The sequence below is a fragment of the Enhydra lutris genome, unplaced genomic scaffold, assembly GCF_002288905.1.
Source record: "Enhydra lutris kenyoni isolate GAN:26980312 unplaced genomic scaffold, ASM228890v2 scaffoldscaffold13, whole genome shotgun sequence".
Taxonomy (NCBI): Eukaryota; Metazoa; Chordata; class Mammalia; order Carnivora; family Mustelidae; genus Enhydra; species Enhydra lutris.
This window is the reverse complement of record NW_019154097.1, coordinates 39,293,547-39,358,502: the sequence shown is the minus strand read 5'-3', so window position 1 is coordinate 39,358,502 and position 64,956 is coordinate 39,293,547. Positions and strand designations below refer to the sequence as shown.

At 64.3% G+C, this 64,956-nt stretch overlaps 5 protein-coding genes and 1 long non-coding RNA gene across 15 annotated transcripts in view; 2 read left to right on the top strand and 4 right to left on the bottom strand.

The window, feature by feature from the left end:
• Positions 1–7,945: 7,945 nt before the first annotated feature.
• LOC111145477 (lipocalin 12) lies at positions 7,946–13,839 on the bottom strand. The gene is made up of 7 exons (XM_022500373.1): positions 13,723–13,839; positions 13,222–13,358; positions 11,593–11,672; positions 11,387–11,491; positions 11,017–11,225; positions 10,040–10,236; positions 7,946–8,033 (listed from the first exon to the last, which is right to left on the bottom strand). The coding sequence occupies exons 1-7, from the start codon at positions 13,837–13,839 to the stop codon at positions 7,946–7,948; spliced, it is 933 nt and encodes a 310-aa protein (XP_022356081.1).
• Positions 13,840–19,974: 6,135 nt separating this feature from the next.
• LOC111146056 (complement C8 gamma chain) lies at positions 19,975–21,909 on the bottom strand. The gene is made up of 7 exons (XM_022501433.1): positions 21,214–21,909; positions 20,975–21,111; positions 20,789–20,859; positions 20,615–20,713; positions 20,248–20,349; positions 20,127–20,165; positions 19,975–20,041 (listed from the first exon to the last, which is right to left on the bottom strand). Exons 1-7 carry the CDS (start codon positions 21,349–21,351, stop codon positions 20,028–20,030), a joined length of 600 nt encoding a protein of 199 aa, XP_022357141.1. The 5' UTR covers positions 21,352–21,909; the 3' UTR covers positions 19,975–20,027.
• On the top strand, positions 20,103–21,280 carry LOC111146057. The gene is made up of 3 exons (XR_002640516.1): positions 20,103–20,183; positions 20,652–20,825; positions 21,064–21,280. It is a non-coding gene; the product is annotated as an uncharacterized LOC111146057 (long non-coding RNA).
• A 40-nt stretch (positions 21,910–21,949) lies between the features above and the next one.
• LOC111145801 (F-box and WD repeat domain containing 5) lies at positions 21,950–26,269 on the top strand. 4 transcript variants are annotated; one of them, XM_022501031.1, is made up of 9 exons: positions 21,950–21,992; positions 22,941–23,156; positions 23,479–23,636; positions 23,897–24,071; positions 24,185–24,333; positions 24,418–24,838; positions 25,055–25,202; positions 25,276–25,488; positions 25,559–26,269. In XM_022501031.1, exons 2-9 carry the CDS (start codon positions 22,964–22,966, stop codon positions 25,800–25,802), a joined length of 1,701 nt encoding a protein of 566 aa, XP_022356739.1. In that variant the 5' UTR covers positions 21,950–21,992; positions 22,941–22,963; the 3' UTR covers positions 25,803–26,269. The 4 variants fall into 4 exon arrangements, 3 of the variants coding, with proteins under 3 accessions (XP_022356739.1, XP_022356738.1, XP_022356740.1); XM_022501032.1 differs by lacking the exon at positions 21,950–21,992 and adding an exon at positions 22,723–22,789; XR_002640499.1 differs by lacking the exon at positions 21,950–21,992 and having other exon boundaries at positions 22,247–23,156; positions 25,260–25,488; positions 25,559–25,792.
• Positions 26,270–36,730: 10,461 nt separating this feature from the next.
• On the bottom strand, positions 36,731–42,877 carry LOC111145476 (TNF receptor-associated factor 2-like). The gene is made up of 6 exons (XM_022500372.1): positions 42,803–42,877; positions 42,564–42,638; positions 39,883–40,230; positions 39,171–39,348; positions 37,982–38,130; positions 36,731–37,453 (listed from the first exon to the last, which is right to left on the bottom strand). The coding sequence occupies exons 1-6, from the start codon at positions 42,875–42,877 to the stop codon at positions 37,235–37,237; spliced, it is 1,044 nt and encodes a 347-aa protein (XP_022356080.1). The 3' UTR covers positions 36,731–37,234.
• An 8,006-nt stretch (positions 42,878–50,883) lies between these two features.
• LOC111146100 (TNF receptor-associated factor 2) overlaps positions 50,884–64,956 on the bottom strand; it is a 23,453-nt gene continuing 9,380 nt past the window's right edge. For 3 of the 7 annotated variants that reach the window (XM_022501488.1, XM_022501487.1, XM_022501485.1), the window contains 9 exons: positions 64,857–64,955; positions 61,364–61,630; positions 59,863–60,024; positions 58,800–58,874; positions 56,717–56,791; positions 54,036–54,383; positions 53,324–53,501; positions 52,135–52,283; positions 50,884–51,606 (listed from right to left, as the gene is read on the bottom strand). In XM_022501488.1, the coding sequence (XP_022357196.1) occupies positions 51,388–51,606; positions 52,135–52,283; positions 53,324–53,501; positions 54,036–54,383; positions 56,717–56,791; positions 58,800–58,874; positions 59,863–60,024; positions 61,364–61,630; positions 64,857–64,955 (1,572 nt within the window). In that variant the 3' untranslated portion in view covers positions 50,884–51,387. Of the gene's footprint in view, positions 51,607–52,134; positions 52,284–52,712; positions 53,502–54,035; positions 54,384–56,716; positions 56,792–58,799; positions 58,875–59,862; positions 60,025–61,363; positions 61,631–61,930; positions 63,644–64,856; position 64,956 lie in introns of those variants that run through there. The other 4 variants (XM_022501489.1, XM_022501490.1, XM_022501486.1 and 1 more) reach the window with 4 other exon arrangements.

Below are 64,956 nucleotides of genomic sequence, written 5' to 3'. Positions count from 1 at the left end.
ACCCGGAAGCCCGAAGGACAGTTTTGGGCAGAGCCTTGCTCATTCAGGGCCCAGTGGAGTCTCCTGACTCTGGAAGATTTCTTGGCTCTATGACAGGGCCGCATCAGGCTGGTCCCGGCGTCCACAGGGGTTCCTGGTCCCAACAGAGGAGAGTAAGTCTGCTACTGTGGCCCAGGGCTCGAGTCCTTGGTCCTTGGCTTAAGCCTGCCCCTGAGGTGGAAACTCCTGCCTTTCCCTGGGGGCCCAAGGTGACTCCAAGGGGAGGCGACCACAGTTCTGAGCAGGCCCAGCACCAGGGTGGTCACCTGGAAGGGCTGGGGGGCTCTGGGCTCTGTGGGGCCGGGCAGCGGGCACCCTGGCACGGGCCCCCATCATGGCACCAGGGGAGGCCCTCCAGGGGCCTGCATGACCCTGCTCCCCGGGCTCCTGGCCGGCCTCCGCTAGATGCCGTCCACGGTGGCTCTGTCGGTCCTGAGAGCCCAGGACCACGGCCAGCTCTCCGGGCGAGGGGCCTCAGGGTTAAGTGAGAGGAGAGGGCGCCCCGCTCCCACCTGGGCTAGAACCTGTGCTCTGGGAGCCGGCTGCGCGGCCTGGCCTGCCACCCTCACCCACCCCGAGGGTCATCGGGCGGACGAGCCGGCTCCTCCTGGCACCAAGTGTTCATTTCTGCTGGGGGAGGAGTGTGGGGACAGAAGCGCCTCGGGGGACAGGGCACAGCAAGGCCTTGATGGGCAGTGGGAAGAGACTCGCTAGAGGGAAAGCAGCAGCCCAGTCTGACAGCCGCTGGTCTCGGGCTTGGAAGTTACTCTGGCCGCGGGCTCCAGTGGGCGAGCGGGTCCCGGCCATCGCCAGGGATGACCCTGCCTCCCCTTCCACGCACCTGCCCTCCCAAGGGGGTGCCCCGGCCTCTGGCCAGGTCCTGCTGGAGATCTCGCGTCTGTACACCCCTGCCCTGTCCAGGGACCAGCTGGGCTCCCACCCCAGGGCGGAGGTGGGCCTGGGGCTAGGACTGGCTGTCCTGGAGGGTACGTGGGAAGGGATGACAGTGGGGCCAAGGGACCCAGGTCGGGCCTGCTCTAGTAGCAAAGAGAAGGGACACTGGGGGGCCCCCCTACCCCAGAGTTAGAGAGGGCCGGTAGTGGGTCTGTAGGGGCCGGGGGTCAGGAGGCTGGGAATGTCCGCTGTCTTGGCTGAGCGGGCGCAGGAAGGGAGTGCGAGGTGGAAAGGAGGCAGTGGGGGCTGTGCCCCCCCGGGCCTGTAGCCAGGAGAGCTGAGGTCACAGACAGGGAAAGAATGAGGACAGGGAAGGGGTGGCTGGAACCATGGTGGGGCCCAGGGGAGGCTGGCCACTGGGGTCAGAGGAAGGGAGGTCACAGGTGGCATGGCCTGGAGTCTGGCTTCTGGACTAGGAGGGTACATGCTGTGCCCACTCCCAGACAGAGGCTTGTCCTTTCCCATGTGGGAGCGCCGGTCACGGAGCCCAGCTGTCCCAGAGCAGCTGGGACAGCCGTGCCTGGGACTTCACCTGGCCACGGGGCAGGGAGGTTCAGCCTTAGATGAGCCCAGAGCCAGAAGAGCGGTTGGGATGGGTTGGGAGGGGTGAGGCTGGGAGGCAAGTGGGAATGGGGGCCACACTGCCCAGACTGGTCCCGGAACCCCACGCGGGGCGGGGTTTGCGTGGCTGCGATCTGGGCCTGAGGGCTCTGCTCCCAGGTCCCCTAGGCCTCCGGCAGTGCTGCACTTTGTCAGGCCACTGACTGTTGGGGTTCGGGCTGGAAGGATCTGGCAAGAGGGGTGTGGACACCCTGAGGGGGCACGTGTGGGGCAGCCATCCTGCCCGAGTCTGGCCAGACACAGGGGAACAGCTTTGCCGGGTGGGGAGGAGGGGGGTCATTGGGCTTCTCCTTGGATTTGGGAAGGGGCGAATCACATCACGCTGGGTGGGCAGCTGCTGAGGGGCTCGTAAGGAGAGGGTTCTGGAAGGTGGCAGCCTCACGTGCCCCTGCAGCCCGGGCGATGGGTGCCTTGCGGGTGAGGCCCTGCAGGCCCAGCCCCGGGCTTGTGCCAAGCCCTTGAATGGTCTCCCACTGTTTCTGCAGCCCAGGGTGGACACTACGGAAAGAGGCCAGCCACGGCCAAGGTCACCTGTCGGTGTCGGGCCCAGGGCAACCTCCCCAGCCTCCAGCCTCGCTGGGTTGTCTGGGCTGCTGGGGAGGGGGCTCCTGGGCCCAGGCTTCCCAGGTCAGGGTGGGCTATGCCCATCCCCAGCACCCATGGGAAGGCAAACGGGAAGGTCACGATGTCCTTCCAGTACTTAGGAGGTGAACGCAGACCATGGCTTCAAGGTCATGGTCCCTGTGTGAGGACAGCAGGGCTGGCATCTCTCCCAGCCCAGGTGGAGGGAGAACTTCATCTCTGCCTAGACAGGGTCCCTCCTTCCCTCCTCCCAGGCTCAGTCCCCAGCCTCTACCTAGGTGTGGGGGTGCTGTGCCCTTGCCTCACTGTGCGCACACCCCACCCCCGGAAGTAAAGAGGTCTGCGGGGTCAGGGCTCTGAGCCCTGCAAACCAGCACCCGGTGATGAGGGAGAGGGCTGCACCCTCCGCTCCTGTGCCTGTGCCCATGCTCTGTCCTGGCCCCTCTCCACCCCTCCCTGCAGTTCTGAGAGCGCACAGACTTGGCCATCCCCAGATGGCTCCCGGCGGGGGCCTCTTGGGCGCCCGTGGCCCCACAGTGGGGCAGCCCCTGCAACTGGAGCAGCCCTGCGGAGTCTGCCCGGGGCTGGCCCCGCTAGGCCGGTAGGGACCAGGGAGTGGTGGGCGCCATGCTTGAGGGCCCCATTCACGAGCTGCCCCTCAGGCCCTGAGGGCTTTCTGGGAGGTGAGGCCCAAAGCAGGCCCCAGAGATGCGGGTGAAGACGTATTTGTGGGAGACGAGAGGGCGGGGCGCAGCATCCTCCACCCTGAACCCCAGGAGTGGAGTCCGCTCCCAGGGACAGCCCCAGGCCTCCCCCCAGTTCCCCAGCCACCAGCCCCAGGAGCAGCTTATGGCCCTCCCCAGTGGGGACAGAGCCGGGGAACCCTGCTGACGTGCACACATGCTCCAGGGACGTCGCTGCCCAGGGTCTCAGAGGGCCGGCAGCTGAGAGAGCGGAAAAACCCCAACTCCCAGTTAACCCACACAAACCCGAGAAATAAAATAACTTCCTTCAAAACAAAACAGCTTCCTGCCGGAGCGTTCCTGTTTGACACAGGCTGTGCGTCCCACGGGGAGAGCTTTCAGAGGAGACACAGAAGAGACGTTTCAGAACAGAGGGATGGAGTGTGCACCTGTGCGTGTGTGCCCGTGTGTGCCCGCGTGTGCTTGTGGGTCTCTGTGCGTGTGTGCCCGCGTGTGCCCGCGTGTGCTTGTGGGTCTCTGTGCGTGTGCCCGCGTGTGCTTGTGGGTCTCTGTGCGTGTGTGCCCGTGTGTGCCCGCGTGTGCTTGTGGGTCTCTGTGTGTGTGTGCCCGTGTGTGCCCGCGTGTGCTTGTGGGTCTCTGTGTGTGTGCCTGTGTGCACGTGGGTGCCCTGTGTGCATGTGTGCCTGTGCAACTCTGTGTGCATGTGCGTGCCTGTGTATGCATGGGCGTATCCGTGTGCACATGCACCCGTGTAACGTGTATACATGTGTTGCATGTGTACACATGTGTGCCCATGTGTGCTCGTGTGCCTACATGTGGTAGAGACAGTGTTTCAGTGCCCCCCCATAGCCTAGGAACCTTAGTTAGCTCACCAGGGAAGGGGGGTGTGCAGTCGGAGCCCCCCTTATGTTCCTCGGGTCACAGTGCCCAGGCCTGTCTGTCCCCAGGATGGTCCCATGGTGGCAGAACCAACAGCTTCCCTTCCCCAAGCCCCACTCCCATTTCCAGTCTGCCGGGGGACATCAGAAGTGGTCTCCAGATGGCCGCCTGGAGAAGACCCCTGGGTCTTCCAGGAGACCGTGGGGAGTGGGTGATGCTGGACACGTTGGCACCCAGCCCTGGGACGGTGCAGACAGAGCTCTGGCCGCGGGCACCCTGACTTCAAAAGCCTTCTCCGGTGAGCCTGGTCGTGAGGAAGAAAGGGGTGTGATCACGCTGGGTGCTCTGGGTGCTGGGCAGGGAGGGCTGGCGAGACTCCACACACTGCCAGGGTCTGTGCCTTCCCACAGCTCCCAGTCAGCTCATGTGGGGGCGAGCTGGGGGCGTGTGGCCTGCCAGCACCAAATTTCTGCTCCGTGCTGGGCTCTAACCGCTTCGGCCCCACTGCCTGTTGGAGGGCCCCATGGAGGGGGCAGCTTGGTCCTGGAAGCCTCCTCCAGCCCCTGTTCCTGGGAACTTGCCCCCTCACAGAGCACCCCACACCCAAGCTGCACCCCCTTCTCTTCCCAACAGAGGTGTCCCAGACACACAGAAACGTGGACACCCAGGAAGGAGGTCCCCATCCTTCCCCACACCCCAGGAAGAACAAAGGCGTTTCTCCCAAAGTCCTGCTTCCCCCCCCCACCACTGCACCCAGACAGGGTGGCCCCAGGCAACACTCACAATCCCGTGTGGGGTAGCATCTCCTACACTATGTGTGCACGCGCACGGGGGCGCCCATGAGGGGACACGCGGGGAATCAGCAACCAGGCCCAAGTCACTCACAGTGTGGGGGGTGCAGGGCCGAGAGCGGGCACAAGACCTCAGGGCCTAGACACGGGTGCAGGCAGGAGCGGGGTGGGAAGGGCTCCAGCCAGCTCTGCACCCACAGGTGTGGTCCCCCAGGCTGCCCACGCGGACCCCTACACTGTACACGGACCCCCGTCTACCTGCTCCCTCCCTTCCTCCTCCAGGAAACAGACAGGGTTGCTCTGGAAGACCCTGGGGGGCTGTTCCAGGCACAGCAGGCCCAGATGATACCAGGGCTCCTGGGCAGGATAAAGAGACTTGCCCCAGCAGGCACAGGGCCCAGAGCAGGGGCCAGCTGCACGGCCCAGCCAGCAACTCTCCCAGGGCCCATGGCCGCCCTGTCCTGGGCCAGTGTTCTGGGACGAGCCCAGCCTGGTCTTCCCTCCACAGGGCCCCCACCCCTGAGGGACCTGAAAATGTCCTATTCCTGCTGCCCGGCTCCCAAGCTCTCTGCTCCGTGATGACCCCCGAGCCTTGCCCTGTGGCTGGGCCCAGGCCCCCGTGCCCGCCCGCACTCTGGGCCCCCCGAGCCGACTGCTGTTTACTAAGGGAGGCGTGTGGGCCTCTCCGGCAGCGACGGCCGCGCTGTCTCCCTCCTCGTGCTTCCGTTTCTGCTGTGGTTACTCTGCGGCCCTGTTATTGTCGCCCACGAATTCAGAATTCTCGTATGTTCTTGATGGGTTCAACCTACTTTATTATGAAATAACCCGGGATTTCTTTTTTTTTTTTTAAGATTTTATTTATTTATTTGACAGAGAGAGACAGCGAGAGACGGAACACGAGCAGGGAGAGCGGGAGAGGGAGAAGCAGGCCTCCCGCAGAGCAGGGAGCCCCATGCGGGGCTGGATCATGACCTGAGCCGAAGGCAGGCGCTTCACCCACTGAGCCCCGGGCGCCCGGTTCTCACCTTCTTGACGCCTCTTTTGGTTTTCGTCAATTCATTATTTCGCTTCTATTAACGTCGGGCATGTGGGGGTGCGCGTGTGCGCGTGTGCGTGTAGATGCACGTGCGTATTTTAGCGGCTGTGGCCACTATTGCAGCTTCAATTTGACGAAGTCGTGTGGACGCCTTTCCGTCCCCCCCAGTGACGCCGTCTTCGTCTGGTCTAGAATCGACACACTCAGTCCCCTCACGCTGTGGCTGTTCTTCGCAGCCAAGGCTGAGCCTCAGGTGACCCGCCTGCTCGCGGCCGGCCGTGCGTCCAGCCCGCTGGGACTCCGGCCTCGGTCTGGGCCCTTGATTCAGCCCTGAAGCACTTCCTTTAGGGTTTTCCTTATAGGCCACCCCCTTTTTTTAAAGGATTTATACTTGTTAGTCTGAGAAGAGAGAGGGAGACCCGAGCCGGGAGGCAGGAGCAGAGGGCGAGGCTGACGCCCCGCTGAGCCCGGATCCCAACACAGGGCTCGACCCCACCACCCTGAGATCGTGCCCCGCGCTAAAGCCAACAGTCAGGCCCTCAGCCCACGGAGCCCCCAGCGCCCCATCCTGGCCTCTCTCGGCTTTCTCCTCCCACAGAACCTGCGAGCAGGGCGGGCGCGTCAGGACCTGAATGGGGGCTCCTGGGGGGCTCAGTCACTTGAGTCCTGACTTTGATCTCAGCTCAGGTCTTGATCTCAGGGTCATGAGTCCAGGTCCTGTGTTAGGCTCCATGCTGGGCCTGCTGAAAAAACAAGAAGTGCCCTCGGCCGTCGCCTGACCTGGGAGTGACCTGGGGTAGGTGGCCCCGGGCCTGTAAGGGACACGAGAGACCGCGTGCTGTGCAATCCCACATCAGGCCAAACTCCTCCTCGGAGATGGAATTCGACCTGTGGCTGCCGGGCAGAGGGTGGAGAGGGCTGGTTGCACGTGGTTGCCCAGGAGCTCTCTGGGATGCTGGAATGTTCTGCATCGGGCCGAGCTGTGTTTACACAGGTGTCCGCATGGTCCCGACTCATCAGAGCAGCCAGCGGAGTTGTGTCCGTCCCCGTGACTTCAGATCTGAGCCCAGATTTCATTTTTGTTTTTGTGGAGATTATTTATTTACTTGAGAGAGAAAGAGAGCGAGAGCACAAGCTGGGGGGAGGGCCCGCGGGAGAGGCAGACCCCCCGCCGAGCAGGGAGTCCGAACCGAACCGGGGGCTCGATCCTGGGACCCCAAGACTGCGACCTGAGCTGAAGGCAGACGCTGCACCGAAGGAGCCCCCAGGTGCCCCCTCAGTTCGTATTTTAGAAATAAGGTCTCAATAAGGACTTTTCAGACAAAACCCGAAGCAATGAGTCACCAGCACGTGTGCAGTGAAACATAGACACGGGGCAGGACTGAGCAGGAGGGACGGCAGAGCAGGGCCACACGCGGGCGCCACAGGCTCTGGGGACCGTGGTCTGCGTCACCCTCAACATGTCTTGCAGGCAGAAAACAGAGAATTAAAACACAGGACAGAAATAGAACAAAATCTCGGAGGGCAGCAGGGGCACATGGGGGGCTCCGGCGGTTAAGTGTCCGACTCTGTGTTTCGGCTCAGGACGGGATCTCGGGGTCGTGGGACGGAGCCGGGCTCTGCGCGGAGCGTGGTGTCGGCTTAACACTCTCCCTCCGCCTCTGTCTCTGCCTCTGTCCTCTCTAAAACCAAGGTCTTGAAGGGGGATCTGAACTCTCGTGTTCACAAGAGCCGAGGGACGGGAGCGGCCCGAGCGGCTATCGACAGGCCCACGGGTGAGCAGGACGCGGCCCGGCCACACCTCGGACCCTGACTCCCCCTTAAAGAGGGGATCCCGGCACCGCGGCCACGTGGGCGGAGCTGGAGGACGCGGTGCCGCGTGCAGTCGGCCCGGCACGGACGGACCGGTTGTGTGTCGTGAGTGGAGACGCCCTGGAGGCCGGAGGAGTCGGACACAGACGTGCGGCGGGGGCGCCGGGCGCAGGGTTTACGGGGACAGAGTCCAGCCTGGGAAGATGGATGAGCTCTGGGGACGGACCGGGAGGACGGCTGCACAAGGGTGAGCGCTCTGATGCCTCAGAAGTGGGTACTTAAAGAGGGTTTAAAAAACCCAACAAAGTGAGAAAATGATGTCATAAAGAAATGAGTCCAACAGATGGGGCGACAGCACCTGTCTTCAGACAAGGGGACCCAGCGTGCCGTCTGGCGGCCCCGCGGGTTCCCGGCCTCTCCGCACCCAGGCTGGTCCCACGGTGGCCGGAGTCCACACCCGCCCTCTCCCGGAGCTGTCCAAATGTCCCTTCTGCTCCTGCTGCCCTGGCGGGTCCCCACCATGACGGTCAAGCCCCCAGCAGGCTCAGGTGCAGACGTGGGGCCCCAAAGGGTCGCTTGGCCTTGCTGGCCGTCCCTCCCGGGGGGCCGCTCTCCCTGGAAGGGAGCCCTAGAGGGTGGGGAGGGCTCCCCGGCAGCGGGCCGGTTTCTCAGTCCATCCAGATACAGTCCTGTCCCATCCACCTCGCCGCCCTCAAGACCATAGCAGCTGGGACACAAGCAGAGTGATGTGGGCCCACGGGGTCCCAGACCCAGAGTCCCCTCAAACACCGCATGTGGCTCAGGCTGGGCTCGAGGATGTCCCCCTGGCCCCACTTCGGGGACCGGGGACACAATCCGTGGCCCTCCCCCACGCCTGCCCTGCCTGTCCCATGGCAGCAGCACCTGCGGACCTGCTGGCAGGGCTTGGCTGAGAGAAATGGCAGATCGAGCCTCCCCAGGGGACTGGGACACAAGCAGGAGCATGAACTTGGCGGTGGTCCCCTGGTGTCAGGTGCCGGCACCGAGCAGCCCCTGCCTGGGGACCTGAGGAGCCTGGGAGCCTGGGGCAGCTGGACCCAGCTGTGTCCTTGGCCCCAGGGTCCAAGCCTTTCCCACTTTACAGGGTTTCTGCCTGTCTAGGCCAGAATGGGGAGGTTCCCACCGCACTGACCACTCCTAGGGACAGGCCGGTACTCGTGCCGCCCAGAACGTGGGGATGGACGTCCCGCTGGACAGCACACCTGCTCTCACCAACTCACAGAGAAGCTGTGGAGCCAGGGGCCGTCGAGGGGGTGTCCTGGGCAGCTGGGACAACACTCAGCCCGCAGCTGCACTGACCCTGTAGAGAGCCACGTTCGGCCATGGGGCCTGCTGGGACCCACACCACAGCCCCTCAGGAGTGGGGAGGGGGACACCTGTTCTCCAGTGACAGGGCTGGGACAAGGGCCGGGGGTGGTCGCAGCATCCTTCAGGGTCCTAAGTCCTGTGTGTCACTGAGGAATGGGGACACCCCAGGGACCCAGGCCCCCAGGCAGGGCCAGGGCTGAGAGAAGAGCCCAGGGGTCCTGAGTCACTCAAAATGACGACCTGCCCTTCGGACTAGTCCACAAGCACCTTCTGTCCTTCCGCAGGAACTGAAGACTAGGGTTGCAGGCAGGGGTCTCTGTTTCCCTGGCTGTAGCCCCTGCCCATTCCCCTCTGCCCAGCCCTGGCCCCTCCTCTCAGGCCTGAGCTCCCGGCCCTGTCTGCCCCAGCCATCCCTGGCCAGCTCTCCGCCGGCAGGTGGGCTCGGTGGGACACCTGCCTGTGGGCCCAGGGACGGAGCGCCGTGGGTTGCGGGGACACCAGCAGGAAGGGCTATGGCCGGAGAAGGGCCAAAGGAGGCCTCTCCATCAGGACGCTGGGGCAGCTGGCTTCCCCCCATCCCAGATCTCCGGGGCCCTGCGTGGCCGCAGCGTACCCCCATCTGGGGCCTGGAGCGCTCCTCTGGGAGGCAGCTCTGTGCTCCCAGGACCGGGGGAGCCCTAGGCGGCTCATGGGAGTCATTGTCACAGTACAGGGCTTTGTGCGGCCTCAGCGGAAAAGGCTGGGAGGAAGGCGTGACCCAGACTCTGGGGAGTCTTTGGGGAAGGGCCCCTCCTGCCACCCAGGGCTGAAGCTGACAGGCCAGGTGGCCGCCAGAGGGACAAAGACTGGCCCAGGGCAGGGCCAGCCCACCTGCCTTTATCCCCTTCTGCTGACTCTGCCCTGAGGGAGGAACAGGGCCAGACCGGGGTGGGGAGGGGGGCACTCAGGCCAAAGAAATGCGATCTGGCACGGAGTGAGAGGTCCCCGTGTTCTTTGATCTCTGGTGGGATCAGCTTCCCCGCAGGCCCTGGGACTGGCCTGCTGCCCTCTGCTTGGAGCTCCATGGGGCCAGGATGGTGGGGCGGGGGCGGGGTGGAGACTGGTCCTGTCTGGGACAGGGCAGCTGCCTCTCAGGTGTGCACAGACGGTTGGGGTCCTGGGTTGGGGCTCTCTGAACCTGAAGGATCCCTACACCCCGTGGGGGTCCGGCCGGCCCCCCAACAGGAAGCCAAACCTCTCTGCCCAGCCCTCCCCCGCCCTCCAGGCCGAGGCACCTGTGTCTAGACTGCTTCTCTTCCGGGGCCCCCGCTGCACCCCTCATGGCAGCTCCAGGGCTCTGGGGACTGGGGAGGTGGAGGGGTCTGTGAACTCGTGTCGCTGGGGGCCACACGGGCAGGACGGAGGGGACCCGCAGGGACCCGCAGTGACCGGCGAAGACGCACTCCTGAGGAGACTGGAGGTTGCCGAAGGCCTGGCGGGCAGGGGTGGGCATGAGTGCGCTCGGAGGGCCCTCCCCTACTCGCACTCCCCCCCCCAACCCAAGGTCACGGTGGCTCACACGGCTGGACCCCGACACAGAGCCTTTATTCCACGCTGCGAGCAGGGGAGAGGCCTTGCCGGGGAGGAGCCGCGTCCAACTTCAGCACGTCCCCGGCTGGGGTGACCAGTCTGACGGGGGAGACAGAGGCTCAGATGCAGGCGGAGCAGAGCCGGGACAGAGCTGGAGGAGGCATGAGGGCCCGCAGCTCCGGGGAGGGGAGAGGAGCTAGGGCCTAGGACGGGAGGGGGCCTGCAGCTGCCCGGAAGAAGGCGCTGGGGCGGGAGGCTGGCCAGGGACAGAGGGACATACCCTCCAGGGTGCCACCCTGCCCCCAGCCCCCAGGCTCGCTGCAGAGGTGCGGCGGGGCCCTCCCAGGCTCGTGCTTGTGAACGCTGTGTCCCTGTGTGTGCACACGTGCGTGCACGCGTGTGTAAGCAGGGGCGTGTGCCCGCGTCAGCACCGTGTGTCTGCCTGCGTGCCTGTGCTTTACATGTGGTCACACACGTGGGAAGGGCCAGACGTGGGAAATGCTCCTGGAATGAGAGGATGGGGCCCGGGATGCGGGACCCCGGGCAGGGGCGGGGGGCGACCCGGGACAGGGGGACCCCGGGTGGGGGCAGAGACCAAGGAGTTGTGAGAAACCCCTTTGAGCTCAGGCTGAGCCCTCTGGGGTGGCCAGGACCCCGCAGGTAGACCCTGCGCGCAGGCCACACTCCCCCATGGGCTCCCGTAGGGCTCTCGAGGGCCATGGGCGGGCCCATGCCGGGTGCGGGCCTGTGCCAGGTGCCGACCCCTGCGGCTGCCCGAGGGCCCGTTACCTGTCAGGTCTGGGAAGACGACGTTGTCGTCCGACAGGCCCAACGCTTGCAGCAGGCAGACAAATTTGTCCAGCACCATGGTCTGGACCGTCCACATCCTGCCTGGGGCCGGGGGGAGCAGCACGGCCTTCAGCCATGGCTGTTGCACTGGCAGTGCCGGACCCCCGCACTCCACCCCTCCCCACCCTCCCTCCTCCCCCTGCCCTCCCTTCTCTCCCCCCCACCCCCACCAGCTGGACCTCGGCCGCTGGGCGGGGTCTCACATAGCAGGTTGACCCTGACGACGCTCTGGCCGCTGGACTGTCTTCTGAACAGCATCAGAGCGAACACGCTGTAGTCAGTGTCGTACACCTGGACCTCCTCGGGCTCTGCCGGGACACAGGGGAGGTAATGCCGCAGTATGAGGCCCTTTCCTGCCCAGGCACCCTCCCCAGGCCAACCCCCCTGCCTCCCGCGGTCACCCTCTCACCCTCCCTGCTCTCCACCGAGAATCCCCCAGGCTTTGCCGCCGGAATCAGCACGTACGACCAGGAGACACAGCGGTGGCCCCTGCGGGAGCAGGGGAGAACACAAGAGGAAGGTTCTGGAACCTGGCCAGACCTCTGGTTTCCTTCTCTCCCTCAGGGGAGGGCCCCGAAGCCAGTCCCTGCCAGATCTCAGCTGCTCACTTGGAGGAGACGTCTGTCGGAAGCCATGGGCGAGGCCCCACACGAAGCTTTGCTGCCCTCCCCAGGGAGGTTGTCCCTCCTGGAGGACGAGGTGTGGGCTCTCCCTCGCCCTCACACATCCCCTTGGAGCCTCTGCCCGCCCACCCACTGGCCGCTCCTTCTCAGCCTGGCTGGGACCCCTAATGCATGTGTATGTGCGATGGCGACAGAAAGGTGTTTCTGGTTGCGGGTCCCTCCGGGAGTCCTGAGTGAGCATCGTGGCTGGCGCCCCTAGCCCAGACTTCGCTGAGCCAGGCCAGATGGGGAGAAGCTGGGCCGGCCGGGTAGGCCCCCCAGCTCAGGCCCCAGGAGGCCCTCCCGCAGTGCAGGGGCCTCTCCAGGTGGACACACCTGTTTTGAGAAGCAACCAAGTACAGTCCGGCCTGCAGGTCGGGGAGAGGGGAGGTTGCCCCAAAGCCTTCTCGGTCCAACTGCATTTGCACTGGGTTCTCTGTTCCCCACTCCTCCCCTCTAATCAACTTCTGACAGGAGCTAGGCCAGTCAGGCGCCCCCAGGAATCTGAGATGCTACAGTGGGGGGTCTGGGGTGGCTGAGCCCATGCAGCGGGCAGGCTGGGGCAGGGGCCAAGGGAGACCCTCAGAGAAGGCTCTCAGCTCTAGGACCTACCTTGGTTGGCATGGCAGACCCGCCTCGCCTACGGTCCCTGTTTCATATTACTCAGACCCAAAGAGCCCTAACCAGAGAGGTTCCCAGGCCCTCTCTCCCCTGTAGCCAGGCAGGTGGGCAAGGAAGCCTGCCAGGCCTGCTGAAGACGTGGTGAGGGTAAAGAAGCCCTCATGGCACCGGTGTCCCCCTAAGGGGACGGCACCACCCTCACCTCATCCCCAGGGGCCATCCGTCAAGACTCCTGCAAGACTCCGTCAAGACTTCCCAACCAGGGGGAGGCACTTCTTTCGGGCAGACCAGCCAGAGCACCTGTCACCCTGGATGCAGCAACGGGTTCAGGAGGATCATGTGACTCCAGAAAACCTGGTCAGAGGCCATTGCCAGGCTGACCAGGACGCTCTCTCTTTTCTGGAATTGGGAGCCCTGAGAGGGACATCAGCCCAGGCTAATGTTTTATCCCTGCGAGGTGAGAACTTTCCCAAACAGAGCTCTGGGATAGACAGAGCTGAGAGAGAGAGAGGTAGGGGTTGAAGGGGCCCGGATCACACTGTTTGAATTCCTGGATCCAGCTGTACCTGAACTCCATAAGCCTGCGAGGCTCTTCTGAGTCTGTGATCCAGTAAACGCACCCCTCTTTTGTGTGTGCCCCAGAGCTGGCTTAGGTCACTGGCAACCTGTGCTGAACCAGGGCACTGGGGCCCATGCTGGCCTCGAGCCATGAAGCCATTAGGTTCCAGGGGTACAGGCCAGGGATCCTCACTCACCGGGTCATGGCATATGACACTTCAAGGTGGCTGTTCTTATTTTGCTCGAACACTGCAGTGAATGGGGTCAGCAGGAACCTGTCCATCTTCCTGTGGGTGCTGCCCGCCAGGCCAACCACAAACCATTCCCCCTGGAACTGTGGGAACCTGAGGTAGGCAGAGCCCAGGACAGCCCAGGGGCCCTCACCAGGCAGTGGCTCCCCATCTGAGCACCAATGATGCCGGCAGGGCTGGGGTGAACTCGCCCAGCGCCTAGCATTTGCAGGCCTTGATGGAGATGTTCCCACCGCACAGGCACTGGCCGGGGTTGCAGGAGGGAACAGCTGGCCCAGGAAGGCCTGTCCAGCTGTCCGGGGACCTTTTCTGTTGGACGTCAGGAATCTCTGTGGGGGGATCTGAGGCCAGGCTGGGCTCCCGGGACGGTGCCTTCCCCGGCCACCATGGCCCTCCTTGCTCCCTGCACACGGCTGACTTTCTCCCCCTCCCTTCAAGCCCCCAGACCTGGTCTTCCTGGAAGCTCCGTAACACGGAGGGAACGCCTGGCTGGGTGTTTGAGGTCTGGCCCTTCAGGCCTTTCAGCAGGGTGAGCACTGCCCATAGGGCACAACAAGGCCCCATCCCAGGAGGGACGGGGGAAGCAAGTGGCCCTGTGGCTGCCGACTTAGACCGTCCCCTCTTTATGGGCCCATCCACAGGTGCCCCTCCCCAGGGGCGTGCCCCTTTCGCGTGCCTTCTCAGAACTGGCAGAAGAGGTGGCCGCAGAGGGCTTGGCGGCAGACTGGGCAGGGGTGGGGCTCTCTTAAGATCCTGCCTGCCAAAGACGGGGGGCATCTGGGTCCCAGCCCAGAAAGGGACACAGGCAGAAAATGGAGGGGCTGGGGGTGCTTGCTGGGTCCACTAGCTCCCAGGGATGTCTCTGCACCTCGCCTTCTGAGTCCGGAGACCCCCAGCTCCAACCCTCTTTGGAACCCCTTCCCAGTGCCCCACGCCTGCGGTGCCTCCCTGTCCGGGCCCTACCTCAGGAGCCTTCCTGCCACTAGGTGGAGAGCAGAATGTTCCATCCCACACAGGGAGCTTGACCTTTTCTTAGTCCCGAAGATCACGGGCACGGAGTTCTTGTGGAACACTGAGTGCTGAGCCCAGGCCTGCCACCCCCGCACTGCTCCCCACGCCCCGAACCCAAGCGTGGGACAACAGACCAAAGGGCCCTACCGTCCCAAGGGGCAGGGGTCGCGGCCGGTCAGAGTGACGCCACACAACGGGGTGGTGGGCAGGCAGCCAGAGCCCCCAGATCAGGATGACTGAGGGGTGACTGCAGGGGCCCCTGTGCCAGAGTGAGGGCAGGGGGCATGCAGCCCAGTCTTGTGGGGGTGGGGCTCCCACACACTTGGCCTGGGGGCAGGAGGGCCTGGGCTCTGGGCATGTAGCCCGCTCGGCCACCCCCAGAGAAAGAGCCTGAAGAAAACAGGCACGGAGGTAGTCAAATGTGTAGGTGCTGGGCTCTAGGGACTGGAAGAATGTGTACCTGACCTATGAGCCCCCCGTCCCAGGCCACCTCCTGCCCCCACCCAGGTCCCCCCTGTCCTGGGCCACTTTTGCCCCCTCCCAGGTCTCCCTGTCTTGGGCCGTCTCCTACCAAACAGGTTACCCCTGTCCTAGGCTACCCCCTTCCCCACCTGGGTCCTCATGTCTTGGGCCACCTCCCGCCCCCACCCAGTTTCCCCCCTATTCTAGGCCACCTTCTGCCCCAACCTGGGCCATCTTGCCCCCCCCCAACACACACACACTGCGCTGCCCCTTGTCTCCCTCCCCTCCCCCCCAGGTCTCCATATTTTGGGCCACCTCCTTCCCTCCCCCACCCTTGGCTTCCAGCAGTCTGTCCTGAGGAGGGGACCCAACCAGGACATGGAGAAAGCACTGGTCCCCCAAGGACAAGGAGCTTCAGGGCCTGGCTCTGTCCCAGAACCTCACACTGGGTGGAACGGTATGGACCGCCTGGTCCTTCCTCCTCCGGGAGCGTTTCCCATTGCCAGGGAGACCATCAAGGCCTCTCAGGGTCAGCTGCAGGCCCCAGGACAGGGGACGCGCAGGGGTCGGGAGGGCCAGGGCCTCCAGCATCTCCCCGAGACCCGAGCCCGCAGGGCAGCCCCCCATTCCTCGAGCTCGAGGCTCAGAACGGCTCTGCTGCTCCGGGGGACTCCGGCCCAGAAGAGGAGAAATGCGAACCGATTTCCCCGGAACCTCCCACAGGAGGCCTCTCGGCCCAGCAGAAGCTGGGGTGGCGGCTCCGACCCCGGACGCTTTGAACGCCGCGTCCCACTTCCCGCCCCGCGGGTGGCCCGGAACTGCGGCAGGCGACACGCTCAACACGTGCAGGCCGGCCCCCTCTGCGCCTGCGCTCTGGGGCGCTGGGGGCGAGACCCCCCCCCCCGCCCTCCCGGCCGCAGCGGAGGGCAGGCGGGTCCCCCGCGCCGGAGAGCAACCCCGGGCCTCGCTCCCGGGAGGGCCCCCCACCCCGCCCACGCCTCCGGGGCTAGCGGGGAGCACGGTTCCGGGGGCCTCCCGCGGCGCTGGGTGACTCTGGCGCCCCCTACCGTCCGCCGGGCGGGTTGCAGGCTGGCGGCGGACTTGCCGAACCGCGCTCCTCCCACAGTCAATGCCATTGGTCGAGGGCGGGCACGTGACGCTGGCGGCGCGCGGCGCCGTGTGCAAAGGCTACGGGCGGCGGGGTCCGCGGGTACCGCCACTCGGGGTGGCTGCGGCGAAGGCCGGGACGCCTCCACCAGCCCATCCTCCCGGGAGCCGGGCCTGGCCTCCCCGCAGCCCTTTCCCCACCGGCTGCCTGGCGTCCCCTCGCTCCGGCCTCCGCGGGACCCTCCCGCGCGCTCGCCGCGCCCGGGGCCGCCCCTTCCGCACAGCAGCAGCCGGAGCACCGCCGCCCCCCGCACGGCGGCTCCCGGGTTCGCTCGCCCCAAGCTCGGGCGCGGTGCTCTGGGCGGGCTGGCCCCGCCCTCCCGAGCGCCCGGGGCCGAGGCAGAGGGGGTGGACGGGGACCGACCTGCACCGGGGAGGGGAGGGGCGCTGGGTTCAGGGCATCCCCGAGGGTCCGCCGCGGCCGCTGAGGCCCTCAGCTGGGGGCGGGGGGACTGAGGGGCGGGCGCAGTGCTGGCCAGGAGCAGGCCCTGTGGAACGAGCCCGTGCGACGCTCCTGCCGTGAGCCGGAGGGAGGTGGTGGGTTCCCTGGGCGGCGGGCTCTGTCCAGCCCCGGCCCCCACAGGCAGGGGTCCTGGCCCACCTGTCCACTGGGGCTGCTGTGTGCGCAGAGCGCGGGCACCCAGCGAGAAGGGCCGGCAGTTCGGGGACAGCCCACAACGCGCCTGCCTGTGGGATCTGGGCGCGGGGGGCCTGGGACGCAGCACCCTCGCGTCCTGCCGAGGCCGGCGGGCTCCCAGGACAGTGCTCCAGCGGCAGGACCCGCCTTATCTGGAGGCCCCCAACCACCTCTGCCAATTAAAGGCAAGTTTGTATATCTTTTTAGGAGGTATTTTTCTTGGGGCGCCTCGGCTCATTCGCTCGATTTGGGCCGAGGTCATGATCTCTGGGCTGTGGGAGTGAGCCCGCGTTGGGATCCCTGCTCCGTGTGGAGCCTCCTTAAGATGCTGTCTCTGCCCCTCCATCCTCCCACCCCTGCTCCATCTCAAGCGCCCACCCTCCCTCTCTCCAGAAAATAAGAAAGTACTTTTCTTCCTTCTGAGGTGTTAAAAATCACCTATTACAATTAAAAGGCAAAACACAAATCATAACATTTTTACATAAAAACAGTTCACTTAGAACTACAATTATTTCACCTAGTTTGTGACAATTAGAGTTCATTGAACATTTTTGTGGAAATAAAATGCATGGCGACAGTAACCCGCACACCCCCCCCCCCCCAAGACCCAGAAGGACAGGCCTGGGGAGCCAGAGGGACACTGGGCTGCTGTGGGGCCTCAGCCCTGTGGTCACTTGGGAGGGTCTCTGGTGCCGCCGTTTGGACCTGCAGCCCTTCCCGAAGCAGCCTTCCCCAAAATGCCCGAGTGGGGGGTATGTCAGAACCCTCCCACACCCCAGAGCAGAGGCCCTCATGTTCTGTTTGGGGGCTGTGGGGCCAGGCATGCAGGGGCCTCTCTGGGACACTGCCAGCTCTGAGCCACGGCCCCACCGGCTACAGGTGCGTGGTGACTCCAGCCGGGGTGATCAGTGGCTCTCTGGGAAGTAGGGCCCACGGGGAGGCTATGGTTTCCCTCAAAGCCCTGGGTGCCATGGCCCGCTGCCTTCCTCTCTTCTCCTCAGCCCTATAGATCTGCCTTTCTGGAAGGCTATTGCACGGGACAGAGGGTGGGCCCTGTGCAGTCTGTGGGGTCGGGTATGGTCCACGGCCACCCACTGGAGACAGGGAACCCGTACAAGGCTGCTGCTGGGTCTCCCCGCGGATACCAACCCGTCCTCCTGGTCCCAGTGGGCCACATGGGAACGCAGAGCTGGGACAGAGAGTGGTCCCTGCGGTTCCCCTGGGATGGCCTGCTGCTCACCCCTACTGCCTCGCAGCCCGGGGAGGAAATGGGGGCCAGTGGGGGGTCCCGCTCCCCAGCGCCCTCTCAGCCTCACCCACAGTCAGTGGTGAGCTCTGGACCTTGAGCTTCCAGGAACAGGGAGCCGTCCCACCTGTGTGCCCAGCGTTGAGAAACACTCATCAGATCGATGCCCGGGGCCCCAAGACAGCGTGGCTTGGGGCCAGTTCCAGGCCCAGCTTTGGCCAAGCTAATGCCCATTTCCCTGGACGGACCTTCCAGCTCCAGTCTGGGCCCAGCCTGGGGCTGCCCCGTGCCCTCAGACCCTCCCCACGTTCTTCTGAAGGGAGGCTAACCCCCCACCCCCGTCCTGGTTCCCAAGGGGACATTGGGGAGACTGAGGGAGAGGCAAGCACACGTCTCCAGGACGGACATGTCTGTCCAGAAGCACCTGGGTAAGCGCTGACTCACAGCCCTGTGGGCCTGGATCTTGCCCAGCAAGGCTTGGGGAGGCCGAGAAGGGGAGGGAAGGGAGAAAGCTGCCCCCCACGGAGGAGGCGTCCTCAGAGCCCAGGCACACCTTCCCGGAGCAGGGCGCCTGCAGGCCCCTCAGGGCACTGGGTGGGCGTCTGTGGGCCAGGGTACCTGCTCCCAAGCCAGCAGAGCGGTTGAAACTGGCTAGTGCCCTCCAGCCAATGCAGAAGATGGTTTCACGAGATGAGGGGTGGGGGGTGCTGGGAGGATCTGGGGCGTGTTCTCACTAGGAGGGTCTCCTGGCACCGGGTAAGGGCCGCAACCCCCTCCTCTAGTCTCGGGGCAGCCACCGGCAGGACCCCCCTGGGCAGACCTTGACCCTGGGGGGAGGGCATATGTGGGTGACTTGAAATTGTTTAAGTGCCCTTTGCACTCTTGGAGTAGCTTCTGTTTCCTCTAGGGTCAGTTCTCCCCGGTCCTGACTCTTCTCTCCTAGGGATCTCCCCGTGTCAGCGACCCCTGGCAGGTCGGCCGGGACCTGGGGTGTGGAAAGCACGTGCAGTCTACCCTGGGGGGTAGTGGGGAGCCCCCAGAGGCAGACCTGCCCCAGCACTCCACATCCCCGCAACAGTGTGGCATCACTTGGAGGGGCCTCTCCAGGCAGCCACTGCCCGGGGTGGGGTGGACATTGTTACCCCATTTTCAGCCCGTCCCTCTCCCTGCCTCCATCCCCCATGGGTCTTGGAGTTCCCAAATTCCAGAAGGGTCTCTACAGAGCAAAGCACACCTTGCCTCCTGGTTCCTCAGAGCGGGTAACCTTGGTCAGATCCTGGGTGCGGACACTCCCACCTTGTGCCCCAAGCTCCTGTGCTCACCCCAAACCTAGCTCCTGAATTAGGCCTGCTTCCTCCAGACACGCCCACACCCTCCTTATGCTCCCTGCCTGTGTGATCTCGCGATCTGCCCCAAGGGGCACCTGGCTGCCTGACACCCGGACTGGACCCGGCCCAGGTGGTCAGTCCTGCTCCCAGGCCCGTCCCAGCCCTTGGGGTAGCCACAGGGACAGTCCAGCCTCCTGTTTCTAAGACTGTTGCCAGCTCCCCGCAGATCCAGGTACCACATCCAGGAAAGGGGAGGGGATCTGCCTGTCCCTCCCCAGTGGCCTGTCCTGCCACAGGCCAGAGGGCCACTGGGACTCTGGACCCATGCCTCCCAGGAAGGAGCTCAGGGTCAGCGGGAGACCAGGAGAACCTGGGGGCAGGGCTCCTGATCCCTCTAGAAAAGGTCCCCCACCATCTGGGAGGGGGACAGGCTCTGGTCCTGGGCCTACCCCAGGCAGCCCAGCAAGGCTAGCAGTGCATGTGTGCCCCCAGCCTGGGAGCAGGGAAGGGCAGCTGGGACCACAGAGCAGCGGCCCAATTAAGAGGCAGAGACCGGGGCACTGGGATAGCAGGGACCACCCTGCCTCCCTGGGGAGGGTTTTTGACCAGGGGAGCCAGCCACGTGCTCCTCCCCAGCCCACCCAGGGGAGCAGCCCCACGTGCCCGTGAGAAGATGGTCCAACAGGGAAAGGAAGAAATCAGGGGCCAAGACAGACAGTGTTTAATGAAGGTCACGTTCCTGAGCTCTGTGGGTGATGGGCAGCTTCAGGGCACACAGGGGAGAGTGTCCCCCCACGGGGTGGCCCTGACCCTGGGGGGCGCCGGGGCTCAGTGAGGGGGTAGCAGGTGCCGCCACCATCAGGGTCTTCGCTCCTTCTAAGGTCCGGGCCGCTGCCCGAACTCACCTTCTTGTTTCTGGTGCACAGGGACGAGACTCAGCCAATGAAGGAGCGAGGGGTGCCCCTGTCACTGCACCACCCGGCCGGGACTGCCCACTCACCATCTAGGACGTGGAACTGGTCTGCGGCCTCGCAGAAACCTGAAGGCCCAAGCAGGGGTCAGTGGTGGCTGGGGCAGGGCACACGGCGGGAGGGCAAGGCCGGCCGCTGCAGGAGGCTTACCATACTTGGGGAAGAACAAGACGTGGTCCTCGGTCAGGTTGGCCCTCTGGACGTGCTGCTCAAACGCACTCAGCGCCGAGTCACTTGGAGGGAGTGAGCGGGCTGTGGGACATACAGGGCTCCTGGGCACGCGGTGAGGGGCATGCCGGGCACAGAGATTGTGTGCTTGGGACGCACCCATCCCCTCCCCGTCCCCTCTGTCCCCACACCTGGGCCTATCCACTAGGGCCCCTCCCTGACCCCTGCTCAGCTGAGGAGGTCAGAATGCAGGGAGGGGAGGACAAGGAGGGTCTGTGTGTGTCCTTCCGGCCTCTGCCCGCACAGATGGCCCTGAGTGTGTGCGGAGCGTGGGCCCACAAGGACGCACTGTACAGCTTCACTGACAGCCTCCGCTTCCGCTCCAGGTACAGGACGGCGTAGCCCTCATAGTCCGTCTCTCCGACGACCACGTCCACTGCACGGGCACCTGGAGCCGGCCAGAGTCAGCCGAGTCAGCTCCTCCCCCCAGCCCCGCACCCCATCCCTGATGCCCTGGTCTCACCTGGAAGCAGGAAGCGGCCCGGGACTCCCACGTCTCGGTAGAGCTGCCGCACCTGCCAGCAGATCCCATCCCTGGGGGGCGGGGGGAGCACAGCAGGCTTAGGGACCCCAACCCGGGCAGGGCCCCACAGGACTCTGGTCCAGGCCACAGCAAGGGTGGAGGCAGGGGTCCTTGCGGGGGACTCACAGCTTTTGGAAGGTGCTGACAGCCATGGCTGCACGCTGGGGAGCCACACGCAGTAGGGTGGCCTCAACCCGGTGGCCTTGCTCCTGCAGGAAGCCGCACGTGGAGGCCACAGCCACAAGGAGCCACGTCCCTGCAAACTAGGGGCAGGCCATGTGAGGGCACACGGGGATGAGGGGCTGCCTGGCCCTGGCCCCTGGAAAGCTAGGTGAGATCCTGCCCACCCCCCTGTCCCCCTCTACCTGCTGAGCATCAAAGTTGGCCTTTGGCGGTATGGTGCTGATGGGGGACGGGGGCTGAGGAGGTCTCCGAGCCCTCTGGCTCAGGGAGTCCCCAGCCAGGAGCAAAGTCAAGAGGAGTGCCGTCCTGGGGGTCAGCATGGCGGTGGCAGTAACGGCGCAGGGACTGGGGGAAGCCTAGGTCAGGACGGCCGAGTCCTGGGTCAGAGTCCACTGTCCAGTTCCGCCCAGAAGCCTGGCACAGGAAGTCGGCGACGTCCACCGCCAACCCAGTAAGTCCCCGTTGGTCCTCCTGCCTTACCAAGCACCCTGCCCGCCCCCCCTAAAGTCCACCCCCAGCCTCCTCGACTCTGCACTTCCCAGCAGGGCCCTGGCGCCATATCCTGTTTACAAAGTCCGAGTTGACCTCTGGTTCCTTGTCCACGACCCTCTAACCCAAGGGCCCGAGCAGCTGGGAGAGGCGGGGCGGGGTCTCGAACCCTCAAAGTGAGTGAGTCTTGCCCTCAGCCCAGCCCACGGGCCCCGGTGTAAGGGCGCCGCCCCTCCCGGCCGCCAGGGGCGCTGCTGGGCGCGAGCTCGAGTGCGCGCAGGCGCAGCAACAGCCGAGGCGGGCTGCCGGGTGCTCGGCGCTCTGCGGCCATCGATGCCTCAGGGCTCGAGGCGTCTGCCTGGCGGGCTTCATCATAGAGACGCGGCGGCAGGAGCGGCGGGGCGGAAGCGGGTCGGCCGGCCGAGGCCGGGCGCCGGGGCAGGGGCAGCACAGCCGGGCGGAGGCGGCCGCGGTGAGTGCGCCCGGCTCCGGGGAAAGTCATCGTCCGGCCCCGGACCCCCGGTTTCCCGGCCCCGAGGAGGGTCGCAAACCGGCCGCGTCCGGTCCCCGGCTCCCCGCCCCCCACGCCCAGCCCCAGCCTCCGGCCCCTCGGCCTCGGCCGCGCCCTCTGCCGATGAATGAGTGGCCGAGGCCGCCGGGCCTGGGGCCGAGCCGAGGCCCCGCCCCCCGCAGCCCCTCAGAGGGGAGGGGGGAGGGGACGTTGGGCCACCCCCGCCCCGCCCCCACCTCGCCCTGCAGCGACAGCGGCCGCCCTGGCCCGCTGACCGCCGGGCAGGGCTCCCCCAGGCCACAGGGCAGAGGCCAAGGGCCGGCTGGTGCCCCTGGCGGCGTCTGGGGCGGCCCGCGGGCCCCAGGCCTCTGCTCGGAAGGACCTCGGTCCCACGCTGAGAGCTCTGAAGCCTTGGGGCTGCCCGGTCAGAGTGGCAGGAGTGCGTGGGGGGCCACCGGGTCTTCGTTTCTCGGGCTCAGAGCAGTCACCAGCCCAGGCACCCACATGTGTCTCGGGGCCCCCGCGCGGGAGGAGGTCGGAGGGCCCCACCCCGCCACCAGCCCCTTCTGGGCTCAGAGCAGATGTGGGGTCCAGCTCAGGCTGGCCCCGGACGGGAGGTGCTGAGCGGGGTCGGCTGCCCGCCCGGAGCTGCCTGTTCCAGGGAACCACTGGGACGTGCGGGGACGCCCGTCAGGAGTACGGGGTCCAGGAGTGTGGCTGTCCAGGGCGCTTGGAGGAGCCGCTGGACCCTTAGGCAGGTGGGCAGGGCCAGCTGGCCCTCTACACAGGCTCAGTCCAATGGAAGTCCCAGCAGGGCACTGGCCTCAGCTCAGCCACGGGGCCCCTCCCTTGGGGCCAGTAACCTCGGCCAGTGCAACCAGCAACTAAGGGACCACGTGTGGGTTTCAGGGCTGCCTGGGCAGAATGTCACAATGGACGAGGGGGGCACACCCCTGCTCCCTGACAGCCTCATCTACCAGATCTTCCTGAGCTTGGGCCCAGCGGACGTACTGGCCGCCGGTCAGGTGTGCCGCCAGTGGCAGGCCGTGTCCCGGGACGAGTTCCTGTGGAGGGAGCAGTTCTACCGCTACTACCAGGTGGCCCGAGACGTGCCCCGGCACCCAGGTCAGGGCCTGCACGTGGCCCCACAGGCCACCAGGCTGGCTGGGAGGGCGGGAGGCAGGGCCATTCACATGCTGCCAGCTGAAGCCACAGCACTGGTCCCCCACTGCCCAGATCTCCATAGCGGTCACCAGGCACCGCGTGGCCCTCACATGGATGGGGAGCAGCTGGGCCACGCCTCAGTACAGGCCTGGCTGGGAGGCAGGGGCTTCGGGGTGCCAGGGGCACCCCTGCAGCTGAGGTGATGTCCCCTACGCTGTTAGGGTGCTGGCCTCTGTGGGAAAGGAGGCTCAGGGCCCCAGCGGTGACCACCCCCCACCCCCAGCGGCCACGTCCTGGTACGAAGAGTTTCGGCGGCTCTATGACACGGTGCCCTGTGTGGAGGTCCAGACGCTCAGGGAGCACGCGGACCAGGTTCTGCACCTCAGCTTCTCCCACTCGGGCTACCAGTTCGCCTCCTGCTCCAAGGACTGCACCGTCAAGGTGAGCCCGGCCCCCGGCAGCTGCGGTCCGCGGGGACGGCCCACACTGCCCATGGAGGGAAGCTACTTATGCTCCAGGGCCAGGAGCCAGCCACATGGACCCACGCCCCTCGGGTCAGCGGGCAGCCAGGGGCAAGGAGCCCCATCCTGCTGGTGGTTCCTGGGCCTGAGCTCAGCTGGGAGAGGGGCTTGCAGCCTGGGCCCTGGGGTCCCACGTAGGGCGGGCTCAAGAGGCCCCCGGATGACTCTGCCCCCGTGCAGATCTGGAACAACGACCTGACCATCTCGCTGCTGCACAGCGCGGACATGCGGCCCTATAACTGGAGCTACACCCAGTTCTCCCAGTTCAACCAGGACGACTCGCTGCTGCTGGCGTCCGGGGTGTTCCTGGGGCCCCACAACTCCTCGTCGGGTGAGATCGCAGTCATCAGCCTAGGTGAGGGCGGGCGGTCAGGGCCACCCCCACCCCTCCTCCTACAAAGCCCTGTGCCCTCCCCCCCCCCCCCCCCCCCCCCCCCACCGCCCCGCCCCCCCCCCCCCCGCCCCCAGACAACTTCGCTCTACTGTCGCGAGTGCGTAACAAGCCCTACGACGTGTTTGGCTGCTGGCTCACGGAGACCAGCCTGATCTCGGGGAACCTGCACCGCATCGGGGACATTACCTCCTGCTCAGTGCTCTGGCTCAACAACGCCTTCCAGGTGCGGGCCGGCGGCTCCCTGCGGCGGCCCCCCGCGGCGGCCCTCTGCCTGGTCTGGTGCCCACCTGCTGTCTCCCACCCCCAGGACGTGGAGTCAGAGAACGTCAACGTCGTGAAACGCCTCTTCAAGATTCAGAACCTCAACGCCAGCACCATCCGCACAGTGATGGTGGCCGACTGCAGCCGTTTTGACAGCCCTGACCTCCTGCTGGACGCCGGCGCGCTCCCCTGCCGCGTCTTTGACCTGGGCAGCGACAGTGAGGACGAGGCGGGAGGCCCGGGGCCAGGGCCGGCTCCGGCCCGCACCAAGGAGGGTTTGCGGCGCTTCTTGGATGGGCTCCTGGATGGGCGGGCGCAGCCCCAGCTGTCGGAGCACGCGCTGGAGACCAAAGTGGCCGAGCTGCTGGCCCAGGGCCGCACCAAGCCCCCAGAGCACAGCATGGCCGACGCCCACAAGCTGCTTATCTTCACCACGGGCTGCCTCACCTACTCACCACACCAGATCGGTAGGGGAGCGGGCCCTCCTGCCTCCCTGGAGCCTGGGGGCTGACTGATTCCCCGCCGCTGGGCTGGTGTGCCCTGGCCAAGGGCAGGGCTGGAGTCTGTGGGCACAGTCGGCCTCCTCCGCTTGTCCTGGGAGCCCCGCCCTGGTCCAGCTGCCTGGAGTGCACGTTCCATGGGGGCCCCTCGTTCAGAGGCTGCTCTCCCCGGGCCTCCCGCAGGCATCAAGCACATCCTGCCGCACCAGATGACCACAGCTGGGCCTGTGCTGGGCGAGGGCCGGGGCTCGGATGCCTTCTTTGATGCCCTGGACCACGTCATCGACGTGCACGGACACATCATCGGCATGGGCTTGTCCCCAGACAACAGGTGGGCCCCCGAGAGTGTCCTGGGTGGGGGCCTCTGCAGGCCACTAATACCAAGCAGGGTGCCCCTCGCCCAGGTACCTGTACGTCAACAGCCGGGCCTGGCCCAGCGGCTCCGTGGTGGCCGACCCCATGCAGCCACCGCCCATCGCAGAGGAGATTGACCTGCTGGTGTTTGACCTCAAGACCATGCGGGAGGTAAAGCGGGCTCTGCGGGCGCACCGCGCCTACACGCCCAACGATGAGTGCTTCTTCATCTTCCTGGACGTCAGCAGGGACTTCGTGGCCAGGTAGGCGCGTGGGGCTGGGCTGGGCTGGGGCTGGGAGCGGTGGCAGGGTCTCACCAAGGCTCCCCCGCAGCGGGGCAGAGGACCGGCATGGCTACATCTGGGACCGGCATTACAACATCTGCTTGGCTAAGCTGCGGCACCAGGATGTGGTCAACTCGGTGGTGTTCAGCCCCCGAGAGCAGGAGCTCCTGCTGACGGCCAGCGACGACGCCACCATCAAAGCCTGGCGCTCTCCCCGCACAGTGCGCATCCACCAGGCCCCGCGTCCGCGTCCCTACCCCTTTATCTCCTGGTTTGGCAGCCAAAGGCGCTGAGAGGGGCACTGGCCGACAGGAGTGTCCTGGGGCTGCTGGGACCCACTGAAGACGGCACAGAGGCCTGCAGCCTTTTCCCGAGGGCCCCGACCGTGTGGCGGGCAGACACACTCGGGACAGTCAAGCCTTAGACGGGGGTCCAGCAGGACCGCCGGGAGGGGACGGCCTGCCCCCCCCACGCTCACACCACACACTGCCTCCCACGGCTGTGACCTTCAGCGCGGGGGCCGCCCCCCGGGCTGGCTTGGGATGCACTGGACACTGGGCCCTGCCCTTCCCCCACCCTCTTCCCCCAGGGCCTGTGCCCTGCGACTGTCAGCAGCACACGTATCCTTCGGTCGGGCCTCCTCTGGGAACTCCTTTGCTCACCAGCAGGGCCGGCGGCGCAGGTCAGTGTGCCGTGGGCCCAGGCAAACTGCATGTCACTGGTCCCCCGTGCGGGCCTGAATAAACAGTTGGCAATAGCACCCTGTCGTCCGGTCTCTGTGTGGGGGAGGGGCCTGGCTGACAGCAGACACTCGGGGCTGAGTCCCCAGCCGCTGTCCCTGGAACCTCTGAGCAGACGAGGTCACTGGCTTGAAGAAAGTGCCAGAGCGCGTCCAGCATGGCACGCGCTTGCCGCCAGCAGGGAGGTGTGAAGGGCGCCCCGTGGAGGACGGGACCGCACACGGCAGCGTGGGGCTGGGGATGCGGGGCGGAGGCGGACGTGGAGGCAGGAAGCAGCCCCAGCCACACCCCCAGAGCTTGTCCCACGTCTGTCCTTGGCTCACCTGCTCCCCTCATTGTGCTGGGTGCCGGGTGCTGGGTTGGGGTGCGGATGGGGCGGCAGCCTGGCTTCCGTGCCTGGCTACACAGGGAGCTCATCGTGTCCAACTGTCTGACTATGCACACACAGCGACCGTCACCACAGTTGGACAGACGTGGCAGACACGGACGGGGGAACGGGAGGCCAGAGGCAGTGCCGAGCAGAGGCTGCTGGGGTTGGACCTGCACTGGCTACAGGGGGACGGCTGGGCAGGGGCCATGAGGGTCTCGGCGGGGAAGCCACAGGGCCCAGAGGAGCTGCTCCTGGCCGAGGGTCCACCAGCGTGGGCAGCGCACCCAGAGGAGGCTGCCCCAGCCCACAGTAATCAGCAGCAGGAGGACGAGGAGGGGAACCGGGAGACGAGGGCACAGTAGCACCAGAGCCCCAGATGTCCCGTGCACGGCCCAGCCGAGACCAGAGCCACAGGGCCGGGCGCCACAAGCAGCTCCCGACAAGCGGTGAAGATGGAACGTTCTCTGGAGAGACTTAAAATCATCAGGGAAACTCAACGTGTAAAACAAAATCAGGGGAAATAAGAAACACCCTCCCAGACTTCTGAAAAGAAGCCAGTGGGACAGGACAGGGAGAGTGACTGAAATGGAAGAGAGGTCAGAGCAGACCCCCTGGCGTGAGAATTAGTCCCCAGAAGACGGAGGAGGAGGGATGCAACTGGGTGAAACCCGAGGGAGGGATGGAGGCGCGGGGAGGAGGGCCGAGGCAGTGCGTGCTCAGAACGCGTGTGCTGAGGTCTGGCCAGGACGGGCAGTTGCACCCACGAGAGCAAGGCCACGGTCAGCGAGCGTCCCAAGGTCCTAGAGCTCTCAGCAGAGGTTCCAGGTCCAAGGACGGTGGGTCAGGCACGGGGCCCATCCCTCCCGCAGCGCCGCTAGAGGAGCTAAGCGCTCGCTCCGAACGGGGCAGCGCAGCAGCACATGGGAAGCAACAGCAGACCCGGACCTCCACGTCCGCACCCCCGCCAGAGCTCAGGACAGCCTCCGCCCAGAAGCAGCGCCCAGAGAAGAGCCGGCCAGGACGACGGAGCAGCCGACAGACGGGCCCGCTGGCAGCAAGCGCGCCGGCCGCAGGAGCCCATGGGCTGGACTGCAGCTCTGGCTCCGAGAGCCTGGGACTGCTGTGCTCTCCGCACTGCCGCTGCGTAGACCCAGAAGTGGCCTTCGGACCGTGGAAGGGCACGACAGAGCAGGACAGCAAGGGCCTGTGCCTCTGGCTGAAGGAGCAGACGGGGTTGGTCCCCAGCCAGAGGGAGAAGCTAGGGAAGCAGCCGCGAGGTGGCTATGACCACCAAGGCCGACCGCCGGGCCAAGGCCAACCGCCAGGCTGCAGATGCGTGTGGCAGACCCAGGAGCCTGTGGCCCAGCGCCCAGTCCCAGCCCGGGGACCAGCCCACAGACCGCGGTGGGTGTCGTGGACCTAACCCTAACAACGCTGACACGGACGGTCGCCCAGGAGTCAGATAGGACCCAGAGCCGATCCAGACATCTCTGGAATGTAACCCACGGTTAGTCAGGACACAAAAACCCTCAAAATGTCAGCTCAGAGGGAAGGACTTTCAGCGGACGCCAAGGATGAAAAGACCCAGCTACCGAGACTGCCCGGCACGGACTCTACGGCAGCAACTGCAGAAATGCTTGGACAAACTTCACAGATGTTTCGACAGACGTAAAGACACAAAAGTCTCAGCACAGAAGCAGAAGGTTAAGAGAAGCCAAACGGACGCGTGAGGGCTGAAAAGCAAAATTTTAAAACTCACTGGACAGAGAGACCAGCAGACAGACGTGACAGAAAAGTCAGTGACCGTGACTGAAGACAGGGGGACGGAAAGCATCCAACCTGAACAAAGGAAAGAAAACCATTTTGGGGGGAGTCAGGCCCCAGACACCTGTGGGACAGACACTAAAGGTCTGTTTGCCCCCTGGGGGCCCCCGAAGGAAGAGGAGTGACCCGCGGACAGGACAGCTGGAACTCGCCCATTTGTGGCGCAGGACACGCACCCACAGCTTCAGGAAGCCGAGAACCCCACACCCAGACGTGTCTCCTCACACGGCGGGAACCCAAGACAGAAGAACCCTGACGGCAGCGGTGGGGGCGCCCACCCAGCGAGGGGCAGCCCCTCCCCAGCCGCCGCGGGGGAAGACAGCAAGGCTGTCTTCCCCGGAGGCCGCAGCCGGTGAAAACCCCGTTCATGGACACAGGTGGGATTTCCCAAGTGAAAGACAATGAAGAGACTCCAGCCAGCGACGGAAGGTCTGACGGGACGTCAGCACCGTCGGGATGAGGCTGGGACGCCCTCGAGGGCGCAGAACTGCAGACAGACCTGAGCTCGTCAGAACATGTCTGACGGCGGAAAGAAAGGCAGTTAGGATGTTTTCTGACGGGAGTTTTCGGTCTAGATATGGGGGTGATGAAGGGACCCTTGGGGGTAAGGACCCACATCCCAGTTAAGGGGCAAAATACCAAGTGCTCCAGGAAGATGTTAAAAGCTGAGTGTGTTCTGCAGGCGCCTGGGGGCTCCGTCGGCCGAGCGTCCACCTTGACTCGGCTCGGGCCTTGATCTCAGGGCCGTGCGGTCAAGTCCCGTGTGGGGTTCCACGCTGCGCACGCACCTGCTTAAAACCACAGTGAAAGTTGAGCACGTTGTGGTCCTTAGAACCTAGACGTACCGCGCAGACAGACGGAACCACAACAGAGGGACTGACACAGACGATGAAAACAGTCCAAGTAATTCTGTCCTTCCAGGCCACAGAGAGGAAATGGAGTCACCAACATGGAGACCCCACAGAACACAAACAACATGGGAGGCACCTGCCCCAGCGCGGCAGAAATGACGTTACCGTCGGCGTGAATGAGAGACGCGAACATACGGCCCCGTCTGCCGGCACAAGCAGAGGCTTCCAACAGGGCGTCGGGGAGGGGAACAGCGAAACGTTCCACAGAAACACTCGGAAAAGGGGCCTTGAGCGGCTCCACTGACCTCCGGGAGCGTGTGCCCTCTCACCGGGGAAGACGGGGTGCTGCCCACGGGGGAGACGCTGAGAAGGTGAAGCCTTCCCCAGTGCGTGCGCAGCTCACAACACAGCCAGAACCCGCCGAAGCCAAGCGGCAGAACAACAGGAGAGCGCAGCCAGAGACCCCGAGACCCGCGGACCCGCAGACCCCGAGACCCAGAGACCCAGAGACCCAGAGACCCCGAGACCCGCAGACCCCGAGACCCGCGGACCCTGAGACCCGCAGACCCGCAGACCCAGAGACCCGGAGACCCGCAGACCCCGAGACCCCGAGACCCAGAGACCCGCGGACCTGGAGACCCGCAGACCCCGAGACCCGCAACCCGCGGACCCGCGGACCCAGAGACCCCGAGACCCGCAGACCCGCGGACCCCGAGAACCGCGGACCCCGAGACCCAGAGACCCGTGGACCCGCAGACCCAGAGACCCCGAGACCCGCGGACCCGCGGACCCGGAGACCCGCGGACCCGCGGACCCGGGAGACCCCGAGACCCGCGGACCCGCGGACCCCGAGACCCGCGGACCCAGAGACCCGCAGACCCGCGGACCCGCAGACCCGCAGACCCGCGGACCCCGAGACCCACAGACCCGCAGACCCGCAGACCCGGAGACCCGGAGACCCGCGGACCCGCGGACCCGTGGACCCAGAGACCCGCGGACCCGCGGACCCAGAGACCCCGAGACCCGCGGACCCGCGGACCCCGAGACCCGCGGACCCAGAGACCCGCGGACCCGCAGACCCGCGGACCCCGAGACCCACAGACCCGCAGACCCGGAGACCCGGAGACCCGCGGACCCGCGGACCCGCGGACCCCGAGACCCGAAGACCCGCGGACCCGCAGACCCCGAGACCCGCGGACCCGCGGACCCGCGGACCCAGAGACCCGCGGACCCGGAGACCCGGGGACCCGGGGACCCGGAGACCCGTGGACCCCGAGACCCGCGGACCCGCGGACCCCGAGACCCGAAGACCCGCGGACCCCGAGATGGCGCCCCCGCTCAGGCCAGAACCTGGCACAAGCCTGAGCGCATTCCCCAGGGCGGCTGGAACCAGGAACCACACACTGGGGAGTCCCTTGTCTCACGCTCCGGAGATCACAAGAATGCACGCTGCCATGGGGGGACCCCTCCTGCCTGTTCAGCCGCTGGTGGGCCAGCCTTGGTGTCCTCCTCTGTTGACCTGTCACTCCAACCTTCTGCCTCCACATGGCCACCCCCTGGGCCTCTTCCCATCATCTTCCCTCTGCAGTCTGTGTCCAAATCTCCCCTTTTTATAAGGTTCCCAGTCCTACTGGCCTGGACTCACCCTATGCCTCATTGTAACTAGATCACACTACACAGAAAGGTCACGTTCTGAGTTCCTGGGGATTCGGATGTCGTCGTATCTTTCTGGGGGTGTGATTCAACATGTGGGATCTGCCAACAGACTGGATTTCCCCGAGCTGTGCACAGCAGTCCACTCGCGAGGGCAGAAGACACATTCCCTTCCGCGGCACAGGGAACATCGCCGAGAGGACCACAGCTGCACGGTGAGACGAACCTCAGCCCAAAGTCCTTTTCCATACGGCCCCCGCGACCCGACCCCAAAACCAAAGACCGCGGAAGGACACCAACATGCCCGCTGAATATAGATGCAGAATCCTCGGGCGACAGTTAGACCAAATCCAGGAAGAGCACAGACTGAGGTGCTCGCCGCGACCCGGGGGACTCAATCCGGAAACGCAAGGCTGGTTCTAGATGGGGAGACGCGGCGGCGGGAGCCGCACGGGAGGGCGGGGCAGGGACCACTCGGACGCATCTCCTGATGCCCAAAAAGCACTCCACAGAGCATCCCAGCTGCGCTGAAGCCCGCGGCTGTCGGGCAGGAGCGGGGACCTGCTCAGCCTGGGGAAGGCGCCGGCACCGTCTGCTGGTAGCGTCTCCCTCGGCGGGAGAGGGAACCTTCCCGAGGCCAGGGGCGGTCCGGGAGCCCCTCCTTCGCTCCGGGCCCCCTCACAGGGGGACATTCAGCAGGTGGGTAAATGAGCCAGTGCTGAAGGACGCACAGACGGAGAAGCGTGAGTGTCCTTACGCACAGACAACAGTGCGTTTATGTGGGGAATTCCCCAAAAGCTACAAAAGCAACCAATTCACTCCTAGAACCAGTGAGCTTTTCAGACTTATGGGATACAAAGAGAATGCACAAAAAACAATCTACGCACTAGGGATATATGGTTGGAAACCAGAACTTAAAAATTAACTTTTGTGGGGCGTCTGGGTGGGTCAGTGAGTTGAGCGTCCGGCTCCTGATTCTTTCGTGATCTTGGGGTCCTGGGATTGAGCCCTACGCTGGGCTCTGTGCTCAGCAAGGAGTCTGCTCGGGATTCCCTCTCTGCCCCTTGCTCCCTCGCTTTCTCTGAGTAAACAAATCAACAAAATCTTTAAAGAAATACAATCCTTTACCACAGCTCAAGAACGAAGGAGACGCTCGGGCGGCAACCTAAGGAAGCAGGTGCTCGTGCTGGGCGCTGCAGAATGAGGACTCAGAGAAAAAGCAAAGAGACAAATTATGTTCCTGGTTTGGAAGACAACACAGACGTCAGTTCCCCCCAAACCGACCCTAGATTTACGACAACTCCCGTCCGTGCCCTGCAGGGCTTCCTGTAGCTACGGGCAGGGGATTCTGAGACTCACCCGTTCTGGTGAAGGAACAGAGACAGCTGGGGACCCTCTGAGCAACAGGGAGGAGAGCAGGGGCTCCCAGCCCTGCAGCTACCACTCGTGGGGGCGCGTGCGACGGACGGACTGCGCTGGTGCAGACACGCGGGTGGGGGCGACAGGTCGCACATGCGTGACGACTGGGCCTCACGAAGGCACCAAGTGAGTGGACAGAGGGAGGCTGGCCGTCCGTGGAGGCAAACAGCTCACAGTCATTTCCACAAACGGCCGGATGCGGAGGAATTAACCCCAATGTCACGGCTTTGCAAAACTCAGTGCAAAATGGGTCAGAGGCCCGGGACGCCTGGGTGGCTCAGTTGGTTAAGCAGCTGCCTTCGGCTCGGGTCATGGTCCCAGTGTCCTGGGATCGAGTCCCACATCGGGCTCCTTGCTCAGCGGGGAGCCTGCTTCTCCCTCTGCCTCTGCCTGCCATTCTGTCTGCCTGTGCTTGCTCTCTCTCCCTCTCTCTCTCTGACAAATAAATAAATAAAAATAAAATCTTTAATAAAAAAAAAAAAAAATGGGTCAGAGGCCCAGGCGCGGCCTGTCACGACCGCGGGCGGGGACGGAGGTGCGCCTCCGGTATCGGGTGGCAGCAGGAGGCTCCCAGACGCCACCTGAAAGCCCGGTCCACGGCACACTTCTCCGGAACTTACTGACCCGGCCTGTGACACAGGAACCGGAGGAAAGCACCTGCAGCCGCACAGCGGACCAGCAGCGCGTCGCTAGAACCGGCCAACGGCTCTCCGGCTCAGCAGCCGCCCCGCCCGGAGAAGACGCTCCCGCCACACGAGCGGGAAAGGCAGACTCGAGCCGCAACAGAAGCCCAGCGTGCGGCTGCGGGGCAGGGGGCACGGGACCCCCACCAGCACCACGGGGAGCCCGGAGGGCGCGGCTGCTGTGTCCGCCTGTGAGGCTGTGTGACAGGACGCCCGGCTCCGCCACGCGTCCGCGGCCACACACAGCTGTGTCTCACAGTCGGGAAGGCCCGAGGCCCAGTCCAGGCCCCGGCTGGGCACTTCTTGCTGTGTCCGCAGGTGGCGGGCGGGGTGGGGGGTGGGGCTCCCTGGGGTCCCTCTCCTGAGCCCCACCCGTGACCTGTCACTCCCCTCCCAAAGGCTCTGTGTCCCAACACCTTCACCTCGGGCCTGGGTTTCAGCCGATGACTTCGGGGGCGGGGGGCACACACCCCCTCAGGCCGTCACAGCTATTCTGGAAAACGGCGCACGTTCTCAGGAATCCAAGCGACCCTTACCGTGCGACCCAGCAACACCGCTGCTCCGGGACAGGGGAGGGCGCTCCACACCAGCCTGCCAGCAAGCGCTCAGCGCAGCCGCACGCGGGACCCAGATTGGGAACCACCCAGACGCCCTCCGGCAGGTTCGGACTCTGCGCCCGGCGGTAGCCGAACCGAGCGGCGCGCGGTTTGCGGTGCTGAGCGTCCGCGCGCTGAGCGGAGGGCCGGGCCTCAGAAGGCAGTGCCCGCGGCTCCAGCCCCAGCGGCCCTCAACCGGAGAACGGGCGCCGGCTGGGGGCTCAGGGTGGGGTCCAGAGATGGAGGAGCTGCTCACGTGCTCCCGTAAGTGTGAGCAGACGGTCAGAGCCGCACCCGAAACGCTTATGACCCAACTTCCCCGCGACAAATCGCAGGGGCTGTTGGAGAAAGTGCCACCGACTCACCCGCCAGGGGCCCAGGCGAGACTGCAGGTGTGGTTCCAAGTGCCCAGGAAAAGTAAGCGTCGTCCCAGGACTCTAAACCCAGTCAACATCTAACCCAAGGCTAGAGTCGGGGCCTGGGGGCCTTGGTCAGTTGGGCGTCCAACTCTCGATTTCGGCTCAGGTCATGACCTCAGGGTCGTGAGACTGAGCCCCGCGTCGGGCTCCCGCTGGGCACAGAACTTCTCCCTCTCCCTCTGCCCCTCCCCACACATTCCCCCCAAAACAGAACCAAAAGCAAAGGTGGGACACACCCAGCTGCAGGAAGCAGAGGCCTGCAGGACAGTGCGGCGGGCGGCTACGGGGGCACAAGGCAACGGTGAGCCAAAGCAGCGCGTGGGTGCCCTGGCTGCTGTTGATGGTTTTTAGCGGTTTTTTTTTTCAGATGATTCTATTTATTTGAGAGAGAGAGAGAGAAAAGGTGCACAAGCAGGGGGAGCGGCAGAGGGAGAAGCAGACTCCCCACCAAGCAGGGAGCCCAACCTGGGACTCGATCCCAAGACCTTGGGATCCACGACCTGAGCTGAAGGCAGATGCTTAAGGACTGAGCCCTCCGGGAGCCCCCTAATAAGTATTTTTTTGTGTTTAAAACTAACATGGACTTGAAATTCTAGAGAACGTGCGGAGGGAGCAGGAGGTCAAATGAAGGCCAAAGTGGAAGTCACGCTGCGCAGAATGTCACCGGGGCAGCTGGCAGCTCCTCAAATACTCCCCACACGGCCTGTCACCTCCCCCAGCGGCAAGGGAACCGGCCAGGACACGAGCCATACACGACTCTCCCAGCAACACGGCTCATGACAGCCGATGCAGGGACAGCCTGAAGGTCCATCCACAGACAAATCAACCAAATGTGGTAACTGGAGAGTCATCCGGCCCTCGGAAGCGAGGAGTCCTGATTCCCGCTCCGGAGTCTGGAATTGTCCTGCTCGAGCCAGGTGTGAAGGCTGTGCTGTGCCACCAGAGGTGGCGTCCAGAGGAGTCCCCAGGGACAGACAGCGGCAGAGCTAGCCAGGGGCAGGGCCTGCTGCCTTCTGGGAGGTGACAAGGTACTGGAACAGACCTGTCACAGGGCCTGCCTCTAGAGCCTGTGCTGTGTCCAGAGGCCCCCGCGCTCCCCACAGCAGCCAGCACTCAGCAAGGGCAGGCGCCTGGTGCCCTCGGCTCTGGTGCAGACCTCCCCCCACTTCTCCTGACGGCCTTCCTCTACCCGCAGCACTCCTCTAGCAAGCTCTCCTAGACCCAGACCCCCGAGCCCCTGCAGGCCAGCTGCCCTGGAGAGCAAGGGACGACTGTCAGGCAGCCTTGCCCCGGCCCTCCTCGGCTCACCGGCCACCCCCCAACCCTCCTTCCCCCTTCTCAAATGGGCGCATATCTTTCTGCTCCTGCCTCCCCTCCCCCCACTCTGTCCTGTTGGCCAAAACTTTTCCAACCCTCTCATTTTACTGCTCTGTTTTAAGGAAAAGAAAGTAAATTCACTAATGTCCTTGGTTTATCCCAACTGACCTAATGGAAAAGAAAACGCACGCCCCCACACAAATTCCCAAAGTAAAAATCCAATGTGTTGAAAATAAAGCTTTAAAAACCTCATAAAAAACCCAAAAGCATTTTCTCGGGGAGACTTGGCACTTCCTAAGTGGTCAGCGGCAGAGTCCACAGGAAGCAGCCACCGGGGCGTCCCGCCGGCTTCAGGCTCCCGCGCTAACACAGCGCAGACACGACTACGGACCGACCGGTCCTGCCGACGGGAAACCAAGACCGACAGCCCAGGAGACGGGCGGCCAAGGGCGGCGGGCGTGTCTCTGGGCTCCGTGGCCCAGCAGGCCTCCGTGCTCCCAGGCCAGGAGCCCGACGGGGGCGGCGTGGGGGGATGGTGACGATGGGCGGGCGCTGCCAACCCGGGCCAGCTCTCTGAGGACACTGTGGTCTCATTTGTGGGGACGCAGGACAGAAACTCATGAGGACGGTGCCCGGGAGAGCTGGGAGGGAAGGGCCGGGCAGGACTTCACCTTCCTGCCGTGTCTCTCTGAGCACGACGGCACGCGTCCTGGGGGAGGCTCCCTTCTTTCTCCTCAGCGCTTTCCTGTCACTTTAACTCTCGACATAGAGAAGTGAGTCGGGTCAGGCGAGGTCGCATGTGTCGTGGGCTCTCCACAAAGACGCCCGGGCTGCCCCCGACTGGGCCCTCTGGAACAGGCAGTCCCGAGAACAAACGAGGGGTCCCCAGCACACAGTGCAGACGGCCACCGGCCAGGACCCCGAGTCTGCCCCGGTCCCACACTGCACAGGGCAGAGGCCCTGACCCGGGTCCCGCGGAGGTTCAGGCCTGCGTTCAGGGCGCCAGGAGGAGAAAATGCCTGGCGTCCGGACAAGTCCAGTTCAGGGGAGGCAAACGCAAAAGAAGCTGCTCTTCCAGCGCTAGAGGTCCCTGCGTGGATGGGCGGGGACACACGGGCACCTGTTCTCAAGGCACCCCTGGGGAGGCCTGAGGGGAGAGGAGCCAGCAAAGAACGTGCCAGGAAAGAGAAGAGTCGGCTTCAGCAAGGCGTGGGGGAATGAGCGTTGTGTCGGACGCCACGTAATTTCTCAGGGACTTGGTGACTTGTGGGGAGGGGCCACAGGAGGGCAGAGGGCCAGGACACCCGAGGTGACCACCACCGAGGCCAGAGGCAGACGGACACCACGCACCAGAGATTTAACAGTTTAATAACGACTTCTCCACAGCCCAACGGGGCAGCCGACCCATCCTGTCTCGTCGCAGGGCCGAGTGCACACCCCACACTCACCACAGGGCGGCCAAAAGGATGCCCCGAGGACACGGGAGTGCCCTCCCTGCCCGCTGGCCTGGCCAGGCCTGCACAGCAGGACCTCTCCTCAGAGTAGTGGCCAGGCCTGAGAACGTCCCTTCTCTCCAGGCCGAAGGGCGGGACACGGTGCCGGCTCCCCTTGCCCTTTGGCTCCCCCTGCCCCGAGCGCCCGCACGGCCGGCCCGCCGCCAGCTCCTGGCAGGCCCGCAGCCCACTCCACGGGGCCTGAGTGGAGCAGCCTCTCCCAGGGCGGCCCCTTCCCAGTGGGATGTGAACACAGCAGGTGCCCACCCACCACGAGGCTCAGGCCCTGCATGGTGGCTCCCACACCGAGCCGCCAGCCCCACGGTTCCTGACCCCCGACCCGACCCTGGGGAGAGGCAGCTAGAGCCCCGTCAGGTCCACGATGGCTTTGATAAAGATGGCATCATCGCGCACGTAGGAGTTCTTGGCCTCCATCTTGGAGACAGGGCAGAAGAGGGGGCAGCCACTGGCAATGTTCATGTCACTGATTGGCCTCTGGAAAGAGGATGAGGTCACGTCGGGTCTAAAGGCATCAATCACGTGCTCCCGGTTGTTCTGGTCGAGCAGCATTAAGGTGACCTGGAAGAGAGTGGCCGTAGGGGTACGACACCCTGAGTCACGCCCCACCCAGCCCCAGCTCCCTGTCTGGGTGATTGGTGCCCATTCCAGCACTTTCCGTCCCTCGGGGTCTGAGGCCGCAAGGGACACTGCAGAGCCGTGCTGGCTGGCGCCTCGCCAACTCGCAGTCACGTGACAAAGGCTCTCATATGGAAGAGCTCTCAGAGCACCCACTGCCCTCCCGAAGGGACAGTCCTTGTCCGTCAGGAGCCACAGCTGCCCTGTGCCGCCGCCGCCTCCACCAGGAAGCCCACAGGGCCAGCCCAGCGCGGTGGAGGGAAAGGATGATGGCGCTGGCACCTTCAATCCCTCCACCAGGAGCCGACTCCGGGTCTCAGAGAGTCCATAACCCCCAAAGACGCGGGCCTCCTGCCGTACCCGTCCTCGGGGACCGACTCCGAGGCAGCGTCTTTAACCGCTAGCCCCGAGGGGTGACTACCTCACTGCCCTCAGGGCCCCTGGGACAGCCGCTGGGACAGCCTCACGCACCTTCTGGTTGAAGGGCCAGCGCAGGAGTGCGTCGTGGGGGCCCTTCATCACCACAAAGAAGAGTGACAGGTGTGTCCCGCGCCCGGTGCCGTCTCCGTTCAAGTAGATGCGCAGACACATCTTGTAGCCGTACCTGCTCGTGTAGAAGGCTGCGGGGAGACGGCGCCCGTGACCCCACGCCGAGGGCTCCCCGAGAAACCCACACACGGAGAAAATGCCCAGGTCTGGGGGCACGTACCCGTCCTCCGACTACGTACGCTTAGCTCCTCGTGGACACGAGTGCCCCAAAGCAAAAACAACTAATTAGGGAAAACCTTTCTAAGAACCCCAAATGCGAGCCCAGCACGGCCACACGTGAACTAGCCGTGAAGCTCGGCGCTGGTCCAACCTGAGCCCGGCCTGGAGGGGGCAACAGTGGGTAGCACCTGGGACAAGTTAGAGGGGACACGGCCAACACCCAGCAAGGTGCCCGGAGACTCCCACTAGCTGACCTCCCTGCCTTCCTGCTCCCACCTCCAGGAGCTGGACCCGGCCCTGCTCCAGCTGCGGGGGAAGGGGGGTCCAGCTGGGGCACACACCTGACCCCCCGCCCTCGGCCCACTTCTGTCAGAGCTTGGTTCGGAAGAGATTCCTGTTGGCAGGGGTGCTCCTGCTCCTCCGGGAACGCGCTAGCAAGGAGGGGCCCGCCAGAGTCCAGAGCCCAGAGGATGGTGCCGGACAGACAGCCTGCCTCCCCCACCCCCCGGAAGCCAGAGCATGTGCTCCGTCCGGGACGGGCCGAGGAGACGCGGCAGGACCACACAGCGGCCCTGCCTACAGGCCGCGCTCCCCATCCCGCCCCAGGCCGCCCGCAGGAGAGGGACCTACACGCTAAGCCCGCAGCTCCAAAGGCGCCGCGGGAGTCACGGGCGCGTGTGGCTCTCTCCATCGGAGGGGGTCAGGTCTATGCAGGGGGGCTGGGCAGGTAGGGGCATGGCGGACCCAGGAAGGGCTGCGGAGTGCCCGCGGCCAGGGCAGAGCAGAGGCCCCTGCTCCCAGCACCTGCTCGCAGCTCCATCCTTGAAGACCCAGCGGAGAGGCGGCAGGTGCGGGGAGCCCTCTGCAGGCAGCCTCCCAGCCCCCTCGCCCTCTCGGGAGGCACCGGCATCTCAGACAGCAGCAGCTCTGGGGGCAGATTCCAGACCAGCACCTGGGGAGAAGATGGCGGGCGTGCGGCCGGCCACGGCCTCCTGCCGCTTCCTGGCGAAGTCACAGATCTTCCAGATGAACACGCCGTCGAAGGTGGTCGCCTCCATCTCATGGACCTTCTGCTCCAGCTCCGCCATCGCCAGGTCCTTCAGACTGATGCTCCTCTCCAGCTGCTGTACCTGGGGGGCCCAGGGGCCTGTGAGGGCGTGCGGCTTCTCGGGCGCCGGCGGGCGGGGCCGTGGGCCTCCATCCAGCGCGCCTCTGAGGCCACCTTCACGGGGAGGTGCCTGTGGAAGTGCCCCACACCCATCTCTCCACCAGCTTCGGGCAGCACGGCATCCCCCAGTGGCCCCGGAGGTTTCACTGGGCTCAGCTTGTCTCAAGTGAGCTCCGTCCCCACAAGACGCCCAACCCCACCTATGCCCAAGGTCAAGAGCTCAGTGCAGGAAACACGCTCGCAGCGCCCACAGCAACCGCGAGGCCTGTTCCCTGCGGCCACCTCTACCCCCACAGGCCCGAGAGACAAGGCTGCCTCGGAGTGACCGCTGGGACGCCCACATCAGGCCTGTCACGTGAGCAGGGCTCACAAGCAGAGGAGACAGAGCAGAAAGAACGCTGTGCTAGAAACCAAGGTGCCGTCCTCGAAATCCCAGCTCAGGTGCCGTGATGCCCTGGACCCGCCCGGACTAGCCCTGAGCACCCCGGGCCCACACCTTGTTACTCAGGGCCTCGATCCTGTCCTGGTCCAGCCGGTGCTGCCGGCCACAGGCCTCGGCGGTCATGGCCACCCTCTCCACCTCTCGGTTCAGGACGCAGACGATGTTCTCAAAGGTGGCGGTCTTCCTCTCCAGGGCCTCGCACCGCTGCTGCAGCTCCGCAGCCTTGGGGAGCCCTGCCTCGGGGTGCAGCGTGCTGGCTTCCCAGCCCCCCACCTCGCTCTGGCTCAGGAAGTGGCCCCCTGCCCCAGAGAGGGGCTTGGCCTCCAGGAGGCCGCCCAGCAGCATGGCCAAGTGCTCCCGGAGCCAGTGGGCCTCATGTTGCTGCTGCTTCTCGCTCTCCACCTGCAGACGGAAGCAGGGGGCTCAGCCCTGACCCAGAGCCCCGCGGACAGGCTGCAAGGTGAGGCAGGGCGGGGACACCTCCCCATCGTTCACCTGCCAGCATGTCCCCTGTCGCTACCTGGAGTCGCTACCTTCCAAAACACAGACCATCCTAGTAACTTCTCTGCTAGTATTCAACGTAACAGGGAGGAGCACACGCGTGTAAGACGTTGCCCGAGCAGAGAGGAGACCCATAAAGCTAACCTTTCCCCAAATCGTCAATATTCTTTATCACACGCTTCTGAGTTTCTCCTAAACTTCACAACAAATGAAAAAAAAAGTTTTTAGGGGCGCCTGGGGGGGCTCAGTAGGTTAAGCCTCTGCCTTCGGCTCAGGTCATGATCCCGGGGTCCTGGGATCGAGCCCCACATCGGGCTCTCTGCTCAGCGGGGAGCCTGCTTTCCCCTCTCTCTCTCTGCCTGCCTCTCTGCCTACTTGTGATCTCTGTCTCTGTCAAATAAATAGATGAAATCTTAAAAAAAAATTTTTTTTTTTAAATTTTTAAATTTTTATTTGAGAGGGAGAAAAAAAAGAGAGAGAGGGAGAAAGAGAAAGCACAGAAGGAGAACGAGACTCCCTGCTGAGCAGAGAGCCTGACGCGGGGCTCCATCCCAGGACCCTGAGATCATGACCTGAGCCGAAGGCAGAGGCTTCACCAACTAAGTCACCCAGATGTTCCCAAATTTTAAAATGTTACACACTCTCAGGGGCATCTGGGTGGCTCAGTTGGTTAAGGCCTGACTCCTAGTTTCGGCTCAGGTCCAATCTCAGGGTTGTGAGATCAAGTCCTGAGTCGGGCTCTGTGCTCAACTCGGAGTCTGCTTGATAGTCTCTCTCTCCCTTGGCCCCTCCCCACTGGCACAGGCCTACACGTGGCTCTCTCTCAAATCAATCTTTTAAAAAATAAAAATAGGGGTGCCTGGATGGCTCCGTCATTAAGCGTCTGCCTTTGGCTCAGGTCACGATCCCAGGGTCCTGGGATTGAGCCTCACATCAGGCTCCCTGCTTAGCAGGGAGTCTGCCTCTCCCTCTCCCACCCCCTCTGCTTGTGTTCCTGCTCTTGCTGTCTCTCTCTCTGTCAAATGAATAAATAAAATATTTTTAAAATAATAAGATAAAAATAAAAACGTTAGACGCTCTCAAGACATCAAAAGTAGAAAGCAACAAACACAGTCCATGAGACACAGTGCCCAGAGAGCACGTCCCAAGTGGCGCTGGGACACGCGGTCCCCTGGCGGTCTACGGGTGGGCGTGGGGGCAGCGCGTGCGTAACACGGGGCTGGGGGCTTGAGGTCAGGGTCAGAGCAACGAGCCCAACACCGCCTTCAGCCTCGGGGTGCGTCTGGCTCCACTGGCTAGAAAGCCTGCAGCTGCTGCTTTCTGGGCCCACAAGAAGGCCGCCAGCAGCGCCCACGGCGGGGGAACACCACCTGTACCACATCACCAAACACAAAGAACGGTGGGAGGGGCCGTTCTTGTGGGCCGCACCTGAGACCAGGTGTCCGGGCTCCAGATGACAGCAGCCCTGCGACTACCGCCACAGAAGGCCTGCCAGGGGGTCTGCGGGCAGCAGCACGCCAGCCGTGCCCCAGGCCCTCCGAGAGCCGGGGGCTGCACCTCCCACCCCCGGGGACACAGCAGTCGGGGAAAGAAAGGTAGAGGCCATGCAGAAGCCTGAACAAGTGGCACAGACGCCGACGGGTCACGGTCCTGGGGTGGGAACGGGTCCGTGTGCGCGAGGACAGCCAGGCCAGTGACCCACCAGGGTCACATAGGCCACTGAGACAGGGGAGGCAGGTGGGGTCCCGGACCTGTCTGCCCGAAGCATGGACCTCCCCGGGTGGACCAGACAAGGCGCAGGAGACAAGGGGAAGGCCCACAATGACTGCTGGGCTTTGGCTGGCACCACTGGGTGACACAAACTGCTCATTTTTGGCAGGTTGGGAGGGTTGGGGTGGGGGGTCCCGGAGTGCAGCTGAGGTCTGAGATGCCCACGAGGTATCAGGGAGGTACAAGGCCCGGGGCAGTTTCAGCAGAGGGAGGTGGTCAGAGGTAGGGCCCTGAGAGAGCATGAGGACAAGTGGACGGAGCAGAGCCCGAGCAGAGGCCGGGACAGCTGAGGGCCGAGGAGGCAGCAGGGTAGGTGGGCGGGAGACCAGGAGGCCAGGCCGGAGGCCGAGCAAGGACCGCGTTGGGGAAGAGCACGCGTAGGGCGCTTCCGCGGGGTCCCCTTTTGGGATACAGGGAGCTGCTGCAGGCCTGGCCCCAGTGGACCCATGGCCAGTGGGACTCACCAACTCGGGGCAGCCGACGACATGGAACCTGCACGGGGTCCGGCACTTGCCACACGCCCTGACATGGTCCTGGAACTAGAAGGAAGGACGCCGTGAGTGCCTTTCCTTTCCCCTCCCTGCCTGGCCTCTTCAGTCTCATACCGAACAAACTAACAGCCCAGTCGGAGAGCCGAAGGCACACACGGGCACACGCGCACGCACATGGGCACACGCGCACACACGGACGCACACACACACACGCACACGCGCAGCTTGCGGGCGTCAACAGAGGGAGGTGTGCAGAGGGGAGTGTGCAGCCTGAGGACCTGCACCATGGCCCGCATCAGAGCACCCGCAGCGGCCCGGTCCTGCACTCAGGCCTCAGCGCCGCGTGCTGTCCGAGGCCCGGGGCCTTGGGAGAAGGGAGGGACGGCCTGACCAGGGCTGAGACTCCCACCACTGACCCAGCGTGGCGCTGGTGCACGACCACACTGCCCAGCAGAACAGACGGGAGAACCCCGAAAGAGAGCGACTGCACGTGTGCTGGCCACGGAGCCAGCAGCCCCTCCTGCCGGCCAAGACGGGGGTGGATGCAGCTCTCTGAGGTGGGCAAGGCCAAGGGGCAGCCACAGGACCCCTTAAGAATGGTCCGTCTGCCTCCATCCTCTGGGGGCCTAGAATGACGATCAGGGCTACGAATGCCAAACGGAAACAGACAAAACACCAAACTAAGTAAAAGGACAAGGTACTGTGATCCAGTCTACCCGACAGTGTTCTGGAAACAGACAAAAGAAGGACTAAGATTCTCTCCCCACTGCAGGAAACGGGCAGGCATCCCCAGGGGTCCCCGGTCCCCAGTAGGAGAAATGCAGGTGAGCCTAACCAAAAGGCCCAATAAATTCGTGATTTGAGAACCACAAACAGAAACTCCCGGGATGGTCTTTCTCAGCTGTCGCAGGGCAAGCCCCGAGGGTGTCACCCCACCCGCTGCTGGGGCCGGGACCTGGGCTCTGACCTGTCAGCACACTTGCCCTGGTTCTCACTCGGGACCCACACTACCGTTTTACCCACGTATGCGACCGTTAGGTCCTGAAAGGCAATCTCAGAGACTGGTAAGCGGAGAGACGAACGGCGGCGCACCCCCGAGAGCCTGCCTCCCGGACGGCAGACGCGGGGCCTGACAGCGGGGCCCGCGAGCGCCAGAGAAGCCGGAGACCGGCCGCCAGCACACCGTCACTGCTGGTGTGCGCAGCGCAGGGGCTGCGTCCGGGCGACAGCACCAGCGCGCCCCCAGGGCGAGATCAGCAGGTACCAAGATGCCCCTGCGGCAGGGCGGGCACGGACCCGGAATCGGGCGGGAATCGTAACCGCCACAAGCCCGTCCGAGCCCACAACGTGGTCTCTCTTAGAACAGAGCAGCGAGGGGCGCCAGCGTGGCTCAGTGGCTCTGGGTTTCGGCTCAGGTCATGACTTCGGGGTCCTGAGCACAGGCCCCACGTCGTACTCCCTGCTCAGCGTGGAGTCTGCTTGTCCCCCTGCCTCTGCCCCTCACCCCACCCTGCCCCGCGCTCACGCTCTCTCTCAAGTAAACGAGATGAAAAACAAGCAGGGGCGCGTGGGGGGCTCAGTGGGTTGAGCGGCTGCCTTCGGCTCAGGTCATGATCCCAGCGTCCTGGGATCGAGTCCCACATCGGGCTCCTTGCTCGGCGGGGAGCCTGCTTCTGAGACCCCGAGACCCGCGGACCCGCGGACCCCGAGACCCGCGGACCCAGAGACCCGCGGACCCGCAGACCCGCGGACCCCGAGACCCACAGACCCGCAGACCCGGAGACCCGGAGACCCGCGGACCCGCGGACCCGTGGACCCAGAGACCCGCGGACCCGCGGACCCAGAGACCCCGAGACCCGCGGACCCGCGGACCCCGAGACCCGCGGACCCAGAGACCCGCAGACCCGCGGACCCGCAGACCCGCAGACCCGCGGACCCCGAGACCCACAGACCCGCAGACCCGCAGACCCGGAGACCCGGAGACCCGCGGACCCGCGGACCCGCGGACCCCGAGACCCGAAGACCCGCGGACCCGCAGACCCCGAGACCCGCGGACCCGCGGACCCGCGGACCCAGAGACCCGCGGACCCGGAGACCCGGGGACCCGGGGACCCGGAGACCCGTGGACCCCGAGACCCGCGGACCCGCGGACCCCGAGACCCGAAGACCCGCGGACCCCGAGATGGCGCCCCCGCTCAGGCCAGAACCTGGCACAAGCCTGAGCGCATTCCCCAGGGCGGCTGGAACCAGGAACCACACACTGGGGAGTCCCTTGTCTCACGCTCCGGAGATCACAAGAATGCACGCTGCCATGGGGGGACCCCTCCTGCCTGTTCAGCCGCTGGTGGGCCAGCCTTGGTGTCCTCCTCTGTTGACCTGTCACTCCAACCTTCTGCCTCCACATGGCCACCCCCTGGGCCTCTTCCCATCATCTTCCCTCTGCAGTCTGTGTCCAAATCTCCCCTTTTTATAAGGTTCCCAGTCCTACTGGCCTGGACTCACCCTATGCCTCATTGTAACTAGATCACACTACACAGAAAGGTCACGTTCTGAGTTCCTGGGGATTCGGATGTCGTCGTATCTTTCTGGGGGTGTGATTCAACATGTGGGATCTGCCAACAGACTGGATTTCCCCGAGCTGTGCACAGCAGTCCACTCGCGAGGGCAGAAGACACATTCCCTTCCGCGGCACAGGGAACATCGCCGAGAGGACCACAGCTGCACGGTGAGACGAACCTCAGCCCAAAGTCCTTTTCCATACGGCCCCCGCGACCCGACCCCAAAACCAAAGACCGCGGAAGGACACCAACATGCCCGCTGAATATAGATGCAGAATCCTCGGGCGACAGTTAGACCAAATCCAGGAAGAGCACAGACTGAGGTGCTCGCCGCGACCCGGGGGACTCAATCCGGAAACGCAAGGCTGGTTCTAGATGGGGAGACGCGGCGGCGGGAGCCGCACGGGAGGGCGGGGCAGGGACCACTCGGACGCATCTCCTGATGCCCAAAAAGCACTCCACAGAGCATCCCAGCTGCGCTGAAGCCCGCGGCTGTCGGGCAGGAGCGGGGACCTGCTCAGCCTGGGGAAGGCGCCGGCACCGTCTGCTGGTAGCGTCTCCCTCGGCGGGAGAGGGAACCTTCCCGAGGCCAGGGGCGGTCCGGGAGCCCCTCCTTCGCTCCGGGCCCCCTCACAGGGGGACATTCAGCAGGTGGGTAAATGAGCCAGTGCTGAAGGACGCACAGACGGAGAAGCGTGAGTGTCCTTACGCACAGACAACAGTGCGTTTATGTGGGGAATTCCCCAAAAGCTACAAAAGCAACCAATTCACTCCTAGAACCAGTGAGCTTTTCAGACTTATGGGATACAAAGAGAATGCACAAAAAACAATCTACGCACTAGGGATATATGGTTGGAAACCAGAACTTAAAAATTAACTTTTGTGGGGCGTCTGGGTGGGTCAGTGAGTTGAGCGTCCGGCTCCTGATTCTTTCGTGATCTTGGGGTCCTGGGATTGAGCCCTACGCTGGGCTCTGTGCTCAGCAAGGAGTCTGCTCGGGATTCCCTCTCTGCCCCTTGCTCCCTCGCTTTCTCTGAGTAAACAAATCAACAAAATCTTTAAAGAAATACAATCCTTTACCACAGCTCAAGAACGAAGGAGACGCTCGGGCGGCAACCTAAGGAAGCAGGTGCTCGTGCTGGGCGCTGCAGAATGAGGACTCAGAGAAAAAGCAAAGAGACAAATTATGTTCCTGGTTTGGAAGACAACACAGACGTCAGTTCCCCCCAAACCGACCCTAGATTTACGACAACTCCCGTCCGTGCCCTGCAGGGCTTCCTGTAGCTACGGGCAGGGGATTCTGAGACTCACCCGTTCTGGTGAAGGAACAGAGACAGCTGGGGACCCTCTGAGCAACAGGGAGGAGAGCAGGGGCTCCCAGCCCTGCAGCTACCACTCGTGGGGGCGCGTGCGACGGACGGACTGCGCTGGTGCAGACACGCGGGTGGGGGCGACAGGTCGCACATGCGTGACGACTGGGCCTCACGAAGGCACCAAGTGAGTGGACAGAGGGAGGCTGGCCGTCCGTGGAGGCAAACAGCTCACAGTCATTTCCACAAACGGCCGGATGCGGAGGAATTAACCCCAATGTCACGGCTTTGCAAAACTCAGTGCAAAATGGGTCAGAGGCCCGGGACGCCTGGGTGGCTCAGTTGGTTAAGCAGCTGCCTTCGGCTCGGGTCATGGTCCCAGTGTCCTGGGATCGAGTCCCACATCGGGCTCCTTGCTCAGCGGGGAGCCTGCTTCTCCCTCTGCCTCTGCCTGCCATTCTGTCTGCCTGTGCTTGCTCTCTCTCCCTCTCTCTCTCTGACAAATAAATAAATAAAAATAAAATCTTTAATAAAAAAAAAAAAAAATGGGTCAGAGGCCCAGGCGCGGCCTGTCACGACCGCGGGCGGGGACGGAGGTGCGCCTCCGGTATCGGGTGGCAGCAGGAGGCTCCCAGACGCCACCTGAAAGCCCGGTCCACGGCACACTTCTCCGGAACTTACTGACCCGGCCTGTGACACAGGAACCGGAGGAAAGCACCTGCAGCCGCACAGCGGACCAGCAGCGCGTCGCTAGAACCGGCCAACGGCTCTCCGGCTCAGCAGCCGCCCCGCCCGGAGAAGACGCTCCCGCCACACGAGCGGGAAAGGCAGACTCGAGCCGCAACAGAAGCCCAGCGTGCGGCTGCGGGGCAGGGGGCACGGGACCCCCACCAGCACCACGGGGAGCCCGGAGGGCGCGGCTGCTGTGTCCGCCTGTGAGGCTGTGTGACAGGACGCCCGGCTCCGCCACGCGTCCGCGGCCACACACAGCTGTGTCTCACAGTCGGGAAGGCCCGAGGCCCAGTCCAGGCCCCGGCTGGGCACTTCTTGCTGTGTCCGCAGGTGGCGGGCGGGGTGGGGGGTGGGGCTCCCTGGGGTCCCTCTCCTGAGCCCCACCCGTGACCTGTCACTCCCCTCCCAAAGGCTCTGTGTCCCAACACCTTCACCTCGGGCCTGGGTTTCAGCCGATGACTTCGGGGGCGGGGGGCACACACCCCCTCAGGCCGTCACAGCTATTCTGGAAAACGGCGCACGTTCTCAGGAATCCAAGCGACCCTTACCGTGCGACCCAGCAACACCGCTGCTCCGGGACAGGGGAGGGCGCTCCACACCAGCCTGCCAGCAAGCGCTCAGCGCAGCCGCACGCGGGACCCAGATTGGGAACCACCCAGACGCCCTCCGGCAGGTTCGGACTCTGCGCCCGGCGGTAGCCGAACCGAGCGGCGCGCGGTTTGCGGTGCTGAGCGTCCGCGCGCTGAGCGGAGGGCCGGGCCTCAGAAGGCAGTGCCCGCGGCTCCAGCCCCAGCGGCCCTCAACCGGAGAACGGGCGCCGGCTGGGGGCTCAGGGTGGGGTCCAGAGATGGAGGAGCTGCTCACGTGCTCCCGTAAGTGTGAGCAGACGGTCAGAGCCGCACCCGAAACGCTTATGACCCAACTTCCCCGCGACAAATCGCAGGGGCTGTTGGAGAAAGTGCCACCGACTCACCCGCCAGGGGCCCAGGCGAGACTGCAGGTGTGGTTCCAAGTGCCCAGGAAAAGTAAGCGTCGTCCCAGGACTCTAAACCCAGTCAACATCTAACCCAAGGCTAGAGTCGGGGCCTGGGGGCCTTGGTCAGTTGGGCGTCCAACTCTCGATTTCGGCTCAGGTCATGACCTCAGGGTCGTGAGACTGAGCCCCGCGTCGGGCTCCCGCTGGGCACAGAACTTCTCCCTCTCCCTCTGCCCCTCCCCACACATTCCCCCCAAAACAGAACCAAAAGCAAAGGTGGGACACACCCAGCTGCAGGAAGCAGAGGCCTGCAGGACAGTGCGGCGGGCGGCTACGGGGGCACAAGGCAACGGTGAGCCAAAGCAGCGCGTGGGTGCCCTGGCTGCTGTTGATGGTTTTTAGCGGTTTTTTTTTTCAGATGATTCTATTTATTTGAGAGAGAGAGAGAGAAAAGGTGCACAAGCAGGGGGAGCGGCAGAGGGAGAAGCAGACTCCCCACCAAGCAGGGAGCCCAACCTGGGACTCGATCCCAAGACCTTGGGATCCACGACCTGAGCTGAAGGCAGATGCTTAAGGACTGAGCCCTCCGGGAGCCCCCTAATAAGTATTTTTTTGTGTTTAAAACTAACATGGACTTGAAATTCTAGAGAACGTGCGGAGGGAGCAGGAGGTCAAATGAAGGCCAAAGTGGAAGTCACGCTGCGCAGAATGTCACCGGGGCAGCTGGCAGCTCCTCAAATACTCCCCACACGGCCTGTCACCTCCCCCAGCGGCAAGGGAACCGGCCAGGACACGAGCCATACACGACTCTCCCAGCAACACGGCTCATGACAGCCGATGCAGGGACAGCCTGAAGGTCCATCCACAGACAAATCAACCAAATGTGGTAACTGGAGAGTCATCCGGCCCTCGGAAGCGAGGAGTCCTGATTCCCGCTCCGGAGTCTGGAATTGTCCTGCTCGAGCCAGGTGTGAAGGCTGTGCTGTGCCACCAGAGGTGGCGTCCAGAGGAGTCCCCAGGGACAGACAGCGGCAGAGCTAGCCAGGGGCAGGGCCTGCTGCCTTCTGGGAGGTGACAAGGTACTGGAACAGACCTGTCACAGGGCCTGCCTCTAGAGCCTGTGCTGTGTCCAGAGGCCCCCGCGCTCCCCACAGCAGCCAGCACTCAGCAAGGGCAGGCGCCTGGTGCCCTCGGCTCTGGTGCAGACCTCCCCCCACTTCTCCTGACGGCCTTCCTCTACCCGCAGCACTCCTCTAGCAAGCTCTCCTAGACCCAGACCCCCGAGCCCCTGCAGGCCAGCTGCCCTGGAGAGCAAGGGACGACTGTCAGGCAGCCTTGCCCCGGCCCTCCTCGGCTCACCGGCCACCCCCCAACCCTCCTTCCCCCTTCTCAAATGGGCGCATATCTTTCTGCTCCTGCCTCCCCTCCCCCCACTCTGTCCTGTTGGCCAAAACTTTTCCAACCCTCTCATTTTACTGCTCTGTTTTAAGGAAAAGAAAGTAAATTCACTAATGTCCTTGGTTTATCCCAACTGACCTAATGGAAAAGAAAACGCACGCCCCCACACAAATTCCCAAAGTAAAAATCCAATGTGTTGAAAATAAAGCTTTAAAAACCTCATAAAAAACCCAAAAGCATTTTCTCGGGGAGACTTGGCACTTCCTAAGTGGTCAGCGGCAGAGTCCACAGGAAGCAGCCACCGGGGCGTCCCGCCGGCTTCAGGCTCCCGCGCTAACACAGCGCAGACACGACTACGGACCGACCGGTCCTGCCGACGGGAAACCAAGACCGACAGCCCAGGAGACGGGCGGCCAAGGGCGGCGGGCGTGTCTCTGGGCTCCGTGGCCCAGCAGGCCTCCGTGCTCCCAGGCCAGGAGCCCGACGGGGGCGGCGTGGGGGGATGGTGACGATGGGCGGGCGCTGCCAACCCGGGCCAGCTCTCTGAGGACACTGTGGTCTCATTTGTGGGGACGCAGGACAGAAACTCATGAGGACGGTGCCCGGGAGAGCTGGGAGGGAAGGGCCGGGCAGGACTTCACCTTCCTGCCGTGTCTCTCTGAGCACGACGGCACGCGTCCTGGGGGAGGCTCCCTTCTTTCTCCTCAGCGCTTTCCTGTCACTTTAACTCTCGACATAGAGAAGTGAGTCGGGTCAGGCGAGGTCGCATGTGTCGTGGGCTCTCCACAAAGACGCCCGGGCTGCCCCCGACTGGGCCCTCTGGAACAGGCAGTCCCGAGAACAAACGAGGGGTCCCCAGCACACAGTGCAGACGGCCACCGGCCAGGACCCCGAGTCTGCCCCGGTCCCACACTGCACAGGGCAGAGGCCCTGACCCGGGTCCCGCGGAGGTTCAGGCCTGCGTTCAGGGCGCCAGGAGGAGAAAATGCCTGGCGTCCGGACAAGTCCAGTTCAGGGGAGGCAAACGCAAAAGAAGCTGCTCTTCCAGCGCTAGAGGTCCCTGCGTGGATGGGCGGGGACACACGGGCACCTGTTCTCAAGGCACCCCTGGGGAGGCCTGAGGGGAGAGGAGCCAGCAAAGAACGTGCCAGGAAAGAGAAGAGTCGGCTTCAGCAAGGCGTGGGGGAATGAGCGTTGTGTCGGACGCCACGTAATTTCTCAGGGACTTGGTGACTTGTGGGGAGGGGCCACAGGAGGGCAGAGGGCCAGGACACCCGAGGTGACCACCACCGAGGCCAGAGGCAGACGGACACCACGCACCAGAGATTTAACAGTTTAATAACGACTTCTCCACAGCCCAACGGGGCAGCCGACCCATCCTGTCTCGTCGCAGGGCCGAGTGCACACCCCACACTCACCACAGGGCGGCCAAAAGGATGCCCCGAGGACACGGGAGTGCCCTCCCTGCCCGCTGGCCTGGCCAGGCCTGCACAGCAGGACCTCTCCTCAGAGTAGTGGCCAGGCCTGAGAACGTCCCTTCTCTCCAGGCCGAAGGGCGGGACACGGTGCCGGCTCCCCTTGCCCTTTGGCTCCCCCTGCCCCGAGCGCCCGCACGGCCGGCCCGCCGCCAGCTCCTGGCAGGCCCGCAGCCCACTCCACGGGGCCTGAGTGGAGCAGCCTCTCCCAGGGCGGCCCCTTCCCAGTGGGATGTGAACACAGCAGGTGCCCACCCACCACGAGGCTCAGGCCCTGCATGGTGGCTCCCACACCGAGCCGCCAGCCCCACGGTTCCTGACCCCCGACCCGACCCTGGGGAGAGGCAGCTAGAGCCCCGTCAGGTCCACGATGGCTTTGATAAAGATGGCATCATCGCGCACGTAGGAGTTCTTGGCCTCCATCTTGGAGACAGGGCAGAAGAGGGGGCAGCCACTGGCAATGTTCATGTCACTGATTGGCCTCTGGAAAGAGGATGAGGTCACGTCGGGTCTAAAGGCATCAATCACGTGCTCCCGGTTGTTCTGGTCGAGCAGCATTAAGGTGACCTGGAAGAGAGTGGCCGTAGGGGTACGACACCCTGAGTCACGCCCCACCCAGCCCCAGCTCCCTGTCTGGGTGATTGGTGCCCATTCCAGCACTTTCCGTCCCTCGGGGTCTGAGGCCGCAAGGGACACTGCAGAGCCGTGCTGGCTGGCGCCTCGCCAACTCGCAGTCACGTGACAAAGGCTCTCATATGGAAGAGCTCTCAGAGCACCCACTGCCCTCCCGAAGGGACAGTCCTTGTCCGTCAGGAGCCACAGCTGCCCTGTGCCGCCGCCGCCTCCACCAGGAAGCCCACAGGGCCAGCCCAGCGCGGTGGAGGGAAAGGATGATGGCGCTGGCACCTTCAATCCCTCCACCAGGAGCCGACTCCGGGTCTCAGAGAGTCCATAACCCCCAAAGACGCGGGCCTCCTGCCGTACCCGTCCTCGGGGACCGACTCCGAGGCAGCGTCTTTAACCGCTAGCCCCGAGGGGTGACTACCTCACTGCCCTCAGGGCCCCTGGGACAGCCGCTGGGACAGCCTCACGCACCTTCTGGTTGAAGGGCCAGCGCAGGAGTGCGTCGTGGGGGCCCTTCATCACCACAAAGAAGAGTGACAGGTGTGTCCCGCGCCCGGTGCCGTCTCCGTTCAAGTAGATGCGCAGACACATCTTGTAGCCGTACCTGCTCGTGTAGAAGGCTGCGGGGAGACGGCGCCCGTGACCCCACGCCGAGGGCTCCCCGAGAAACCCACACACGGAGAAAATGCCCAGGTCTGGGGGCACGTACCCGTCCTCCGACTACGTACGCTTAGCTCCTCGTGGACACGAGTGCCCCAAAGCAAAAACAACTAATTAGGGAAAACCTTTCTAAGAACCCCAAATGCGAGCCCAGCACGGCCACACGTGAACTAGCCGTGAAGCTCGGCGCTGGTCCAACCTGAGCCCGGCCTGGAGGGGGCAACAGTGGGTAGCACCTGGGACAAGTTAGAGGGGACACGGCCAACACCCAGCAAGGTGCCCGGAGACTCCCACTAGCTGACCTCCCTGCCTTCCTGCTCCCACCTCCAGGAGCTGGACCCGGCCCTGCTCCAGCTGCGGGGGAAGGGGGGTCCAGCTGGGGCACACACCTGACCCCCCGCCCTCGGCCCACTTCTGTCAGAGCTTGGTTCGGAAGAGATTCCTGTTGGCAGGGGTGCTCCTGCTCCTCCGGGAACGCGCTAGCAAGGAGGGGCCCGCCAGAGTCCAGAGCCCAGAGGATGGTGCCGGACAGACAGCCTGCCTCCCCCACCCCCCGGAAGCCAGAGCATGTGCTCCGTCCGGGACGGGCCGAGGAGACGCGGCAGGACCACACAGCGGCCCTGCCTACAGGCCGCGCTCCCCATCCCGCCCCAGGCCGCCCGCAGGAGAGGGACCTACACGCTAAGCCCGCAGCTCCAAAGGCGCCGCGGGAGTCACGGGCGCGTGTGGCTCTCTCCATCGGAGGGGGTCAGGTCTATGCAGGGGGGCTGGGCAGGTAGGGGCATGGCGGACCCAGGAAGGGCTGCGGAGTGCCCGCGGCCAGGGCAGAGCAGAGGCCCCTGCTCCCAGCACCTGCTCGCAGCTCCATCCTTGAAGACCCAGCGGAGAGGCGGCAGGTGCGGGGAGCCCTCTGCAGGCAGCCTCCCAGCCCCCTCGCCCTCTCGGGAGGCACCGGCATCTCAGACAGCAGCAGCTCTGGGGGCAGATTCCAGACCAGCACCTGGGGAGAAGATGGCGGGCGTGCGGCCGGCCACGGCCTCCTGCCGCTTCCTGGCGAAGTCACAGATCTTCCAGATGAACACGCCGTCGAAGGTGGTCGCCTCCATCTCATGGACCTTCTGCTCCAGCTCCGCCATCGCCAGGTCCTTCAGACTGATGCTCCTCTCCAGCTGCTGTACCTGGGGGGCCCAGGGGCCTGTGAGGGCGTGCGGCTTCTCGGGCGCCGGCGGGCGGGGCCGTGGGCCTCCATCCAGCGCGCCTCTGAGGCCACCTTCACGGGGAGGTGCCTGTGGAAGTGCCCCACACCCATCTCTCCACCAGCTTCGGGCAGCACGGCATCCCCCAGTGGCCCCGGAGGTTTCACTGGGCTCAGCTTGTCTCAAGTGAGCTCCGTCCCCACAAGACGCCCAACCCCACCTATGCCCAAGGTCAAGAGCTCAGTGCAGGAAACACGCTCGCAGCGCCCACAGCAACCGCGAGGCCTGTTCCCTGCGGCCACCTCTACCCCCACAGGCCCGAGAGACAAGGCTGCCTCGGAGTGACCGCTGGGACGCCCACATCAGGCCTGTCACGTGAGCAGGGCTCACAAGCAGAGGAGACAGAGCAGAAAGAACGCTGTGCTAGAAACCAAGGTGCCGTCCTCGAAATCCCAGCTCAGGTGCCGTGATGCCCTGGACCCGCCCGGACTAGCCCTGAGCACCCCGGGCCCACACCTTGTTACTCAGGGCCTCGATCCTGTCCTGGTCCAGCCGGTGCTGCCGGCCACAGGCCTCGGCGGTCATGGCCACCCTCTCCACCTCTCGGTTCAGGACGCAGACGATGTTCTCAAAGGTGGCGGTCTTCCTCTCCAGGGCCTCGCACCGCTGCTGCAGCTCCGCAGCCTTGGGGAGCCCTGCCTCGGGGTGCAGCGTGCTGGCTTCCCAGCCCCCCACCTCGCTCTGGCTCAGGAAGTGGCCCCCTGCCCCAGAGAGGGGCTTGGCCTCCAGGAGGCCGCCCAGCAGCATGGCCAAGTGCTCCCGGAGCCAGTGGGCCTCATGTTGCTGCTGCTTCTCGCTCTCCACCTGCAGACGGAAGCAGGGGGCTCAGCCCTGACCCAGAGCCCCGCGGACAGGCTGCAAGGTGAGGCAGGGCGGGGACACCTCCCCATCGTTCACCTGCCAGCATGTCCCCTGTCGCTACCTGGAGTCGCTACCTTCCAAAACACAGACCATCCTAGTAACTTCTCTGCTAGTATTCAACGTAACAGGGAGGAGCACACGCGTGTAAGACGTTGCCCGAGCAGAGAGGAGACCCATAAAGCTAACCTTTCCCCAAATCGTCAATATTCTTTATCACACGCTTCTGAGTTTCTCCTAAACTTCACAACAAATGAAAAAAAAAGTTTTTAGGGGCGCCTGGGGGGGCTCAGTAGGTTAAGCCTCTGCCTTCGGCTCAGGTCATGATCCCGGGGTCCTGGGATCGAGCCCCACATCGGGCTCTCTGCTCAGCGGGGAGCCTGCTTTCCCCTCTCTCTCTCTGCCTGCCTCTCTGCCTACTTGTGATCTCTGTCTCTGTCAAATAAATAGATGAAATCTTAAAAAAAAATTTTTTTTTTTAAATTTTTAAATTTTTATTTGAGAGGGAGAAAAAAAAGAGAGAGAGGGAGAAAGAGAAAGCACAGAAGGAGAACGAGACTCCCTGCTGAGCAGAGAGCCTGACGCGGGGCTCCATCCCAGGACCCTGAGATCATGACCTGAGCCGAAGGCAGAGGCTTCACCAACTAAGTCACCCAGATGTTCCCAAATTTTAAAATGTTACACACTCTCAGGGGCATCTGGGTGGCTCAGTTGGTTAAGGCCTGACTCCTAGTTTCGGCTCAGGTCCAATCTCAGGGTTGTGAGATCAAGTCCTGAGTCGGGCTCTGTGCTCAACTCGGAGTCTGCTTGATAGTCTCTCTCTCCCTTGGCCCCTCCCCACTGGCACAGGCCTACACGTGGCTCTCTCTCAAATCAATCTTTTAAAAAATAAAAATAGGGGTGCCTGGATGGCTCCGTCATTAAGCGTCTGCCTTTGGCTCAGGTCACGATCCCAGGGTCCTGGGATTGAGCCTCACATCAGGCTCCCTGCTTAGCAGGGAGTCTGCCTCTCCCTCTCCCACCCCCTCTGCTTGTGTTCCTGCTCTTGCTGTCTCTCTCTCTGTCAAATGAATAAATAAAATATTTTTAAAATAATAAGATAAAAATAAAAACGTTAGACGCTCTCAAGACATCAAAAGTAGAAAGCAACAAACACAGTCCATGAGACACAGTGCCCAGAGAGCACGTCCCAAGTGGCGCTGGGACACGCGGTCCCCTGGCGGTCTACGGGTGGGCGTGGGGGCAGCGCGTGCGTAACACGGGGCTGGGGGCTTGAGGTCAGGGTCAGAGCAACGAGCCCAACACCGCCTTCAGCCTCGGGGTGCGTCTGGCTCCACTGGCTAGAAAGCCTGCAGCTGCTGCTTTCTGGGCCCACAAGAAGGCCGCCAGCAGCGCCCACGGCGGGGGAACACCACCTGTACCACATCACCAAACACAAAGAACGGTGGGAGGGGCCGTTCTTGTGGGCCGCACCTGAGACCAGGTGTCCGGGCTCCAGATGACAGCAGCCCTGCGACTACCGCCACAGAAGGCCTGCCAGGGGGTCTGCGGGCAGCAGCACGCCAGCCGTGCCCCAGGCCCTCCGAGAGCCGGGGGCTGCACCTCCCACCCCCGGGGACACAGCAGTCGGGGAAAGAAAGGTAGAGGCCATGCAGAAGCCTGAACAAGTGGCACAGACGCCGACGGGTCACGGTCCTGGGGTGGGAACGGGTCCGTGTGCGCGAGGACAGCCAGGCCAGTGACCCACCAGGGTCACATAGGCCACTGAGACAGGGGAGGCAGGTGGGGTCCCGGACCTGTCTGCCCGAAGCATGGACCTCCCCGGGTGGACCAGACAAGGCGCAGGAGACAAGGGGAAGGCCCACAATGACTGCTGGGCTTTGGCTGGCACCACTGGGTGACACAAACTGCTCATTTTTGGCAGGTTGGGAGGGTTGGGGTGGGGGGTCCCGGAGTGCAGCTGAGGTCTGAGATGCCCACGAGGTATCAGGGAGGTACAAGGCCCGGGGCAGTTTCAGCAGAGGGAGGTGGTCAGAGGTAGGGCCCTGAGAGAGCATGAGGACAAGTGGACGGAGCAGAGCCCGAGCAGAGGCCGGGACAGCTGAGGGCCGAGGAGGCAGCAGGGTAGGTGGGCGGGAGACCAGGAGGCCAGGCCGGAGGCCGAGCAAGGACCGCGTTGGGGAAGAGCACGCGTAGGGCGCTTCCGCGGGGTCCCCTTTTGGGATACAGGGAGCTGCTGCAGGCCTGGCCCCAGTGGACCCATGGCCAGTGGGACTCACCAACTCGGGGCAGCCGACGACATGGAACCTGCACGGGGTCCGGCACTTGCCACACGCCCTGACATGGTCCTGGAACTAGAAGGAAGGACGCCGTGAGTGCCTTTCCTTTCCCCTCCCTGCCTGGCCTCTTCAGTCTCATACCGAACAAACTAACAGCCCAGTCGGAGAGCCGAAGGCACACACGGGCACACGCGCACGCACATGGGCACACGCGCACACACGGACGCACACACACACACGCACACGCGCAGCTTGCGGGCGTCAACAGAGGGAGGTGTGCAGAGGGGAGTGTGCAGCCTGAGGACCTGCACCATGGCCCGCATCAGAGCACCCGCAGCGGCCCGGTCCTGCACTCAGGCCTCAGCGCCGCGTGCTGTCCGAGGCCCGGGGCCTTGGGAGAAGGGAGGGACGGCCTGACCAGGGCTGAGACTCCCACCACTGACCCAGCGTGGCGCTGGTGCACGACCACACTGCCCAGCAGAACAGACGGGAGAACCCCGAAAGAGAGCGACTGCACGTGTGCTGGCCACGGAGCCAGCAGCCCCTCCTGCCGGCCAAGACGGGGGTGGATGCAGCTCTCTGAGGTGGGCAAGGCCAAGGGGCAGCCACAGGACCCCTTAAGAATGGTCCGTCTGCCTCCATCCTCTGGGGGCCTAGAATGACGATCAGGGCTACGAATGCCAAACGGAAACAGACAAAACACCAAACTAAGTAAAAGGACAAGGTACTGTGATCCAGTCTACCCGACAGTGTTCTGGAAACAGACAAAAGAAGGACTAAGATTCTCTCCCCACTGCAGGAAACGGGCAGGCATCCCCAGGGGTCCCCGGTCCCCAGTAGGAGAAATGCAGGTGAGCCTAACCAAAAGGCCCAATAAATTCGTGATTTGAGAACCACAAACAGAAACTCCCGGGATGGTCTTTCTCAGCTGTCGCAGGGCAAGCCCCGAGGGTGTCACCCCACCCGCTGCTGGGGCCGGGACCTGGGCTCTGACCTGTCAGCACACTTGCCCTGGTTCTCACTCGGGACCCACACTACCGTTTTACCCACGTATGCGACCGTTAGGTCCTGAAAGGCAATCTCAGAGACTGGTAAGCGGAGAGACGAACGGCGGCGCACCCCCGAGAGCCTGCCTCCCGGACGGCAGACGCGGGGCCTGACAGCGGGGCCCGCGAGCGCCAGAGAAGCCGGAGACCGGCCGCCAGCACACCGTCACTGCTGGTGTGCGCAGCGCAGGGGCTGCGTCCGGGCGACAGCACCAGCGCGCCCCCAGGGCGAGATCAGCAGGTACCAAGATGCCCCTGCGGCAGGGCGGGCACGGACCCGGAATCGGGCGGGAATCGTAACCGCCACAAGCCCGTCCGAGCCCACAACGTGGTCTCTCTTAGAACAGAGCAGCGAGGGGCGCCAGCGTGGCTCAGTGGCTCTGGGTTTCGGCTCAGGTCATGACTTCGGGGTCCTGAGCACAGGCCCCACGTCGTACTCCCTGCTCAGCGTGGAGTCTGCTTGTCCCCCTGCCTCTGCCCCTCACCCCACCCTGCCCCGCGCTCACGCTCTCTCTCAAGTAAACGAGATGAAAAACAAGCAGGGGCGCGTGGGGGGCTCAGTGGGTTGAGCGGCTGCCTTCGGCTCAGGTCATGATCCCAGCGTCCTGGGATCGAGTCCCACATCGGGCTCCTTGCTCGGCGGGGAGCCTGCTTCTCCCTCTGCCTCTGCCTGCCTCTCTGTCTGCCTGTGCTCGCTCTTGCTCCTCTCTCCTGACAAATAAATAAATAAGATCTTAAAACAAAAAACAAAAAAACAAAAAAACAAAACAAGCAAAAGCAGAGTCCCCGCCCCGGCCACTGAGGTGTTCTAGACCTAGACGGAAAACGGCTCCGGGGGAGGCTCTGGGCCAGGGTCCCGGGCGTGTGTCATCTCTCAGGCTGGATCACTTCCACCTCCGAGTGACAACACAGCGGCCCACAGGTGACCCAACGCTCTCACCACAAGCCGACACTTCCCCCTCGGGGCCGGGTCAGAGCCCCACACCATGGGCACGAGCGCACCCCCCCCCCCGCCCCGGTCCCGGGAAGCCGCTTACTTTCTCCCGTGAGATCTTCTTCTTGCCACAGCCGTCGCAAGTCAAGGGGAACTTGGGACAGACTTCGTGATGCGCCTGAAAGACAGCAGTCAGGGGCCAGGGCGCGCGTGAGGTCACCCGTGCCATCTCGTGGTCTCACTCTGGGGCAGCAGCTCCTGAGACCCCCAACAGGGTGGGTCCTGCAGGCGCTCAGAAGCACCGGAGGTGAGAGCCGCCCCCTCATCTGGCAGCTCCAGGGCACCACGGGAAGGACAAGCCACCAGTGGTGACTCGGGGGGACAGTGCTGCTGGTCACCCGAAACCGGGCCACAGAGGGGGCCAGTGGCCTCTCTGGCCCCGAGGAGCAAGGCTGGCAGGACGGGCCACGGCCCTGCAAGGGGCAGGAACGCCTCCGGGAGGCCCCCCACAGCGCCCCAATGCAGTCTGGCCCTCAGGAGGCCTCCACACAGACGGCTCCAGACGAGGGGACTGAGGAACGCAGCAGGGGACCCTTGGGGACACCATCGGCCAACCCTGCAGCCCCGCTGTTTCAACAAATAGACGGAAAAGACAAGAAAGACACCCCCAGAGCGCCATTACAGATGAAAAGACCTTGTAGACACGTCATCGAGAAGCAGTGAGGGAACAGATGCCACAGACGCCACAAAACGTGGGCACCGAGTGAGGCAGGGACGGCAGGGAGTTGCCAGTAAGACCCAGAAACGAGAGCAACGCGCACAGCTCTCCAGAGACTCAAGAATTTAGAGAGAGAATGACACAAAGCCTGAGACCCATGGGGTAAGCGTGGGGATCCCGACACGGCCTGGCACGTACGGACACGGGTGGGTGAGGGCGGTGTGGGCCTTGCACTGCCGCTGTGTGTGTGCACCTGCTACGCTAAAACAGCTTTTTAAAACGCGTCAGCTCTGCTTTCATCCCCAAACCAGGTCCCCACCCAGAACCCTCTACCTCGTGGCTGGGAGGGAAGGGCCGGGGCACGCAGCCGAAGCGCCAAACCGGCCACAGCGGCAGAAGGCGCGGCTCAGCGGTGTGGTGATGGCCCCACGGGGCCAGGCACCCTCACCTTCATGTCTGCCCAGCAGCAGGGCGCCCGGCAGTGCCGGCAGCTGAGGCTTCTCTCCGGGCACTCGTGCTCTGAGTGACGCTCCTTCTCCCCAAGGCGGACCAGGCCTTTGCACGCCGGGCACTCGGTCAGCGTGAACGGGCAGCGTCCTTCATGGCAGCTCTGGCAACAAAGGCAGCAAAGCGTCAACAGGGTGCACAGGGGACACTACAGGCCGCCGTCACCCGGCCTCATGTGCATACGGAGACGGCCACCCTGCTGAGGGCCACTGGGACCTGCGCCGACCCCACAAGTGCCAGATGAGGGGTGCCGCCCCGCGTGCCCCAATCTCATCCGCTGCAGGACCTGTGCTCCAGGTCAGAGGCGAGGAGGACTCAAGTCTAGCTGTTGGCACCCTGCCCACGTGATACCCCACAACATTCCTCCCTGGGGATGCTCCGGAGTGACACTCGGGGACAAGAGGACCACTGTCCAGATAGCGAGAGGGGCCACTGAGGGCAGAGACGGCGTGGGGTACAGAGAGCAGGAGCAGAGGGAGGGCACTCCACAGGGTGGCAGAGCCCAGGCCCCAGGTGGAGGGCCTAGAGCAGGGCCGGTTCTAAGTGGACAAAAGGCCCAGGAGTGACGGGAGTCTCTGTGCTGGGAGGAAGGCCACGCAGCCAGCCTGAGCAGAGAAGGACCGGGAGCCCCGAACTCGTGCCAAGTCCCTCTCTGACAGCCCGCACAGGCGGCATGGACAGGGAGGGTGTGTGGTGACCAAGGGAGGCCGGGCCCAGCCTGGGGCCCTCCAGCCGCCTGCACCTGGGAGGAACGTGCGGGGAGGCGCGGCGGAGGTGGAGGGAGGAGGGAGGGCAGGCGCTGCCCCGCTGGAGCCACAGAAGCACGCGGGTGGGCGCGGGAACCCGGCTGAACCTCAGCTGCCAGCTTTCCCGAGCGTGAGCAGGACACTGTGGGAGGGGGCTCGGTGCCAAAGGTGGGGAAGGGCAGCGGCAAGAACCCGAAGCCCGTCCCAGGCCGGCCTTGCAGGGCCCAGAGCCCACGGTCCCACACAGCCTGCAGGCCCGTGGCGAGTCTGCCAGGAAGGGGAACGGCAGAGGGACACAGGGCAGAGGAACGGGGAGCTCCAGGCTTGTTTGCTGTTAAGTGTTTCTATTGTGGTAAACCATACAGGACATAAAGTTTACCATCTTAACTGCTTTTAAGGGCGCCAAACACATTCACGCTATGGGGCACTATCCCCTCCATCTGTCCGCAGAACAAGGTCATCGTCTCACACTGGACTCTGTCCCACTGAACCCTGTGCCCGGCCCCACCCCGCCCCCGACCCCCCGCGTCTGTGGGTCCGATGCCTCCGTCCTCCAGCGAGTTTCCACTCACACACAGAATTGGTCCTTCTGTGCCGGGATAACCTCACTCAACACCACGTAAGAAGTTTTAGGCAGGACACACTAGGGCACACTGGGGATGACAAGGAGCCTGCTAGGGAAGGAGGCGAGGTCACCGTGAGAGGAAAGTTCTGGACTGGTCCAGAGCAGGAGGAAGCCGTCTGCCGTGGGCTCAGCATCTGCACAGAGCTCTGGGCTGGGGCAGCCATGGGGCGCGGTGCCCTCCGGAGGGACTGGGTCTTCAGGGCTTCCCCCGCAAGCTTGGCCGTGGTGCATTTGAAGGCAGCAGGAGGGCCTGAGACGCGCTGTTCCCGGGCGGGGAACATGCTGGCCGTGTCTCCAACCCGTGCCACAGGCTTGGCTGTTGGGGCAAAAGCCCAGCACTTCCAGAGGGAACAGAAGCCACGGGTGAACTCCAGGGACATGTCTGGGGGGGCCCACTACCCGCCCACGGGGACACACTCCAGACCCAACGCCACGCTCCCAGCAGGCCTCCCTGTTAGCCACCGCGGCCCAACCGAGCACCGCACAGGCTGCCATGCTGTAGGAAGGCCGCACACCAGGCTAGCTGGCCAGGACACCACACGCCGCACGACGGCCCAGCAGAGGGCCAGCCCCACGCTGTCACCGCAGCCCGGCTCCCTGCCACTCCCTGCCGACGTGGCCTGGCCCCCACAACCCACCTGCACTGCAGCAGAGCCCGCCTTCGCCGAACCCCCAGGATCCCCGGGGGCTGTGGCAGACGGACGCCATGCAGGACCCCGTGACCCAACGATAGGCAGCATCTGGGCTACGCCGACCTCGTAACAGTCACAACGCACCCAGGAGGAGTCCCAGAAGTGATCGCAGCTCACGAGACGGAATACGGTACCCGCAGACAGGCTGCTCGAAGTTAGTTAAGGACGCTGACCACATGGCGGGACACCTGGGGATCGCTGCGGGGGGCCCCCGAGGCAGCACAGAGCGAGCTGGCACCAGCGAGACAGCAAGGGGGCACGGCCCTCCGCTGACCGCCATCCGCAGCGGGTCCGACCTCGGACACCTGCACGCCTGTCACCCCAGGACCGCCTCGGAGCAGGCGCGGGGCACCCCGCCCTCGCGGGATCAGAGAGACGCGCACTCTGGAGAAATCGGTATTTATTCAAGCAGAATTCCAGCTGTCTCCGCGAGCAGCGCTGTGCTGCCTCAGAATTCGCTGGGACGTGTTGGGGGACGGAGCACGCCTGCCCCGGCCTCGCCTTTCAACTGTGGCCTCCGGTGACCTGTGTCCCTCTCCGGCGCTTCTGCGGAGAGCCTTTCCCCGGCCGGCCAGGCCCTCCTGCGCCGCCACCACAGGCCCGCGCCCACTCGGGGCCACCTTTGGCACTTGGCAGGTGCTCCGCAAACGCCTCTGACCCGAACTGGAGGTTTAAGTTACTGCCTTCTTAGAAAATATCAGACATTGCTGCAAAGGAAAATCTCATTCAAAGGCTAACCAGGAATTTCCGAACAGCTCAGCCGCGGCACCAGCATTTCACAACGCCACCACGAGTTTGAGCTCCGCCAAGGGCAGCCAGGTTGGCTCGGAGTGGAGGACGGGTGTGCACGGAGGCCTTGATCTCGCTCAGGCCTGTGACGTTCACAGCCAAGGACAGGTTTAACCAAAGGGCCAGGCCTAGTGTCCCAGAGCAGCGCCCGCCCTCCCACATGACCAAACCCACCCTCTCAGGGACTTTCCGGGGCTCTCCGGGCCAGCCAGGGACTTTCCAGCCTACATGCCTGCAGGGCCGTGGCCGAGCCCACAGGCTGGCTGCGGTCCCTGGCCCAAGGCCCACGAAGCCACCACCCGCCTGCACTATGGGCCCGGAGGCAGCAGAAACCAGCCTCTCAGACTGGAAGGTGGGGGTGATTCCACCTGTGCCCAGGGCGTCTCTGGGTCCCTGCAGAAGGCAGCACATCTCCCGTGCCTGCTCCCTACGCCCCACAGAGCCTCCTATACCCACCCAAGCCCCAGAGCCTGCTCAGGCTCTCCGCCCTCCCAGGAGAGACTCACAGACCCAAGGCCTCCTCTCCGGACAACCCCAGGTAGTCGGAGCTGCCTCTTCTGCTGAGCAGAATCTCTGCCTGCATGGCACAGCCCAGGGGCCTCTGGGTCTCAGGCCTGGGAGTCTGGGAGTCTGGGAGGCACCAGATAGGGCGTGGGGGGCCCAGAGCTGCTCCACTTCTAAGACCCAGGTGCCCGCCGGATGGAAAGTGCATCTCTTAGCCTGCCCCACCAGAGCTTCTCCCTAGACACGGCCAAGCTGCTCTTCTGGAAACACACAGCTTACAGCCCGGAGACCAGGGAGTCTGATTGGTCAAGGGAACAAGGGAAGAGGCACCTGGGGGGGCTCAGTGGGTTAAAGCCTCTGCCTTTGGCTCAGGTCACGGTCCCAGGGTCCTGGGATCAAGTCCGGCATTGGGCTCTCTGCTCAGCAGGGAACCTGCTTCCTCCTCTCTCTCTCTGCCTACCTCTCCCCCTACCTGTGATCTCTGTCAAATAAATAAATAAAATCTTTAAAACAAAAGGAAACAAGGGAATTTCGGCACACAAGCCAGGAGCAGGAAGGGAGAAGCCCGCTAGGAGCTCAGGTCCCACTTCCAGCCCCAACGGGCCCTCCACCACCATCACGACAGTGCCCAGTGTCCACCCTATGACAGGGGCTATCCCAGGGCCTGGGGCAGGAGCGTGCCTGAGCTTTGGCGAGCCAGGGTTCCAAACCAACAGCCCATCCAGCCTCGCCAACAGGGCTGCCCACAGCGAGAGGCCAACCCGCCACTCTCCACGACTCTTGGCCTCCCGCCCTGGTGGCCGCCCCACCCCCTCCTGTCTCTCTGGGTGTCACTGCTCCGGGGCCCTCACAGGAGTGGCTCCTACAGGACTAGCCCTTTAGCACGGGCTCACGTCGCTGAGCACAATGGCCTCTGAGTCCACCCATGTTAGGGTTTCCCTCCTTCCTCCGTGTGGCTGGATAGTGGTCCATGGTGCGGACGGACCAAATACGGCTCGTCTCCTCCTCAGGCGGAGGACACCGGGCTACCATGCCGTCTGCGTACGGGCGCCCGTCGGAGCCACGCTAGTTACAAAGCGGGGACAGCCACACGAGCGAGCCACGGCGGCTGCGCCGGTCTGCCCGCCAGCTGCCACGCACGCCGACGCGGGGACGCAAGCCAGCCCTGCCCTGTCACTGGCCAGGGCCTCTCTGCGGCCACAGCCCGAACACGCAGGATCCTCCTGCCACTCCCAACGTCCACGCGATTCTAAGTAAGAAAGCCCTTGTCTGAAAACACCCAGGAAGATCCCACCAAGCAAAAAAGCTCCTTTCCTGCACGTTCCGGGAGATGTGGCCATGGTGCCCTGAGAGCCAGCACGACATCTGCCACACGCTGTCCCCTCGCGGCCACCCCGCCATGGCATCCTGCCGAGCGGACAACTGGGCCCAGCCACAAAAGTCTTCCCCCGAGGCACGACCCCCGTGAGTCCCCGCGTTTGGAGGGCGAGCAGCCACGGGCTCCCCGTGCAGGCTCCGCACGACCACTCTGGGGGCGGGGTTCAGGCTCGGAGGCCGTGCCGGCGCAGGGGGCACCCACCTCATACTCTTTAAGGGTCCCCTTCCAGGTGCAGCCGTCACTGGGACAGACAGCCGGCAGGCTCTCCACCTCCCTGCGCGCAGCGTTGTCTGGGAAAGCC

What these genes read in the sequence shown, in the direction of transcription:
- LOC111145801 (XM_022501030.1), top strand. Translation starts at nt 22,613, where the DNA reads ATGTGGGGTCCAGCTCAGGCTGGCCCCGGACGGGAGGTGCTGAGCGGG. An exon ending in CCAAGGACTGCACCGTCAAG is followed by an intron (nt 23,637 to 23,896) that starts GTGAGCCCGGCC and finishes GCCCCCGTGCAG; the next exon opens with ATCTGGAACAACGACCTGAC. An exon ending in CTACTCACCACACCAGATCG is followed by an intron (nt 24,839 to 25,054) that starts GTAGGGGAGCGG and finishes GGCCTCCCGCAG; the next exon opens with GCATCAAGCACATCCTGCCG.
- LOC111145477 (XM_022500373.1), bottom strand. Translation starts at nt 13,839, where the DNA reads ATGGGGCCTTGTTGTGCCCTATGGGCAGTGCTCACCCTGCTGAAAGGC. An exon ending in GTGTCATATGCCATGACCCG is followed by an intron (nt 11,673 to 13,221) that starts GTGAGTGAGGAT and finishes CTGCTCCCGCAG; the next exon opens with GGGCCACCGCTGTGTCTCCT. An exon ending in ACGGGAGCCCATGGGGGAGT is followed by an intron (nt 10,237 to 11,016) that starts GTGGCCTGCGCG and finishes CCTGCCCGCCAG; the next exon opens with GCCTTCGGCAACCTCCAGTC.
- LOC111146056 (XM_022501433.1), bottom strand. Translation starts at nt 21,351, where the DNA reads ATGCTGACCCCCAGGACGGCACTCCTCTTGACTTTGCTCCTGGCTGGG. An exon ending in CCAACTTTGATGCTCAGCAG is followed by an intron (nt 21,112 to 21,213) that starts GTAGAGGGGGAC and finishes GCCTGCCCCTAG; the next exon opens with TTTGCAGGGACGTGGCTCCT. An exon ending in GCTGTCAGTGAAGCTGTACA is followed by an intron (nt 20,350 to 20,614) that starts GTGCGTCCTTGT and finishes TATGTCCCACAG; the next exon opens with CCCGCTCACTCCCTCCAAGT.
- LOC111145476 (XM_022500372.1), bottom strand. Translation starts at nt 42,877, where the DNA reads ATGGTGCAGGTCCTCAGGCTGCACACTCCCCTCTGCACACCTCCCTCT. An exon ending in TCGAGGCCCTGAGTAACAAG is followed by an intron (nt 39,349 to 39,882) that starts GTGTGGGCCCGG and finishes TGGGCCCCCCAG; the next exon opens with GTACAGCAGCTGGAGAGGAG. An exon ending in GCCCGCCATCTTCTCCCCAG is followed by an intron (nt 38,131 to 39,170) that starts GTGCTGGTCTGG and finishes GTCTCCCCGCAG; the next exon opens with CCTTCTACACGAGCAGGTAC.